We start from the raw sequence: 72,089 nt of genomic DNA, 5'->3' as shown, positions 1-72,089 counted from the left end.
GCTTTGAACATAACACCATGCATGTAATTATAGGTGTTAAATTACTTGTGTGTTGAGGAATCTACCTTATAAAATATTACTACAGGGTTAGAGAGATGTCCCCGTAGTTAAGAGCTATTCTTCTAAAAGATGGAAGCAGAGGACCTGAATTTGGTTCCTGGAACCCATCTTAAACAACTCACAATGGCTGTTACTCCAGCTCCACACTCTTTGGGTCCCTTTGGGTAACACACACACTAACACACACACACACACTAATAAAACATGCTTTAAGTATGTCTACAGAGCACAAGTTTGACCATCAACTAGTAAATATTTAGTAAGCTGTTAAAGCTTTGCAATGGGTAAGTTAGAAAACTACCAACAAGCATCAGAAACTGACTTGAAAAGAGCTCAGATTTCATTAGCAACCATCAAGGGAAGATGAAGGAGTGAATAGAACACGGTCCAAAAGTACCCACTTCTCACTGTTTACATCATCAACTCATCCATTTCTCCCTTCTCAGGTACCGGATTCAATGCACACTCTCATCCGTATTCTAGAAGATGGGCATTGAGCATCAGAGACCAAGGTTACTGACATCCGACTAATTCCTTTCATGACTATAGCCAGTGTCTTTCCAGAACTCCTAAGAATCATTGGAGAGAAAAGAAAACGCAGTTTGATGCTTTTGTGAAAGAAACATACACATGACTCCGCTGTTTTGGATGAGAAGGTAGATTTTCACAATTTAGTTTAAACAAAGTGTGAGTTTTGATTGATTTTTTTTTTAAAGAGAAAATCACTAAGTTGTATCCTTTTCATAAGCATGAGTGTGAAATGTGTGACAAACTAAGTGTACCGATACATTAAGATAATGATAAACTGTGGAGCTGATCTCATATTCAAAAGTCAACACATGTAATTTGCTATACTGACAAAATGAAGACCCAAAAGCATAGGCTATTCTCAGTGGACGTGTAAAACACACTTGGAAAAAGACAAACTCCTAATAATTTTTTTTTACAAAATACATATTTAAGCAAACTAGAAATTGAATGAACTATCCTTGACCCAGGAAAGGAGATCCAGACAAACCTTTTAGTTAATGTGGTGATTAATGATGAAAGAATCTCTGTGTGGTGTTCGCAGATACACGTGGGGGAAGATGTCCTCTTTCAATGTATTATTGAAGTCACAACCGGTCACTCAGGGTGACAAAGCGAAACAAGTGTCATAATATTTATTGCTGATGAAGAGTGTGAGGCCTCTGCTAAGCACCTAGTGAGACTGTTGTGTGCCACGATTTTTCCTTGGGAGACAACATACAACACACATATCACATATGCACACCTACTCACCCCAGACAGGGACACAACACATATAACACATGCCTACTCACCCCAGGTCCTAGGACAGATCAAAGTATGGATACCACTGAAGTCCAGCTTGGTGAAACAGTGAGTTTTATTAGGGTTACAAATAGGTGAAGGGTTACTCACAGGAGCAGACATGAGTCAAAGACATCACCAAAGCCAACCCCAGCATGGGTGACAGCTCACAAAAGCTGGAAACCTGGAGCCCACTGCACAGCCGGCAGTCAGCTCAGTGTGTTGGAGAGTGTCCTTTTCCAGTAACTCAGTTGGTCTATATCTTTTCCAGACAGCTCTGTTGGTTTCTGCTTCTTCAAGTCTGGTCTGGTCTCAGAGTCTAGTTTGCTGGCTGGCTTATTTAAGAATGAAAGTTATCAGGTTTTACTACTTGCTCAGGGAGGGAGGAGCCTAGAGAATATAATCAGTTTCAGGTACTTCCTGAAGCAATTTTGAGTTGTTCACCATCTTTCTTAAAACCTTCCCTGTAGGATGGAATCTTTCAATCTCAGGAAGAAACTGCTACACAAGAGAAATTAAACAAATAGTACCATTCTAAAGTCATATGTATTAGCATCAGACAACTAGAAAAAACAAGTATTTCATTTACAGCGGCAATTGGGGAGGCATTCAATACCCGTAAACTAAACACTGAAAATTTGACATTGAAATTATATGACTGATAAGAGGAATTAAGAAAACCTAAATAGCTGGAGATGTACACTATTTTCTGGATAAAAAGATTCATACGTGTTTAAGAAACAACAAGGTTGAGGCTTTCTACTCTCTGAATTCAACTTTCACTAAAATGACATTTTTCATGAAAATTCAATACCATCATAAGCATGAATGAGCATCAGAGAGTCCAGAAATAGAGTTCATTTCTACTCAGCAGAGGCAAAGGGAGACCTTTCCAACAAAAGGTGTTGCAACTATTGGATATGTAAGTGGGGAAAGTTTCTGTAAAGTAAAGTCAAATATTCTTCAACACTACTCCTGTCAAATATGATAATCTGTATTGTTTTCTATTTATGTGTTGGTCATATATTAGCTAATCAATGTACTGTTTTAAAAACTATGGTGATATTCTTGCTGCTGGGCTATTTGTTTTTTTTAAAACAAAAACAATTGTTCTAAATTATAAAGGAAAAGGGTTTTCATTAATGACATCTCTAACAACAGTATATAAAGTAATTAAAAATTACCCATGACCATACAACCCAGAAATTACCTGAAAAGACATTTTGAGGGAGTTTTCCTAAACTTTTCTGTACAATGCTGTAAAATTTGTAAATGTCTTAACATAGTATTCACCTACTTGTAGTTTTTTGTGAGAATTTTTAGGATTCAATTATTTTTGGTTGTATATTATCTTTCACTTCAACATATTTTATTATTTTTGTGTGTGATTAGATTTTCAAGCAGTGTAAATTTTAGTGGTAAGCTATGTTCAAATCAGACTTCATTAGATATCTGCACATAGGATACTGCCACACTCATAAACACCCTTTTTCCTTTGAAATTTTTTCTTTAAGATTAGTCTTAACTATACAGCAAGCATGACTCAAGGAAGTCATTCTGAAACAGAATTTTTGTTGTCAGTGGTGACTTTATGTTTGTCTTACCTAGTCATCACTTCCTTGCCTACGGTGGAATTTAAGGAAGGTCACAAACCGAACATTTTGACATGTCTTCTTAATATTGGAATAAGCACAGAAGCAGTGATCAGAACAAATTTTCACCATGTAACAACATTGCAGGGAGATGGATAATTATTCAAGTGTTTGTGATCCACTTACATAGGTCTGTTTTCCTCTCAGCCAGGCAAGAGTTTGTCTCCTGGAGTCTGAGACGATACCCCCATACTATGGGCTGAGGCCCAGGGAAGGTAGTCTGCAGAAAGAAAGCAGGAGGAAAGCCAAAAGGAGAAGCAAAAATGGTGCAGGAGCACTTCCTCAAGCCTGTCAGCTGTGGGCCCTTGTTTCAGTTCCTTCTAGAACTTCTCTAGTTTCTGCCTTTGGGTTCTGTGAAAATCCTTGTTCACAACAATTCCTAATTTTCTTCTCTTCCTTCTTTTCTCTCCCCTCCCACCTCTTCCTCCTCCTCCTCCTCCTCTTCTCTTTGCCCTTCTTTTGTAAGGTTGACTTGTTATCAAAGAAACCCAAATAATAAAAAAAAAATCAAGTGATTCTTGGGCAGCTTCCCCTACAAATAGCCCCCAGCCCTACTGATGCTCCCCACATCCTTGGCTTTCCATACAGAGAGCTTCACCTATCTAGTCCCTCCGTAGAAAGTTTAATTTCCCTAGAAATCTAGAGTGATCCTGCTTTACTCATCAAGGAGCTGCGTGCAGAGGTCACTCCTGCTCTAATGATGCTTCAGTGTGAAACTTTTTGTGTGTCTTCCTGACTAGAGAATGTGTTTCCCTAGAAAATGTGTAGACTTGGACATCTGATCACTCCTTTGGGTTTTTTTTTTAAACTCTAATCCTATCATGTAGCTCTTAGAAAGGCATTGCACTAATGTTTTCTTAAGAAGGAGCAAATAAACGTCTTTGAAAAATATTTAATGTATCAATGGTCTGATGATAGACATCCACGTGCCAGAAGAGGGCACCAGGTCCCCTTATAGATGGTTGTGAGCCACCATGCGGTTGCTGGGAATTGAACTCACGACCTCTGGAAAAGCAGCAACAACAGATATTAATGTTAATCTCTTAACAGCAGATCAAAAAATGGATTCTGCTCAGTCCAGTATGAGAACCAATGAATTTATTTAGCTTACTTACAGGAGCATGGTGAGAGATTATTTCCAGGAACTGGTGATCTCTCCAAACAGCTGCATCAGAACCGAGTTCTGCCCCTTCATGGGTGATGACAGCTACATCCTAGAGTCCTACTTTTAGCACACTTGCCACTGCCTATCTACTCCAGCATCTCCCAAAGTCATTTCTATCTAGGAGGTGGAGTAATAGGGAGTCAAGACTGGACTCCCAGGTAAGAGTTCTGTCTCCCACCCCTTCTACCTACTAGAGGATGTCAGCACATCTAATACTGATACAATGTAACTATACATCTTTGTAGCAGTCTGGTTACTTTGCTGCCATGGCAACTAGACCAGAATCATCCCTTCTCTGATATGGTGTTGGGATGATTATGCTGTGTCTAAAGGAAAAAGGTATACAGAAACAAAGAGAGATCAAGTTTGGTTTGTCTTACAATTATTTCAAATGTTGTCAATAACATTAAGACTGTAAAAATGAAGCACTTGGAATGAATGTTTCACTCTTGAATGCCAATGAGTTCTGTTTTCAAACATTTGGCTTGGGTTCAGCACGCAGTTCTGTGACATGTTTTTAGTGATTGAGGCAAAGAGATAATACGCTCACAAAACTAACTAACCATTTCTGAGTAATACCCACTGTGCTAACCAGGTTTCTATTACTGTAACAAATTACCCCTCAAAACAGCTGATACAGAGGAAACGTTTAATTTGTTTTATGGGTTTTTTAGTTTCGGTTCATGATTCTGTTAGCATTAGTCTTTAGGCTGGCGCACATTTCGTCTTCAGAAATTTGTTTTCTCTATAATCTCTATGAAATCTCATTCTCAAAAAATTGAAAAGATTTATTAATTAAACTAAGCAAAAATGACTCAATAAATGAATAAATAGCCAATATTAGTTGTCAGTGCTACAGCATAGCAGGAGGGAAAGAAGGCAGGAGACAAGGAGGCGGTAGAAAGAAGCGCTATGTCAAACAAGACTGCCCAGCGTGGCGTGAATGTTGAACGTCCTAAGTCCTGAGAATACAGAAACAAGCCAACTGCAGAGGACACCCAGATAGAGGGCCGATGCTATATCTCTGACAGCTCTTCTACTGCCCTCTGAGCTCTTGTGAAGTGAGTGGAAACTGAAATTGTTGGAGGAAAAATCTTTAGAAGGGGGTGAGATTTGATTTGGGTCTTGAAGGGGAATGAGGATAAAGCACTGGATATGAGACCCAAGGCAAAGTGCAGCAGTGAGAACGCGCTCCGTTCTGCAGAGGCGCGATCTATCTTTCTAGACTCCAACATGTGCTGAAGCTTTGGGAAACTGCCCCTTGAGTGCAGTGGACAGAGACATGTCAGACGCATTTGAACGTGACTATCAGCACAGAACTGCTGAACCTTGGGGTAACATAGAAACTGCAGCGAGCTTATGCAAGATGTAGTGTGGGTGAGAGGAGGCTGGAGCTAAGTGGGGCACCGTATAGTGAGGGGTCCATCTGTCACACAGTGAGGACCTTATGAGAACAGCGCAGATGTGAGAAAGGATGAGAGATTATTCAAGAGAGGAAAAGATCTGGTTTCAGACGTGAATAGCTAGAGAAGACAGTGGAACTTCTGGTCTACAAAGAGTCTGGGGCTCAGGGGATAGTGCAGGGGAGAAATGCATGTTATATACAAAAAATGTCTAATAGCATGGAAAGTTCAACGGGATCCAGGAAAATGGAGACTTTAGAGAAGGGCTATAAAGAGAAGGATGGAGAAATGTGGTTGAAATGCCCTATATATATATTAAGGTCTTGGACAGGCGAGATGAGCCAGGAGACGTGACACTCCAGACTGACAGAGAATTATGGGATCAAAATAAAGGAGGAGCCAAAGAAGTTGAATTAGGAAGAAGATCACATTTAGAAGAGTTTCCATAATGACCTGTGATTGTTAATCAAGGAGAGGCAAGATGGAAGGTGAGAGACCTGCAAACATGGGCAGAATGGTGAAGTCATTATGTGCATGGGCTTTGACCACTACTCATCCTAGCTTCATTACAAATGGACAACTTAATTTGCAGAGGCTTACCCACTATACAGTACCGGGTTGACTATCTTCCCCTATTCATGCCTTTCCCACCAGCTTGGCCTGGGATTCTGTTTTGAACTGAGGGTACTGTAGATCTAAGGGATCAATATGAGTTCATACTAGAACAAGGTGAAATGCAGTGTGACTGGTGTCTTTATAAGAAGCAGGGAGAGACATAAGGAAAACACCTATGCCTGTAATGATGGGAGCAGAATCAGGGGTTATGGGGCTGCAAACTTAGGGGTTCTGGGAATAGCAGAAACAAAGGGAAGGTGTGGATCTGATCCTGACCTAGCATTTGAAAAGGAACGGGGCTCTTCCCTTTACGACTCCAAGAAAAAAGTTCTTTAGAGCCACAAGTTTGTGGCATTTCATGGTGGCAGTCCCCGACCCTCAATGCATTCAGCCACCTCATTCTTAAACTTAGGGTAATACTTTCTTCATAGAAAGGGTGGAAAATATCCCACCCACACAGTGTCTGTTCTACAGATAGAGTTCACCAAATATTGACAATACATTTTGATATTAGTCTTTAAAACAGTGGTTCTCAACCTGGGGGTCGCAAATCATTCGTGGGGTCAGATATCAGATATTTATATTATTATCTATTATAGTAGCAAATTTACAGTTATTTAAAAAATGAAATAATTTTATGGCTGGGGTCACCATGCCATGAGGAATTGTATTAAAGAACTGTAGCACTAGGAAGGTTGAGAACCACTGTTTTAAAGGATCTCCTTCTGGAAAGAAGAAAAACATGATCTTAGCCAAGCCATGTAGACAATCAAATATGCAAATTTTGTTTTTTATGCTAAATAATCACCACACATTTAAATATAGAAGAAAAATGCCTTACCTATGAAGACATGCACCATTTTACATCAAAAGAAGCATTCTGTGGGTTGAGTTGGTGTGGCACCACACTTCAGAACAGTAGACTCACCCTCAAATTACAGACATTAGCACCACTGAACCCAGCTTTCACAAGAAGGCCAATTTTCTCAAAGCCAATTTTAGGTATCCACAGATGAAAGAAGAGACTCTAATTTTGACTGAGAAATCAACTTTGACTTAAATTATCAATGACTTAAATACAGCCAAGCTTTATTTCAACATAACTTTTTGAAACTACACAGTAACCCATTCTCTCCCAGACATGGGAACAGCTCTATCTACCTTGTCTGAAGTACTGGGGGGGGGGGATCAGGGATGAATTTTTTAATTGTGTTCTACACAGCAAGTTCAAAGCAAAGAACTGATCTAATTTCATGGATTTACTTTTTCTTTCTCATAATTTAGACATTGGCACACAGGCATAGCAAGGTTTTTACCAAGAATAAGAAAGAGTAAGCAAACTCCTCAGATCGTGTCCAGAAAGGAAAGAAGATTGGAAAAGAACAGTGGCTATAAAAACTGTCCCCCTTTTAAGTAACTGTCACAGAAGTACCGGGGAGAAGGGACGGGTCTTTAATAGGCAACAGTGACAGCATGTCATTCTGTGGTAAAATGTCTGCTTAGAACATTCCCATCCATTTTTTTTTCAAAGTCACGTTGAAATCTTCATTAATTTTTAATTTCTAAAGAATATTTGACATGAAATCTATCCTTTAAGTCTTGAGACTAAAATGGACTAAGGATTGACTAAGAATCTTTACCCCAGAGTAAATTAAAGAAAGCCCTTATTTAGCTTTCCCCCTGCAAATTGAGCGCCATAGCTGACAATGGAGTATTACATTGTAAGCCGGGCAGCGGTGACATGGGGGTTTAATCCTAGCACTCAGGAGGCAGAGGCAGACAAAGCTTTGAGTTTGAGCTGGTCTACAGAGCGAGTTCTAGAACATCCAGGGCTACACAGAGAAATCCTATCTCAACAAGCACAAACAAACAAACATATATTAAACATATATTTAATTTTGTATGCCATTTAAACTTGGAAATCCAGGACTAAAAGGAGGCTGAACATTAAATGGGAGGTTCTCTTGACAGCCAGACTCTTGAGTATTTGAAGTGTTCTCTGGTTGCAAGGAGGAAGTTACAATTTGTTGTGCAAGCTTTTGATCATAGAGCCCTTGGCAATCAAGAGCTGACAATCACCCACTGCCTGGCTCTGTAAATTTCTCAACATTCTTTGGCCAACGGGATTTTAAAACATTGTCTTTTGTCCTTTTATAACTAGGAAAGAGAGATACTTAGGGAGGGAATAGAGTTTCTTTCTGATTGATTCGGTCATGTCTCAAAGATGAGATTGTAAACCTATAAACATAAGTCAGCTTCAATTTCTTGCTTTTACAAAGGCAAAAGTGAGATGTTCATCTGTTTGTAGTTTTTTTAATAACTTCATCATTTATGGAAAATAGATATATACAATTATGTAGTTTTGAGTATAGGTATATAGATTAGGAGTACATACCCATACATACTATGTTCAATATATTTACTAAGTGCATAAGTATAGAATAAAATGTGTGTATGTGTGTGTGTGTACCTGTAGATCAGGATGTAGCTCTCTAGCACTATGAAGGCCACCATGTTCCCTTCAATGACAATATTGGACTAACCTCTGAAACTGTAAGCCAGCTCCAATGAAATGCTTTTCTTTATAAGAGTTGCCTTGGTCATGGTGTCTCTTCACAGTAATAAAACAACAGTGACTCACACAAAGATAAAAATTTTTGGATCAGGTTGCCACACCTGTTCAGCCTGTGACCAGAAGTCTCTTTAGATGTGCCACATCTCCTATGAAAATGTGGATGTCCTGTATCTAGGGTTCTTGGTAGAATCATTTGGGCTCCAGTACTATGGTCAGCCCTGACTTCAGCTTTGCTGCTTGTACTGTAATAGCCTGTCTCTGAGGCTGGCTTCACTCCCATGATTGTAACTTTCCTTTGTAGACACTGGCAACATCCATGCTGGGTTCCCATTAACAGTTAGTATTCACTTCTACAGCTTCATACAGTGTCCTCTTGGGGACTTCTTGTATGACCTCTTACCTTGCCACACACCGAGGGCCTTTAGCTTTCTAGTACAAACCTCTTGGTACAGCTTTCTAGTACAGCTTTCTTTATATAAACCTCTGTGGTGCCCTCACTTTTGCATTCTTCATGTCTGAAAAGCTATTATCAAGAGGTCAAAGCTAGGAAGCTCTGTTGTCAGCCCTAGATGCAGCCTGGCCCCTTGAACCACAGTTTCATTTCCTCTGTGTGTGGAGCCTGGTGAACTATTTTTTTCTAGGCGATTGTTTTTGAGCAAGGAGTCCCCTTGGTGGATTGTCAGACTAAGCTCATTTCTTTCAAATGAATTTGACATTTCCCAAGTTGACTTTACTGCCGTGGGCTTTCTATTGGTTGGGTCTTTCGGTAATTTTCCCATCACTTTGAAACTTCCCTCCCAGCCTACCTTCCCTGGCAAATCACACATTTTTTTCATATATTTTTGTCCTACTTGTCAGTCACTCACTGCAGACCTGGATGGTGCAGTTAACAGCCACCATGCCATAGCCCGAATACTCTCCTGTCTTGAGGTTCCCTCTGCCAAACAAATTAGTCCATTCCTGTTGAATTTAGCCACACTCAAGTTCTCAGGACCGTGGCAGAGTGTGATTATCTGCCTGACTATATCAGTAATGCTGCCTAGCCTGATTCTTGACAGAGTCCTTGCTCACCTCTAAATCCCCCACTGTCCGCATCTGACGACATCCTTCTGAACACCCACCGGAAGGACCATTAGGCATTGGTTGCAGCACTGGAGGGCTTTTCTGGTTCATATTTCTAAACTCTTTCACATCCCTCCCATGTGCCTGCTCCAAATGCCTAAGAACTACATGGTCAAGTTTACAAATTTTCCGATTTTGTTTGTGGAAGAAATACTGACTTATTATTGAAGTTTTTATTATTTATTTATTTATGTGCAGGTGTGTGCACAGGTGCCCTCAGAGGCCAGAGGGTGTCAGATCCCCCTCTGTGGTTCCTGGCAGCTTCAAGCCATCTGATATGGGTGCTGGGAAACAGACTTGGTTTCTGCACAAGAGTAGCAAGGGCTTTAATTGCCAAGCAAACTCTCCAGCTCCCAACCTTTTTTTTTTTTTTTTTTTTTTTCAAAGCAAACGGTCAATGAGGTTTTGTCAGGCTGCAGCAAGCTCAGAGCGGTCTTCTGTGGGTTGTGATTTCAGAGCCTTCACCCTGACACTTAGAGCGTTTCCATGACATCACCTCCATGGCTCCACTACTCTGCTAGGTGAGTCTCGGTCTGCCTCAGGGGGTGTGATTGGATAAAGCAAATGCTACACACAGGGTAGTTTAAATAATGTATTTCCCTTAATTTGGGGGCTGGGAGATACAAATAAGGGTACCTCCAGACTACGTGTTTGCTGAGGGTCCTTTCCCTCACAGAGAAGCACCTTACTGATGTACGACAAGGATGAAAAAGCATCTCTCTCACCTTTTCTAATAAAGACATCCATTTCATCCACGAGGGCTCCACAGCGTAGACCTCAGAATGATTCGGGAGATGCATCAATTTGGAGAGATACAAACATTCAATACACAGCACCGTCTACGCTGAGGCTCGTGTTTTTTAGTTTTATTGTATGCCTTTGAGGTCAGACCCATGATTTTCAAGAGAACTGGGAAGAAAATGACTGAAAAGAAAATTAAATATGTTGATTTTTCTCTTCTTTCTCAGCTGGAGTTGATGTTACTACACTTGACTAAAAATTGAGAATGAGTCTTAAACGCCTTGTAAGTGAGTTTGGCTGAGGAGTGGTGAGCTGCTCGGGCACGGGGAAGGGAAGACCCTTCTCAGGAGGGTTTTGAGAGACAGGACTAGGGTTACAATTTTCCAAGTTGGAAAATATGAGTGGATGTTTTCCTTTCAGAAGACGCCTTTACAAGTTCCTTTTGCTTGTTCTTTGGAAGAAATATTTACAAAGTAGCAATTTTCATCTGGTTTCCGAAAGTATCCATATTTAAATGTGACAGTAATAAAAACTAGCACCTCATGTTATCTATAAATACAGATTCCATTCTGAATGTTTAACAACACGCACTGCAACGGGTGTGAGCAACAACAAATGCTAAGTGCTCTGGCCCTCAAAATAACTCGAGAAATGTTGCAATGAAATGTAAGTATGTAATATGTTCTCTACAGTGAGTGGCATATGGAATACACGAATATGTAATGAAATATTAAGATGCACAGATAGTGTAGTTAAATGTTCACATTAGCTAATGCGGTCAAGTTAGGGCTAGAATGCAGATACTTAGGTTTTCCGAGTAGACAAAATATTCAGTGCGCTATGATGGGGAAGCAGAGAGCAGTTATGAGGAAGTCGGATGTTGGGATCCTAGATTGTTTGGAGTAAATAGACAACAGATTCTCAACTGCAGTGCTTAATCAGTTACGGTGATGGTATCAGAAACAATCACAGAACCAACATCAAATGGCATCATGTGGGTAATTCCCTCAGATGGGAACACTTCTCCTTAGACGGCTGTGGGGGGACTCACAAGAAAGTTACAAGAACTCACAATAGCAGAGTTTGAAGACTTACATAACCTTCCTGAGGTTACATAAGGGGGAAACAGTTGCTGGAGGAAAGACTCTTGAGAGTGAGGCAGCTGACTCAACAGGTGTTAGCTACTGTCAAGGAAGTGCTCAGACACACCATGAACACACAGTGCTAATGGTGATTTCTTAAACTGTGGGCTCTTTCCAATATTCATCTACTAACAAAGGTGCTGGGGATGTTGGGGACGGGTTAATTTGACCATTTCACAGGTGTCGACTCTTCCTTGCTGTCAGTCAGCCTTGAGCAAACGGACTGCCAGGCAGGCAGCCAGTCTACCGGCACCAGGCATCTGGAACATTCCATGGATGCCTTTTAGGAAAGGAGCTTCCAACAGCTTGCCCTGTACTTTTTGCTCTATAGCCTTTGATGAACAATAGCTGATCCTGTAACGGTTTCCACCTAGGGCAGCAGTTTTTCCTGGCAGCTGAGTGGTAGGATGGGTGTTGCTGACACGAAAGGGACATCTGTGTAGTTGGGGCAAACACAAATCTTTCTTAGCGTGAGTGATTTTCTGTGGTTGTTGCAAACATCTATTCTTTGGCTAGTTAAGCAGGTTTTCTGGTTCATTTTGTAAGCTTTCGGCAGGAGAGTTTAGCATGTTCCTCAGAGACTTAGCTGTTTAAGGCTTTCACTGACTGTGGTCTCGATCCCTAATAACGTCAATTCCTTTGCAGGACCATTAGGTTAACTTCCCATCTGAACTTCAATTCAGACTAGAGAGATAGGACAGATACTATGGCTGCCAGGAAGTAGAAAAAAAAAAAATAAGCCCTGTCGAGTCACTTAATTCCTCAGAATCAGTTGATTTATATAAAACGAATTAGGATGTTAAAGCCTCACTTCTGCCTGATCGTCTATAATCTTGAGTTGACATTTAATTCAGCCATTAAACCCTAGACTTCAGTGGGTTTTAGTACAGTTCCTATTACCAATCCCAGACCTTTCTCTATATTGTGGGAGCAAAAGAAAAAATATGCATAAACATAAACCCACATATACATTGTCTTTTTAAAGATGCTCACCAAAAGCAACAATATTTAAGCAATTCTATCCTTCAGTGTCTGAGCAAATACACTGATTGGTTTAGCTAGTCTTTCTTCACTTCCTTCTTTAACTTTAGCAGCAAAGTATTTGGAAAAAGATGGAGTTGGGCGAGGCGGATGAGGTGACGAGCTCTCACGTGTCTTTGTTTTTTTTTTTTTTGTTTTTTTTTTTGCAAACACAATTTTTTTTTTTCAAATTAAAAGGTCTCAGACTTCAAGGAGGAATGTAACCAGCATGACTGAATCAAAATGCTTCTGACGCTAACCTTGGATTTGAAGGACAGAGAGACGGGGCTGATTTAGTTTACATGCTGGGGAGACTCAATTTTAGATGAAAAGAATCCTATCAGGAAGACGTGCTAGAGCCAGCCATGGCCAGGAGGATTCGGACACCTGCCGGGCCTTGCGTCAGTAAGTGATTTCAGATCCTGCAGCTAGAGAAGTTCAAGTTTTACTGCCGGCCGGAAGGCTGGCTGAAATGACAAAGAGGATCTATTTCTGTTTTAGTGGATTTAGCAAAGAAAGAGAGGTATCCAGGTCACTGGACACACTCTCAGAAAAACCCCCGCAAATAAAAACATTAGCATGCACACCTTTGCAAAAAAGTTGCTCGCAGACGCCCTCACGGAGAGGGAATGATCTGGAGGAGCAAAGCGTCCTCTCCAAAAAAAAAAAAAAAAAAAAAAAAAACCAGAAAACTGGCAGCTCCTGGGATACACACGCAGCGGGTTCATGCCCGCCCAGCACACCCGCTCCGGGTCTCCGGGGGCGCGCAGTCGGGAGGGGGCGAGAGGCATGGAGGCTGTTTCCTCGGAGCAGCCAATGAGCAGCGAGGCACGGCGGTGGCGCCAGTGACGTTAGCGGCGCTCCCTCCGCCCCACTGCGGGCGGACGCTGGGAGCCTACGGCCGTCCCAGCTCTAGGGTGCTGAGGGCGGCGCGCTCGCGGAGCTGGGGGAGCAGTGCGCGTGCGCAGCCGCTCACCCCGGGGGAGGCGGGGCAGAGGCGCGGAGACGCGCATGCGCGCGCCCCGGGGCGGTCGCGGGCGGAGGGGGCGGCTCCTCGAGTGTCGGCGACCCAAAGGCCGAGCAGCAGGCGGGCGGCAGGTGCCGCGGCCGGGCGCCGCTGCCTCGTCGCGCGTCCCCGCGATGAGCCTCGTTTCGCGGCCTGCCCCTGCCGGCTGCCGGTCCGCGCGGGCCTCACGGCGTGACCTGGGCCTCGTGGCGTGGCGGGCCCCCGCGTCGCGACGCGGGCCCTGAGCGGGAGCGGCGGTCCCTCCCGCGGCCCAGGCCTCGCCCGCCAGCGCTCCTCGATGTCTCCCCGGCGGGGAGGACGCTGCCTGCGACACCCGCCGAGCGGCGCCCCCCGGAGCGCCCCGCTGCGGCCCCGCGGGGACGATGAGGGCGGAGGGCGCCGACCACTCGATGATCAACCTGTCGGTGCAGCAGGTCCTGAGCCTCTGGGCCCATGGCACGGTGCTGAGGAACCTCACGGGTAATGCGCGAGGCGGAGGGAGCGGTGGGGGACCCACTCCACGGGTGTTCGGGGCTTCTGCAGACCCGGCCCGGTGCTGGCCGCTGGAGCACGCGCGAGTCGCGCCAGTGCCCTGACTGGACCACAGTTCATGTTTCTGTCATTAACTCCCCCCCCCCCCTTCCCCGTGCGCGCGCGTACACACACACCGCTTCTTGCAGTTTCGATCTTTTTAAAAATTCTTTCTCTCCTGGTTTACCCCTTTTTCTTGCTGACAGATCTCAAACCAATTGCAGTACTTACATTGCCTGCTCCCTGTGATCAAGGTGGACCGACCATTTGTTTCTTTATTTGTAGAGAGAGATGACTAAGTAGATTCTTGTGGGTCAGGGGCTGGACCAAGGTCTAGAGCAGTCGAAACAGTTGTCTTCTCTCCCATTTCCTTTTGTCTGGCTGTCTCCTTCTGGCCTCAGGCTGCTGTATTTGTGAAATTGGAGAATTCTATGTATTTCCCTTTGTTAATGAAGGTGATTGGGAATTGGGTTAGGCTACGTTATAGCATCAGGTTGTCATTAATGCACGATACATTCATCTAGTCTGTAGGTTTGCTTTGTGAAAAAACGTCTGGATATCTTAATGTTCTGGGTTTAAAAAATAGCTCTAAAGAGTAATATTGACTGGAAAGCAATGGGGTTAACAATTTGAATCTGAAGTAGTTACTTTTGTGAAACAACAACCTCAAACAAAAAACTCAGTTCTTTAAAATGTTGTAACTCCAGTTGAACATTACTATTTCAAAATCTGTGGGATAGCAAATTAACAGCATATAGTATACATATATTTATGGGTAAAATCTGGCATGATACGGGGTTCACATGTTCAAAGAGAAAAGTATAATGGAATTATATACCACCCAGACAATTTTCAGGGTTCTTAATTTCTTATTTATGGAAAACCACACAAGTAAAGGAGACCCTGAAACCAGCAGAGTCTTCTTAGTTGCATCTTTATAGTTCTGAAAAGTTAAGTTCCATATAGATCATTTCAAGATAGACTCCTTTATTTTACTCATGACCTCGTGTGTATTTATCCACGGTTTTATATTTCTAAAGTATGAATTGTTTATTAAAGCATAATGATAAAAGCTTAGAAAGAATATATATTGCCTATATTAATGACCAGCTTGGCTCTGGGTAGCTATTCCGTATGTAGATTAATAGTCAAGAGATGCTGTCTGCTGTACCGTGGACTGCTTAGCCTGTTCGAAACAAGCCCACTCAGCTCCCAAGACGAAACAGTAAGCTCACCATTTAGTGAGTGTCTCCTCTGTATTACTCTCTGACTCTACAAAGTATATACACAAAGTAGTTCAAGCTAATTAAACTGCCCTAAGTACGATAGTGAGCAAGTGGGGCTCCAGAGCCAGTCTGCCTCAGAGGCCCTTCCCTTTACCACTGCATAGCTTTTTATTCAGCTTCGTCCCTTTGCTCCCTCAAACAGAGAATTTCTTGCTTCATCCTGCTACTTCTGCTCTTTGCACCTACTTCTGTTTTTAATCACATTATAATTTTTGTCCCTTCTAGCATGAGTGTGTTGCTGCTTATGAATTCTCAAGTCCTAGCATAATCTGGCACATAATAAGTGCTGAATCCACATTTATTAAAGTGAGATTGTGAAATAATACCTAATTCAGGATTTAAGCATGATGCTGTGTTGTAGTTCATTGGAGTCAATGTGCCATTAAAGTACTGTGGGGTGTTCAGGCAACCTTTGTAGACAGACTATCAGACGTGGAAGACAGTCAAATTCGTGTTGAATGCATTTGTATTCTGTGCTGGGTACTGATTTACATGTTCTTTATTTGATATTTTCAAGCTTTTTTGAGAGCTTGTTTATCTTCACTTTACAGACATTGAAGCAGAGAGCTAGCTTATGTTTGGTAGCTAACATGGGAGGAAATCCTTACATTTTTCTGAGACTAACATGGTACTGTTAATTCAGAAGGCGTATTTAGCATCAAAGCAAACTTCCAAGTAAAACAGATAATAAAAAGAAGTGTAGTATAAAACCAGTATACTACTATATCTTGGATTATAGCTGAAAGAATTACAACAGTCTAGGTGTTCGAAAATTGGGTTAAATATCAAATCAAAGGGAATAAACTCTCGCTTCTGTTCTTTGTACACTTGAGCAAGTGTGGTGCTGCTCTTTTCGTAGGACTTTACCTAAGAAACAAGTCTGGCCTTTGGAAAAGGCTTATGTATGTGCTCCTTTGATAGGAATAAACAGAGGAGAACTGGAAGCATCATAACCTAGAGCAGGTACTGCTTAGTTTTTGTCTCTGAAACCCCAGTCACTCACAGCAACCTGTGGTAAGAGCTGTTAAATATCAGAGGCAGTGCCAGAGCCTGTCCCCACCCTCAGTTCCGTACCTGTCCTTTCTGCCCCACATAGCTACTTAAGGCAGGCAAGCCTGAGAGGTAGTAAGTCTTATGGTACTTAAGATTAGCCTGGCATGTATTTGTCCCAGCCTAAGGATATGTAAAGGAATCTCCAGTAGCCGGGCCTTACATTCCAATACATCTATCCATCACTCTCCCTTCAACCCCCACCCCCATGGCTGCCTGAAACTACACATAGCATCTAGTCCTCCTGAACATGCACTATGATAGGGGTTAGTTTTTATTAGTTACAGTAAGATGCTTAACACTAACACAATAAAGCTAAACCATTTGAACTCTGCACTGTAATGAAACTCCCTGTATCGCAGCTGTTGCACTCTGGTGTTATTCAGTAAGTAAATGGATGATTGGAACACAAGCTTTGCACTAAGGCAGCCTATCTGATAACTAACCATCAGTCTGATAAGAGAGATGAATCCGTACCCTGGACAGAAATGATTCTTGCTTTGAGTGAGATATAGCAGAACAGCATACATTGCCATTTAGAATGTTTGTTCCTAGAATTTTCTGTTTACTATTTTTAAATGGTTGGTGATGCAGTAGCCAAAGCCACAGAAACTGAGATCTTGAATGATTGTTGGCTAATTTATTCAGTAAATAAATAAAAGATGCTAGAAAATGTAAGATATTGAAAAAAACAATGCTTTCTAACCTTTTAAGGGGCTATCATTCTGTTAAAGTTACCGACTCATATTATTGTATTTCTTGTCTTAGGAATCCTCAGGCTTGGTCAGCTGCTTAATGTTTCTCTGTAGTAGAGACACGTATGTGGAGTCTGAGAACAAGCCATTCTCAGATCCTGTGTCTGCCACTAGATGACCACTGTCCACAGTTGCTGTGTTTCTGCCCCTCTCTCTGGGATGTAGTTTTTAGGATCCTTCCTTTGGTTAGCCCTGAATAGGTTATAGGCTTTTTTAGCCTAAAAGAGAGATGAATGGTTTCCTTCCTTCATTCACAAGCACCTTTTTCTATGACTGTATTCTAAATTCCTACCCCTCAGTCTAAAGTGGGAGTCTATATAGTGTCTACCTTTTCAGCTTTGTAAGTTGGTGTTTTTTTAATTATTAATATTAGCTGTATGTTTTCACTTTATTTTGTTTTCCTTAACTGATTTGGCTCCCAATTTGTATTCTGATCCAAATTTTGTTACTAAGGATTTAGAAAAGAATTTTTTCTTCAGAAAAGGCAGATCCTTAAACCGCTGGCCAAACATAACAGGGTTGGTCTTGGGAAAGGGATATTGGGCCCTGGAAGAAAAGTGGGTACCGTCTTAGGTTTTTCCACTTTCTCTTTGACAGTAGAAAATGTGGGGGCAAGTGCACCCCTTCTTTTCTTTATTTGAAATAAGTTGTTGAGAGGCTGGAATCCAAAATATAATGAAAGATATATACCATTCATTTTGCATATGCATGTATATGTATGCACAGTTGTTCCTCAAATTATGATGGATATAGTCTGATAAACCCATTGTATTTTTTAAAATTATGAATAGAAAATGATTTTATACATCTATTACCAAAACCAACACTTAGCCTGACCTGTCTGAAATGAGCTACAGTAGCTCCTGGTTGACCAGAAGTCATCTAACACAGCATCTTGTTTATCATACACACAGTGCAGAACCAAGTGGTTGTGTGGGCATGGGCTTACAGCATTGCAAAGCTGAAAATTTGTAAGTTGAACCACTTGTAACTTGGGGTTCCTGTTTCTCTATGTTATTTACTTTTAGAACATTCATGTACATATTATTATAGTCTCTGTTTAGAGCTTTATAGTTGATAAACTGTTTTTACAGTCAGCCAAAAAGAGAGGAATAATTCTCTGACCAGTGGCTGGCGGTTGGTGCCTTTGTCATCGTTTTCAGATAGCTGTGTGGTTGTGTTCACACTAGGCTACCTTACCTTACTAAGGCCATATGTAGAGTGATCTCAGAAATCCACTGATGTTACTCAGCCAGTAACTACAGCATTAATCATATACTCTGCTTTTTGGTACTTGTGCCAGATCCCACAATTGACTATTATTGAAACACATGGTTGGCACATTTTATTCTTGTGGTATAGCCAGATCAGTAATTGCAGATGGGGTTGCATTTTGTATCATGCATCATTTTAGAAGGCCCACTGTGTGTCTGACAGAACACTGTAGGCTTGAAAACTCAGGCTTGTTGTCATTGGCCTTCAGTTCATTTTCACTCCATTATTTTAGAAGTTTACATAAGCCCTTGTTCTGGAGTATTGAGGATTCATTTAAGATTATGTAGGCTATACTTTTTTACTCTTTAATAATTGACTATACAGTATAATTTCTTTTGTTTCTGCTTCCTTTAGGGACCAAGACAGTTAGATAATAATGGAGACAGGTCAAAGGTGTTGTGTCTCTAGGAACTGTTTTGGAAATTGAAAAGGAAGGGGAATTGGGTTCATGGAAGGAAGCCAGAATAAAAGTGATCAGGTGTGAGAGACAAGCCCTGAGAGTTGAGCATTGACCCTGTGTAGCTACCAGAGGAAAAATCCTAAACATGGCTACTCAACACTTCTGTGTGCCAGAAAAGAAAAGAACATTTCACATATGTCTTTCTGTAATTGGTGAAAAAAATAATTTATTATCTTACTGTGTATGATTATAGAAGGTGTGATAGGCTTATTACATGTTACTGATCTAGTACTTAAGCAGTAACACTTAATCATGGACTACACAGTGGTGGCACCAACGCATTGAAGAAGTTCCATTAAACTATCAATTTCATTGGACTAAGTAGACACAGCTTAAAGAGACTTTCCTCTAAACTTTATGGATGTAGGAAAAGCCAGATTTTACCTGAGTCTAAATGTGTGTGCTATAATGTAAACTGTAGAATGTAAGCTGGGAGCACATGTGTACTTCCTACAGGACTTATGGGAGGTGGAGTGCACTGTCTGGGTGGGGACTGTGCACACAAGGTCAGTTACTAACATGTTCTGTCATCTCCCTGTCATCTCACTGCCTTTGAGATGTGCTGCGTACTTGAGAGAACATTGATTTTTCTCATTTTTTTTTTTTCATAATTCACTGTGGCTTATATCGCCCTTGTATAAAACAATTTGTGTTTAGAATTTTAGTTTTAAGGATGGACACATGTCCATGTTAGAAACCTTATTTGTCAGATATGACATTTTCCTAAACCTTTTCAGTGAGCAGGACATGGCTCTACAAACATTTCGTGTAGTTTTAGTTGCTTCTCACAATATTCCATGTGGTAGACTCCATTACCTCCATCTTTAAGGACACAGTCATGGAGACATTTTGCCCCTGCTTACAGAGCATGCAGATCAGGACTTGAGGAGTCATCACTGTCCAGCAAACACTGAGTAACTACCTGGGTCTGGAGCTGTAGGAAACACAGAGGTAAATAGCATATGGTGACTACCTTTGCAGGCCTCTGTGCAGTGAGTGTTAGCTTACACATTTGAACCACTTGCTAATGCTGAGTTACAGTTACTCTCAAATTTCGTAGCTCAGAATAATGAACATCTCAGAGGTCATCTGTTCAGGAATAATGCTGGGTTTGGATGCTCTAGTCCACCTGTCAGCTGGGTCTGTGATCTCTGCAGAGTGCCCTGAGACCAGAGAGACAGCTTCCACAAGCACAGTGATACAGCAGGTGGCAGGAGAGCTTCCATGGAGCTGTTCACCGTTTTCCCCACAAAAAAAGATGGGAGGACCTAGACCAGAACAAAAACCGCAGAGTCCATTGAACCCAATCTAGAAGTGCTCTTAGATAGTCAGGCTGTATTCTGTTGTCTCCTGGACAGCTCCTGTCTAGAAAGGAACGAGAAAACAAAAGCAGGTTTGCCTGGGACAGTTTTGCCTGCTAGGAGCTAGCTTGAACACTTAAATAGGTGTGAGGAGAGAGGAAGAAGCCTTCAGAGGGAGCAATGGTGTCAGCACAGAGGGCAAGAGTATACAGTCTTAGAAAAACAGAAGGTGACAAGAGAAAGTTGCTTGACATGTAGAGTCCCACAGAGTAGCTGTGTGAAGCCCCTCAGGAGCTGATCCTGGATTCTTTAACTCTGATCCCCAGGCTGGCCGTTGTGGTCCATACTGATAAACAGATAGAATGATTCTAGAGGACTGGACACTTTCAGAAGTGTTTCTTTATGACTTGGTAACTTTGTGTGTGTGGGGGGGGGGCAGTGACCAAGAGTAGGACTTTGAAAATAACTCTGAGTGGGGAATGAATTTCTGTGATGGTAGAAAGTGAGAAAACAGCTGTTTGTAGAATGTTCCAGGCATACTGTGCTAACAGGAGTGATGCCCTTGGACATGTATGCCAAGCAAAGGTTGTTTTGTTTTGTTTTTAAGCAGTAATAGTAAATGAGGTTTCTGTCCTCAGATTCTCTCATCCCTCTGCTGTGCACAGCTTCAGACTGCTGTAGTTGTAAACCTGCTGCCCATGGGAACCACTGGGGCTGGTTGGACTGGGGCAGTCCCAGTCCCATGTATAAAGTTTGGATCTTCAAGGAGTGTAAGCCAACTCTCATGTAATTCTTCATTGCATGTTCAGCAAATGAAGATGTGCTTAAAAACTACTAAGACATCTTAAAAGGAGGTTTTAGTGATGCTGTAACATGGGATGGAAGTTTATATGGCATATATAGGATGACAGCAGACAGAATTTCCATATGAACAGCTCACTACCTTTTAAGATTAAAGGATAATATTGTGATTTATATTAAAATGTTTTGTTTCTATAACCATTAGCCATAAAGAATGACCCCTATTAATGTAGTAAACATTTTAAGTAGTTTTATAAATCCAAAGTAAATAGAAAAATTAAATATTTAAAGTGTGTTTAAATACATAAAATTTAAGTTACTGGAACGTCCCTGGCACCAAGATTATGAGGTTCTTCTAGGTTTATGTCTGTATCTAGGTTCTGTATGTAGAGTCAAAAGAAACAAAACATTGTGTCAAGAAAACTTTGGTTGTTGCTGTGTTGCTTAGCTGTCTCAGTATATTGGTTTTTCTTTTTCTCTTTAGATCTGTTTATTTTAATGTGCGTGAGTTTTGCCTGCATGTGTGTATGTGTATCACTGTGTGCCCAGTGTCTAGGCTAGGTCAGAAGAGCACTGGATCCCCAGGAACTGGAGTTGAGATGATTGTGAGCCATCATGTTGGTGCTAGGGAGCAAACCTGGGTCCTCAGCAAGAGCAACAGGTGCTCTTAACCTCTGAGCCATCGCTCCAGCCATAAGCTGTCTTACTTTAGACAAGCTTATATCAGGCAAACCTTGTTTTTCTTTACCTGTAGCACTAACTCTTGTCAATTTTAATCTAGGCAGGTACCACTATGCCTTTAATCCCAGCATAGTCAGGCCAGTCTCTGAGTTGAAGGCCATCTCTGTCTACATAATGAATTCCAAGATATCCAGTGCTATGTAGAGAGACCTTGTCTGATAAAACAAAACAAGATTAATAATAATAATTAGTATTAAAGGAAAACTGAATTTTAAAGAGTTAAAGTTCAGAAAACATTTTAAAATATATTTATTTTTATTTTATGTGCATTGGTGTTTTGCCTGCATGTCTGTCTGTATGAAGGTGTCAGATCTTACAGTTACAGACAGTTCTGAGCTGCCATGTGGTTGCTGGGAATTGAACCTGTCTCTTCTGGAAGAACAGTCAATGCTCTTAGCCACTGAGCCATCTCTCCAGCCCCAGAAAGTTGTATTAGGGTTCCAAAAAACAACTTTGATTTGTCTCATTAATCTTTGAACTCTCTTCTTTTTGAGCGGCCCTTTGTCAGCCCTTTAGTATGCTCGCTTGTAGGATAAGAGCTGTTTGATGACTGCCTCATAGACCGTGGACAGTCTTCCAGTTCTGAAATGACCGTTGCTTTGATCCTGCTGTGACATAGCTGTGTGAGCCACCAGACTTGCAGCACACTCCACACGAGTTCTCTGCTTGTGGTTTAGCTCCCAGTCGGCCATTCTTATTACACTGAATATTGAGGGACATGGTATATGGGGAGCTTCATTAGAGGTTATCACATTGATATAGAAAGTTTCTTTTTAGTTTTAAATATAAATAACCCTTTATGATGAGACTAAATACTGTTAGCCATTGTTAAAATTGCTTTTAGTCAGTGTCTGATTTTAAAAATCATGTGTTGGTGTATTATTTTTTTAAAACATTACATACATAATTTAAGTTCCCTTAGAGCATATAAATAATAGCATTAAAGTATTGTATAGTTGATGCATTTTACCCTCATTACAGATTCAGGTTTTAAATAATTATTCCAGATACTTTTCTGAAAGACTGCTATAGCTTTAATATAGAGCAGTTTTTAAATTACTTTAAATAACTTTTAACATTTTAAAGCAAATGAAACTGATTGTTGTAAATGAAAAACCAGTTTTTTTTAAAGATTCCCATTTACTATTCAGTGCCACATATTGTAATTTACAAATTTAAGATTATATAATTAGTAAGCAAGAGGGTAACTTAGTCTAAGTGAGTATAAACTGTATTGTTATAACTTGTAAACAGCAATATGTGAAGCAGCTGCTGACGGTCCCAGAACTGACTTTAAGAATTAGTGTTTTTCATCTTTTGAGAAGCAAAACCAGAGAACTCTTAGAGATTTAAGTAGGTTTATATGTTAAAGGAAGTTTGAAATGGGCGATGACAGGAAATTGTCTTGTGATTAAAAAAAGACTCATCTTTGTACTTGTCCATCAAACTCTGTCACTTATTTCTGCCTGACAGTAGCTCTTTCCAGTCTGATGCCATAGGCCAAAGAACTTCATTTAATATTTTTAGCATAGGAATACTGGCAGGCCATTCTAACCCCCCCCCCCAAAAAGATGGGGAGGGAGAAAAGCAAAAGCAGAAGGAAGACAAAAATCTTCTCTGTGACTTTGCCTTTTGAAGACATTTCAGTGTATATAGTTATCTGTCTGACTGCCTCCCTTCAGTTTTCCCGAGGGCGATACCCGCTGGCTTCCAGTTGAGTGTTGGTGAAGGTGTTTGTTGTGCTTCCTGGCCTGTCTTCTGTGGTATTTTCCCTCTAGGAAGCCTGCAGGCTTTACCTTACTTGTCAGTCCTTTCCTGCTGGTGTCTGAGTGTGTGAGTTGCCTCTCCAGAGTTGGTTTCTGGTGGTCTGTTTTGCTGTGGAGGGAATACCTTTGTCTGGTTTTGGATTCTGAGAATCTTGGATTTGTGGCTTGATAACCTTTTATTTCTGGTATTTCTGGACAGTTTCAAGCACTCTCCTTTGTTTCCTGTTGTCTCTTCTGGAATGCCAATTGTATAAGTTATTTGAAGGAACTTTGTAACTACTGAATGTATTCTTCTTTTTCCACTGTACCTCTATTCTCTTTTAGTTTTAATAATTTCTTTTAGCATGTCTTTAAGCCCAGCTGTCTCGTCTCTTGAGGAGAGCCCATTTGACGAATCTAATGTATTTTGTTCAGCTCTCTCATGGTGTTTACTTTTAATGCTAAGACTTTCCACCTAGGTCTTAACGTCCCCTTCCTGGTGATTTGCTGACTGTGCCATCTGGGTCATAGTTATATTAATTTGCTGTATTTCTCAGTGATAGCTATTCCTGTTTTAGGTGTATCTCAGTTTTTTGTTGTTGGATGCAAGATAGAAGGAGATACATAATCTTCATTCCTAAAAGAGACCAGCAGTGATCCAGGCTTAGTAGAGCTGGATTTGAATTTGGCTGTTGCTGTGTTTACCCTTGCTGTACCAAATGCTTCACACTCTCTGGATGTTGCTGCTGTTGTGTTGTGCTTGAGATGGGGCCTGAGTCGAGTTAGTGTTCCATTGACAACTTTCAGTCTTCTCTGTGTGCCTGCATGCATTAGGGGCCCGTCATACACTTGCCTGCTGCTGAGCTTTTGCTAGTAACACAGTGCTAGGCTTATTGTGTCCATTTCGGTTATGCTTGGTATACTGGGAATTTGGGCTAGAATCTTTCCAGAATCCCTGCCTTTATGAGCCATGGTGGCCAAACTTGACTTTTGTCTGTGTAAGAGTTTCCAGTCCCTTCAGTAGTAATGGACTCCTGTTTGGAGTAAAACCCTTAGTTTGTGGACAGTCTTGTGTGTCTCTCCTCAGGATACAAGTTTTTCCTTCTATCCTTCCCTATACTGAATTAACAGTATATTTTTGTCTCTGGAAGGAAACAAGGTTTTCTGCCCTCCTCAGTGGTTAAAGATGTTTACCCTGTGTAAAAGGATTCCTAGAGGCAAGCTGTTAGCTCCTGCTGTCTGGCCTAGACCATCTCAATCTACAGATAGCTTTTCTAGTCTGCCCACCACCCAGTCTTCCTAGGGCACACCCAAGAACAGAGCATGCCTGTGTCTCTTTTACTCAGAGTAATGTCATTTTACTCTGCGGACAGCACACTGGTTGGTTTCTTCCTTACTTACTTAGTTGGTGTCTACCTATGGGGTTGTGGTGTCTTTTGACTTTGTTGCCTAATACCTTCCTCATGGACTAAAGAGAAATTTTGATTTTCTGTAAGATATCTTTAAGCAGGAGTGATGATTCTTATAGTTTTCTATGCCCTAACTTCTGATTCAAATGTACTATTTGAGTAAACACAGATTTTAAGTATGACAAAACAGATGCCACATTTAGGTGAAAATGTAATATATAAGCTCAAGGTATAGGTCATATCTACTTGATGGACTTGACATTTTCCTACGTTTAGTTTCTTTATTTCTCATCTCCCGCTAACATTTGGATGGTTTGTAGATAGACAAAACATGATTTTCCATGTGTGTAAATCATTCACTCTTATCTACCCACTGATCCTTTCTAGAAGTCTGGATGGCTAGATAGAACTTCTCTCTTGTCCCTTTATCCAAGCTAGACCAGTGGTCCTCCTAAATATGTCTCAGGTTCTTCTCATTTAAGGCTAGTATCCAAGCTGACAGCATCTCAAAACTGCTCAGCTCCAGTCTCAGTTATCTGTATCCATCAGAGAAATGTTTTTAAGTCCAAGACATGACAGGGCCATTGCAATCATGAACACAACAGGAGCTGTGGCTATACATACACCACACACACACACACACACACACACACACACACACACACACACACACGGTGGGGAAGGAGGAAGGGAGGGAGAGACATGAAAATAGTAGGGACTGTTTGGGAAGAAGGGCAGTCAGCAGGAGAAGTGGGAGACGCTACAGCATAATGGGAATGAATATTATTATAATATAGTGTGTGTGCATATGAAATTGTCCAGAATTTAAAAATAAAAGACTTCTTCAGTTGGCTACCAACTTATCATATCTCCTAACAACTTTTGGCTTTGGTCAAACTAAGTTTTTCAATCCCATACAGTTGTGGGATTTGAACATCATATCTTAGAGATGATATTTCACTGTACGTGAAAATCACCTGGGAAACATTAGAAAAATCCCAGTGCCCAGTGTGTGATTGGCATGTACAAGGCACAAGACCCTAGGTTTAGTCCCCAGTACTGAATGACAACAGAAGAACTCTATTGTCCTCTAAATCTGTGGTTCTCAACTTTCCTAATGTTTTGACCTTTAACACAGTCCCTCATGTTGTAATGATACTCAACCATAAATTTGGTTTGGTTACTACTTCATAACTATAATCTTGCTGTTATGAATCATAATATAAATATCTGTTTTCCAATACTCTTAGGCAGCCCCTGTGAGAGGCTTGTTGGATAACCCCCTACCCCCATGGGTCTTGACCCAGATGTTGAGAACTGCTGCTCTAAAACAAAAATTCTTACCAATAAGTTATTCTTCACCAATGAAATGAACCAATTCAAGCTGAATTAAAGTAGATAAAGGCAGGTTTGTTGGGGGATGGCTCTCAGGCAGGTTCACTGGTCCCAAGAAACTAGGCCTGGGAAGTTGCTGCAAGAAGAAGGAAGAGTGCATAGGCAGGGCGAGAGAAAATGTAGAGACGAACAGGAAAGAGACAAGAGACCAAAATGTCTGGATTTTATAGGGAAGAGCTTCTGGGAGAGAGGAACCCAGCCCCTGGCCTGGAAAATTCTGGGCGGAGGATGTGTGCTAGGTAGGCATGCTCTGTAACAGGTAGGGATGGAGGAATGCTGGGAGAACCTAGAGGCCAGGTCTGGTTTAGTGTGTAAAATATGTGCCTCAGCCAAGTTTGTCCCAGGCCTGAATCCCCACACTTATATTTTGTAAGTAGTGAGTTCACTAAAGGTATTTGGCTGGTGGCCCATTTTATCTGTGTCACAACTGTTCCATCTACTATTGTAACATGATAGCATCCATGGATGGTCTGAACATACAAACTGGTGTTCATGTAGAATTTGTTATGAAATTTTGCTTTTTAGATAGCTAAAAATCTTCTTTAAATGTATAATTATTTTTAGCCATGGATTGTTCAGAAACAATGTGAAGCAGACATGACTCATAGGCTGTATGTATTTATGGGCCCTAATCTAGGGGGCCTTACCAAATTATGAATGCATAGCATCCCATAGCACAGTCAAAACATTGCAAGATCAGAAGTTTCTGCTGTTAGCAAAGCAGTGAGAGCAGTTTCTATGTTTGGATTCTCTAAAATGAAGAAAAAACCTGCAATCACTTTAACACAGATTATTTAAAAATATTACATATTTACATAAAAGTAGTAAGTTATGGACAGTCCCCAAATGTAACTTTTTATAGGTATGTTTTTCATCTTGAAGTATAGAGTATGTTGAATAGTGAGTTTTTATCTGTTTGCTAGTAACTTTATTACAAAGGGTTGTGTGTGTGTGTGTGTGTGTGTGTGTGTGTGTGTGTGTGTGTTGTGGGAATGTATGCCTGCTCATGCATTGGAGCCATAAGATGACATCAAGTGCCTTTGTTTATCACTGTGTCTTTGAGGGCAGAGTTTCTTCCTGAACTGGGAGAATATTTTCTCAGCTATTCTGGAGGTCAGTAAGACATGGCCATCTTCCTGCCTCTCTCTACCCTTCTGTGACCTAGAGTTACAGGTATGTGGGTGCTCAGCTTGTGTGCTAGGATCTGAATGCAGGACAACATGCTTGCATGTGGCAAGCACTCTTAAACAGCTCAGGTGTCTCTCTAGTCCTGTTGTTCTCTTTTGCTTTGTTTTGGAATTGTTTATTTGTTTTTTCACATGAGTTCTCTGTGTAACAGCCCTGGTTGCTCTGGCACTTGTTCTGTAGACCAGACTGGCTTTGAACTCACAAAGATCCTCCTGCCTCTGCCTCCTGAGTGCTGGGATTAAAGGCTTGTGCCCAGCCCCATTGTTCTTTTTAAGGACTAAGTGTTCACTGTGTGTCTAATGATAGGTCTCAGTCTTGTACTAGAGTATTTGAATAAACGTTTATGTAATTGTAGCCTGCTGTTTCCATTTGTGTTTCACATTATGACCACCGCAAGGATTTGGTAGAAATATAATCGATTAGGTCTTAACCTCCAGGGAATAAGTTGCTTTTTAGGTAATTCTCAGGAGCAGCCATTAGCTTAATTGAGTGTTCTATCTCCTTTGATGAGTTGAAAAATATAATAAAGCCTAATTTTTAAAAATTATATTTCTAGTATAAATGTTCAGACGTCTTTTAGACTATGTTCAATAGTGAGCACTCTAAAATACTGTTACTATCACTCATCTTATGTATCTGAGACCAAGTTTTTGGTAGGTCTCTAAGAAGCAGGATCATCCAGTGTCTGCCTTCTCTGATGTTTTTACTCAGTGATTTCTAGGTGTCTCAAGAGATTAATTTATCATAAGCTGTGTTTGTTCAGATTAAAAACAAAAGCATACAAGATACGGAGTGAAGTGACTTGGTAACCAGGGCTGATTGGTGGTTACAGTAGTGAGCAAGCTGTTCTAGTATTGTTTGGAACTAGAGTACATTCTCATTCTCTCAGTCTCACCAGAAAGTAAGCAGACACGCTGCAATGGCCCAGACGAATTACTTTAAGGGGAAGGTAGCCCTGCCTGTGGCAAATGACTAGGAAAGCTGTGTCCTGTTCTGGGAGAAAACATGTCTCTTCCAGTGAGTTGTTGTGATTATTGCATGAAGCACTTCAAAGTGTTTACTTCATGTATTGTAATTTTTAGCTGTTTGTTTTATATTTTATTTAGCATCTGCAGTGTCACCTGGTGTGGCCTTTGTTGCTTAGATGGAGGAGCTTGGTGGGAGATGGACAGACAGAAGTAAGGGTGGGATGGGTTGGGGTGGGGTGGGTCTACATGTTCACATTAGCTGTGTAGTTTAAACAATTGCCTCCATCCAGTTCTCCCAGTTTGCTAGTTACACTTTCTGTCTCTGAGATAGTGGACATGCTGCTGTCAGCTACCTTTGATACAGCACAGTGGTCCAGGTCAGTGCTCACACATCAGCACAGTGGTCCAGGTCAGTGCTCACACATCAGCACAGTGGTCCAGGTCAGTGCTCACACATCAGCACAGTGGTCCAGGTCAGTGCTCACACATCAGCACAGTGGTCCAGGTTAGTGCTCACACATCAGCACAGTGGTCCAGGTCAGTGCTCACACATCAGCACAGTGGTCCAGGTCAGTGCTCACACATCAGCACAGTGGTCCAGGTCAGTGCTCACACATCAGCAAATCCAGATTTGGTTAAGCTCAGAAAGGGGAATGGGGGATTTTAGGGTCGTGAATACTGCCTGTCAGCCAGTTATTGGATATTTGAAAATTGTTGATGAACATTCTGATCAGGCTTTGCTACCTATTTTGCAATGCATAGTTTAGGCTAATCCTACCATTGATGGATTTGTGGGCCTTGTGAATTGGTTTTCAACATGCTCCCTGTTCTTAATGATCTCTCTGTTTTGGATGTTATAAGACCCAAAACATGAAGCACGGTTGGATCAAATGTAAAGCAAAATGTAAGACTGTGGGGAGCAGAGGAAGCTAAGTGTGTAAAATCATGAGTGATTGTATGTTTTGAAATGAGCTGCCCATGTCAAGGACCAAAGCCTCACACACTGAATCCCATTGGAAATGGGCAAGCTTTTCCTCAAGGGAGTCTCAGAGGGTTAGCAAAGCCTTCCTCTGGTTCAAATGTGAATGTTGATCCTATATGCAGAAAAAATTGGCCTAGCTTGCCTGCCCCTGATATTTGACTCCTGAAGACTTCCTACTGTCTTCCCAGTAAACCTGCCCCTTGTTTATCTGTATGCAATAGTCCTGCCTCCCTGTTCAACTGTATATAATAAACACACTAAGCTTCTGGAGTACTGTGGGAGAGACTAGTCCTCCCAGTCTCGGTGTTTTTCCACCTGTCTGCTCCTTCCTTCATTCCTCCCTTCCTTTTTCCCCTCTCTCCCTTCTTCCGTCCCTCCCTCCTTCCCTTCCTCCCTCCCTCTCTTTCTCAGTCCCTGCAGTCATGCAGGATAGGCCCAAGACCTTGACAAGAGGACATCATATGTTGGGCTTGCATTTATCCAAACTATGTGCTGTAATCAAATGAGATGTACTGCTTTCAGCTCCATCATACTGCATGTCATATCAGAGCAGAATGTTGTTAGCTGATATGATGGTTTTAGTACAAATACTCAGATGGCTTTTCCAAATGAATACATTCTAGAGATACATTGTCTGGTGGATGCAACAAAGGAGAAAAGGCTCTAAGAGTACCCTCTTGGTAGCATTCTTCCTTAGGGCTGTGAGCGCCTAAGATGAATAATAAATATAGCATAATTAAGAGAGTAAAATGGAACCATGAAAATAAAATCATTTAACTTTGGGATGGTTTGCTCAGAGAGTTAACTTGACAGATGACACTGGACTGGACCTGGGACCTCATGAGGTTGTATTTTAGTGTATTGTTCTTTTGATAGCTTGGATCTTTATGAAACACTGAACTTGAGAAACTCCCTTTTCCTTACTAAGTGCATTTACTGTATAGAGGTAATATATTTAGTGAGTAAATAATCTCACTTTTATGTTAGATAACCCTGTGTCCATGTGTTAACTGTAGTCAGGAATTGCTCCCTTGTATTACAAGAACATGGAAGAGGACCTGGGGGTAAGAAAATGTGTTCAGTTTTCCTTAGTTTGCTGGTACGGGAGTGTTTGTGACAACCATGAGATTGTGCTGGCCCAGAGTGGAATGTGGAAGGAGCTTACTGGTGACACCTCCTTCCTCACATTTCACTTTGTTGGGCTCACTTTGAGGAAGTATATATACATCCTTAATATACAGATATCTGCTGAACTAGCCAAACTTCTTTATTCTTAATGGAATTTGTAATTGAAGCTGTTTGACTATGATATGAAAGCACCTTTTTCCTTAATTATCAAAGTCTCTACCTTTAATTGTTGGGTAGTATGTGTGGTATTTTATTTAGCACACATTATCAAACATATCAGATGTCTCTTCCTTAAAGTGATCAAGTTTCCTAGTCCGTTCTGTGTGTAGAGGAGAGATCATGCTCCCAAGTTTGTTTTTTGTCTTGTCCTTCTCTTCCACAGCAGTGATAGGGAATAATATTTGGGAGGGAGCTGGTAAGCCTTTTATCTGGCTGACCTGATGGATGTCTTAAAAGCCAGTGTGTCGCAGCTGAGTTACTGACATTGATTCCGTCTGCCAACCATGCTCGGCTTCCTCCAGAATCGGGATGCACTTGTTGACATTTGAACACCTCTGTCAGTCTCACACACACACTGTGTGTGTGTGTGTGTAGTTGTATTCCTCACACAATGACTTACTGATACACAGTGAAGAGCAGCCCTGTTACCACGTAATATGTCTTATGTTGCTCTTTTGAACCTTTCTTCATTTTCAAGATAGTTTTTGTTTTTAATTTTTTGTCATTTATTGTCTTGACTTAAAAGTAAATGTTAGAAATTTACATTCATGTTAAACACATTTTAACTTATTTATCTCTTAAAATGGTGGTTATAAAAATAAACATATAATGAACCACATTCATTGTTTACTGTCACAGGGAAGACTCTGACCAGTGTAACAAGCAGTTCTCTAAGGCATCAACTAGGTGTCCTGTCATTGAGTTCACTTCTGACATTTCACCAGGAGTTAGCACCTGATCCCACAAGTCAAGGGCTCAGTCCCACAGGTTGTCGGCTCACTTCCAATGCCAAGTCAGCATCTGGATTATCCCCATACTGGAGGTTTTGGGGGGCGCCACCTGAGAGGCTACATGTTACTCAAGAAACTAGTCTTCTTTGGGCTTGTAGTCTCATGAATAAGAAGAATTTGAGAATGGCTCAGAGGTAGTTCAAGGATAATTTTATTGGAGTGTTTTTTTGTTTGTTTTGTTTTTTTTTTTTTTAATTGGGGAAGGCAGGCTGGGAATCTTAGTAGCTGTCAGGAGGAGAAACATGAGAGTTAGAAGAGGGAAAACACCTTTTGAGTTAGCTATTGAGGCCAGCAAATAGCCACTTGTCACACAAGACAAGGAGCAAGGTGTGTCTTCAGAGGAAAAGGAAGTATCTAAGGAAGTTTTCAAGGCTTGGGCAAGTATGTGAAGTGAAGGAAGAGGGAAAGTCAGAAGGGTAAGTTACTAGGTCCTGAGCAGTTCAGTTCTTATCCAGAAGCAGAATTTGTCTTTGATTCTCCAGCCAGGAATGCCAAGGGGAGTTCTAGTTTCTTCTCTCCTCTCCTCCTGAACGAGAACTTGCAGGCCATACATGAGCCGGTGATCCAGAACTTAGCAAGGCATGGTGCTGGCTTTGCAAGTGACTGCTCCAAGAGCAGGAGGTTTCTGGGAAAGACAAGTGCATTATCCTGTTAATGTCACAATTTCTCTCTCTCTCCCTCTCACCCTCCCCTCTCCTTTACATTAGTCTTCTGAGGGGCAGCCTCTTGATCAGAGGCCAGGGTAATTGAGAAATCCAGCTGGATTAACTCTCAGAGGAGGAGACAATGCTGAAATCTAACCTTCTGAACAGATCAGAATGCCATGTCTCTACCTAGGGCCAGAATAAATTATAGAATTAAGGCTCTTGTAACATTCCCCCTTGAAGAGTGGTACCTAAAATTATTTAGAAGATAGGCTGAAATTGGGGAATAGATATAAACTATTTTTACCATGGAAATGTACAGTCCTAGCTCCAAAGCTGCTCACCAGAGATGAATGTCTGGACTGGAGTTTGAGTCACCCACCCAAGCACAGCCTGCAGAGAGGGATGTTCATGTAGGAGGAGATAAGAAACCAGGACTCTTTCCTAGCATTTGTAGATGAAGAACCAAGAATAGTTTTTACTTCTGGCCAAGTACCAGAATGGAATTGTTCACTTTTGAGGACCCTGCTCCTAAACTGCATTGCTGATTGTTGTCTCCTGTTCTTACTGTTATGTTTGATCAGAGGTAAACTGTGGATTACCACCACTTGGGATTTGGTTATTACTAAATGACCAACAGTACTCATAAAGATCATATAATGTTCTTCTGTGACTGGTCAGTCCACTCAACAGATGTACTCAAGGTTCATCTAAGTTGAACCATGTGACATAATTTTTTTCTTTTTAAAACTGAATCATTTCCCAAGATCTCTGTGTGTGTGTGTGATGTCATTCGTGTGTTGCTGCACACTTGGGTTGCTTCTGCCTCCCATTTGTGGTGGATACGCTGGCATGAGCTTGGCTATGCCAGCATCCTTTTCAGTACTGTATTAGTCAATCTTCTATTGCTGTAATAAAATACTTTGACTAAAATGAACTTAAAGATGGCTTACAGTTCACATTTCTTCTACTCACAGGAAGCAGAAATAGAGAATAGGGCAGGAAGAGAAGTGAGTCTATATACTCTCAAAGTCTATCAGTGCTGTACTTCAGTCAACAAAGCTCCACTTCCTAAAGGTTCCTTATCCCAAATAACACCACCAACTGGAGATCAAGTACACAAGTAGATGAGCCATTGAGGCTTCATGTTCTTCAAGCCAGTTCTTCAAACCACCATATTCTGCCACTGGCTTCCAGAGGCTCATGGCCGTCTCATGAAACAAAAATGCATTTAGTCCAGCTTTTAAAGTCCCTAGATAGTCTTTCAGCAGCTACAGCACTGTTCAGCAGTTCAAAGTCCCTTCTAAGACACTTGAGATATTTTCAAGAAAATTTCTTACCTGTGACTCAACTGTGAGACTAAAAACAAATTATATACTTAAAGCATATAATGCCACAGAATATGTCTTTAAAAAATTCCCTAAGGGAGGAATGGGGGCATAGTGAGGAAATACCAGACCAAAGCAAGACTGAAACCCAGCAGGGAAAACACCAAACCCGTATCTCCATATCCAGGACTAAGAGTTTGAGTTTCTAAGGACTTAGTGGCTCCACTCCTCCAGCTTTGCTGCACCTCTCATTTGTGCTGGTTCCCTTGCTTTAGGCGCACCTCCTCGGCAGACATGGCTCTGCTATCTCCCAACATCTTGGGATCTCTGCCACAACACAGGCTTTACCAAGTTCACAACCACACACACACACACACACAGCCTGGCCTCAGGAACTGAGATGACTAATCTTGGTTGTCAACTTGACTGCATCTGAAGTAATTAAAACCAAGCAGCAGGGCAAAACTGTGAAGGATTTTCCTTGATTGGATCATTTGATATGGAAGATCAACCCTAAATCTGTATTATTTGAGGTTGGAAGACTTACTTTAAATATGGCCCCCACCTTGTGGCTTCCCACAAAATGACATTGAAGAAGGGAGCTTCTGCTTTTTTCACACTTTGTTTTGCTGGCAAATTCATCTATGGAGCTGTTTGGGCATTCCTTTGCCGGTATTAGAACGTACTTCTTCAGTCTTCAACTGAGTACGGGCAGCTCTCTAGGACCTTCTTGAAACGTGAGCACCAGCTTGGGACTGCTGAGACCTCTAGCCTTATAGACTGAACAACTACAGGATTCTTAGCTTTTCTGTTGGGAGACAGCTATTGTTGAATTAGCCAAACATGATAAATCCCCTTTTAATGTATGCGTAGATCAGTCTTTCAGTTCTACTTCTCTGGAGAACCCTGACAAATAGAAATTCTGGAGAAAGAACTAGTGGCTTTCTTAATTGTGCATCTTTCATGCCTGAAAAAACAGCATGTGGATGACACCGCCAGTTCAGTGGCCAGTGTGGAACAGACGCTGCCCTTCCCTTGAACCATAGTTGCAGAAGCTTCTATATACTGAAGCTGTGGAAAACCCTGGCTAAATGTTTGTTTTCTGGGAACAGAAAACCCCTTAGATTTCTTCTGTCACAAGTTGTATGCTTAGCTGGGAGGCCTTGCCTTCAGGGTACCTTTTACCCCAGTACAGAGCACAAAGATTTTCATGTGTAATGTTTATCTCTTGAAAAATCATAGCCTTTTTAAAAAGCAAATATCTTTATGGCAGTCTTATGCTTCCTCTCCAAGCTACAGTTTTTTTTTCTGCCCCACCTGTTGATTTTCTTTATTGTAGGCCTGCATCAGAGTAACCAGTAATAACAACATCACAAACTCAGAGCTGTGCTCTTGAAATTTCCTCCGCTTAAGAATTAGTCCATCTTCGTTCTGGCCTCATAGAAGTTCTCGGGACATAAGCAGAATACATCGAGCTTGTCTCCTTGCTTGCTTCCTTAATCCTTCCCTCTTGCCTTTCCTCCTTCTTTCCTAATTACTAAGTTGTCTTTCTCTTTTTCATTATATCCATGTGTGTACATATAAACAGAACCTGCTGAGTCTACTTAGTTTTGCTTGTACGTATGTTTTTTAGGCTGACCACTTGGTGTTGGAGTGCCAATTAAGAGATTCATCTCTGAAGAGTGGTTTTTCCCTCTCTGTCATTAATTGCCTATAGTTCTCCATCTAGTGTTAGGGCCTTCTGAGATTGCCCCATTCACTCTGGCATGCTAACTGATCAACTAGCTTTCTTATTGTTTACTTACTTTTCTTGTGTGTGTGAGTATTTTGCCTACATGTATGTATGTGTACCGGGTGCCCAATGATTCCAGAAAGGGGCATAGATCTCCTGAACTGGCATTAAAGACAGTTTTGAGCTACCTTGTTGGGTGCTAGGAAGAGAACTTGAGTTTTAACTGCTGGACTATGTATTGTCCCTCTCCAGCCCCAGCTAGATATCTTACGTAGTCTAGGAATGACTGTCCATTCAAAACAATCATCAATCCAGACAATTCCCTCAGACAAGGCCACAGACCGGTATGATCTGGACAGCTCTTCAGGTGAGGGTTCTTTTTCCCAGGAGACTCTGGGTTTTGTCAAGTTGACAGGAAAACCTAACCAGCTCAGATACACACCAAGAAATGGCATTGGATTTTATAGTAGTTCTGTTCTTAGGATTTTTTTTTTTTTTGAGGATCTGCCATACTGTTTTTCATGGTAATTGTGTGGTTACAAATTTTCACCATTGATGTCTGGAAAAATAGTCCTTACTTTAAAAAAGCGTCCCGTCATAATGACTTGACAGAAAGTACAAGTGAACAAACAGCAGAGGAGACCCCTCCTCACAGAGCGTTTGCGTACTAAAGGGGACCTTCCCAAGGGTGGCTACACATGGCATTGGCTTTTCAGTTAGAAGCAACCTTTCCTGAACTGGCTCACATGAATCTGGTGTTTAATTACAGAGAAACTGGGATGTGATATTCTGTATAAGGATAGTAATATGTCAGGCCTTGGAAGTTGTGGAAATATTAGCCTTGGTGGCCTCTTGTCATTGGTGGATCTCCTTCTGTTCTGTGGCCTGCACTGTGCGGTGAGGACACAGGTTTAACTTCAATTACCCAAAGATGGAGACGAGTCAGTGAATTCCAATCAAAATCTCCCAGGGAAAGGGAATGTTCAGCCTCAGCCAGTGCAGCTGCCACTTCTATTGTACACGCCTCTTGGATGTGGCCAGGGAGATGGAGTTACACCAGTACCGAGCGTCAGTCTCTATGGGAAGTGTGTGGATAGTACAAAGCCGCAGAGGTCTGGAAGAAAGGAAATGAAGGCTGGAAAGACATAATGGGATGTGCTCTGTCCCTGGGCATGTTAAGACAGCAATGAGCTGGGTAAATTATTACAGTGACAGGAGACAGGCTGATAGATATGGGATATGGAGACAGTGACAGTATAGCCTTCACCTTTTGAGATCATGGAGCACTTCTTCCATCAAGCCTTAATTAGCTTTAATGATAGTCACTGACTGCCTTACTACTGTGGATCAGATAGCAGACTTTTTATATACACTCTCTCACTCAGGGTTCTCCCTAGCCATGGATGCTCACCGTTTGCAGGCTGAGTCTTCTAAACTAGACTTGTGACAGGACTAACACTGTTCTTTCCCTTTCAGAGATGTGGTACTGGATCTTCCTCTGGGCTCTCTTCTCCTCGCTGTTTGTCCACGGTGCTGCAGGCGTGCTGATGTTTGTGATGCTGCAGAGGCACAGGCAAGGCAGAGTGATCTCCATCATTGCTGTCAGCATCGGGTTTCTGGCTTCTGTAACCGGAGCAATGATTACTAGTAAGTTGACTTGTTTTGTTTAAGGACATAATTTTATATGCAAATATTGCTTTGGTAAGTGCTCTTCTTGTTGTAAAAGAAACAATATCTTTCATGTAGACTGCTCCTCAGCACTTCCCAGCATAGAAGGCAAAGGTGAGATGATTTAAAATCCTCTCCAGACAGAGAACACACTTCACTATGCATTTGCCCTGCGTGGATTTGTGAGGAGGCATTGGCAAGGGGCATTACTGGTTTAGTCTGAAAGTATTTGATAGCAGACGTAGTTTCTGCTGTACATATGCCCACTGTCTACTAAGGAAAGAAGGTGGGCACTAAAGTCCAGCAGTGCAGTTGTCACCGAAGAACTCAAAGATGGAGCTTATCTGCCTGTGACAACATTGCATTTCTTCTGTACCACTTATGACAAAATTTTTCTGCTTCAGGAAATGCATAGTTTTCTGCTGAGCTGTTCTGTGGATTTTCCTAACCTGTCACTTGCTTTTGTTCCTACTGCACCCTGCACTTCACAGTTAGTTCTGCTTTCTGGGGCTGCTGCTTGAGCAGAGCCCAGTTGCCTCCTGGAAGCACGGAAGCTGCTTTCCTACTGGGTGTGCTTATGGCTCTAACTTACTTCCCTGATGCTTTGGAGACACAGACTTGCACCTTGTGGCTGTCTTCTACACTGTGGGCACGCCTGCTGCTGCACTACATCTGTTTGGGTTCTCCACAGAGGACTTTTTGTCTTTCAGATGACTCTGGCAGAAGAATATGAGGAAGGACTTTGTTTTATAGTACAAGGGCTCCCTCTGTCACCTGTTCCAGAGTAATTAACATATGTTAACTAAAGAGGAGAGGGCTCTTCCTGTGTCTAATATGTTTTCTGATATCAAGACAGCAAAGAAACACTTGTGGAAAATAGTGATTTGTCTCTTTTTTTTAAAAATTCCTTCATTAATATTTGATTCCCTGGGTTGGCTTGTGTTTGGAACATTGTATGACTTTATCCTGTGGGTTTTTTTGTCCATTTGTCACAGGTTGGGTTTGAAACAGACCAGGCACAGGTCTAGTTCTTGGGATTCTCAGAGAATCATCAAGAAAAGACTGGAGTAAGTGCTAAAGGGTCTTGAAAGGCCACAGGAAACAATTAGATATTTAATATTTCCTTTTTTTTAAGGATTCCTATTGGTGTTTTGCCTGTCTGTATTTCTGTGTACTTTGTGCATGCAGTACACACAGAGGCCAGAAGAGGGCATAGGGTCCACTGGACTTACAGCTGGTTGTTAGTTGCCACATAGGTGCTTGGAAACTGAACCCCTGTCTTCTGCAAGAGTTAAGTGCTATACATGAACCTCTGTGGTGGGCTTTGAGGTATGTATGAACGTTTGAGCATCTCCAGGCCACAAATAGATACTTTTAAAGGGGGTTGATATGGGACAAAGCTTTTTAGTCAGAGATTTTGTTTTATAACTTTATGGAGTATATGAAAAGAAGCAAGAGAAAACTCTTAAAAGCAGTGCCTTCGTTGCCACACCCACTAATACAACTACCTAGACAGTTGTACTGTTGGCTGGGTAGATGGGATGAAAGAGAAAAAGAAGGAAGGAAATGGGTAGAATCAAGGAGGGAAATAAAGGTGGGGGAAGAGGAAAAAGAGCTAGAGTAGGATCTATACTTGTGTCAGGGTCTGAGCTAGGTGATGGCTGTGTGCTGTTCACTGTGGTGACATTCCAAGAGACAGGGACAGTCAGTGAGGGCTACTGTGGTAACGGTCTACGAGTGGAGGATGGGAAAGCAATTTTCTCAGGAGTTGTAACACTAACCTTGTCATTGTAAGATTGAAGGGTGTGTGGGGAATTTAATTCTACTGCCATTTATGTCTAATATGGCTGCATACATATAACCAACTCAGTTCCTTTGCAAGTATGATACATTAGTGAGTTTTAAAACTGTAACAAAATGTTTAGAAATCCTTGAAAATGTAAGTCTGCCACAATTTCAGATAAAAATTGGGTTCTTGGGTTAGCAAAAACACACAGAATTGTTTTGTTAGTAAATTTTTGACTTGTGTATTTTCTCTTTTTTGTTTTTAAAAACTCTTTTCCATTTTTATTTTATGTATGTGAGTGTTTTACTTGCATGTGTATCTGTGTACCACATTCATGCAGTGTTGTCAGAGGCTAGAAAAGAACATCAGATCCCTCTGGAACTAGATTTACAGATGTTGTGAGTCACCATGTAGGTGCTGAGAAGCAAACCCAAGTTCTCTGGAGGAGTAGTCAGTGCTTTTAACCACTGAACCATCTCTGCAGCCCCTGTATATCTTTTCTTATTTAGCTAGTTGGTGGCCTATACTTAGCTAAACATTGAATTCAGCAGTTGTTAGATATCCTTATCAGCACTATGCTGATAGGATGGGTATTGCCACATATCCATTACAGTTGTTACTTAGATTTTGTTTCCAAGACCAAGAGATGTGTTGTTGGGCTTTTTGTTTGTTCTTCACGTTCTGGTTTGTATAGATACTGCCCAGTTTGATTTAAACAGAGAAAGGATGGGTTGGAGTACTTTTAGGGGTGACTCAGTGTGTGTGAGTACTTGCTGTACTGAGGTGGTGCCCCAAACTCCCACGCAGTACCCTGTGTGTGGCCATGCAAGGCTGAAGTGCTAGCACTGGGGTGGCAGTGGCATTGGGATGGCCTAGCCACTGAGTGGCGAGCGTCCAGTTCAGCGAGGATCGCTGTCTCGGGAGTAAGGTGGGGAGTGACAGGAGAGGACACCCAGGGCCAGGATGCCTAGTACCCTTCTCTCACCTTTACATCTGAGCATGTGCAGTCTGCCCCTGACACATACATAAAGAGCTTGTGTGTGTGTGTGTGTGTGTGTGTGTGTGTGTGTGTGTGTGTGTGTGTGTCTTTGTGTATGTTTGCTTGCTTGAGACAGGGTTTTTCTTTGTAGCCCTGGCTGTCCTGCAACACTCTGTAGCCCAAGCTAGCCTGGAACTCAAGTATTTGCCTGCCTTTGCTTCTGTCCTTTGGGTGTGAGAATCAAAGGCATGTGCCACCACACTCTGCTTACAAATAAAGTTTTTAAAAAATGGGTTTATTTCTGTATTGTGCCCCATTTTAGCTGTCTAATCTTTTATGAGTATTTTAGCTATTCTAAAGATGTAGAGTGACATCTCTTGGTTGATTGAATTTGCATTTCTCTGTATACTGGTGAGTCTCTACATCTTTCTTCACTCATTATTCGCAAAGCTTTCCCTTCTCACTTGGCTTGATCCTGTGCTCTGCCTTGGTTGTACCTATCTCCTTCTTACTGCCTTACAGACACTTCTCATGTATTCACGCTCAGGGCCTCAGGCTGGTTTGGGTTTTGCAAATCACTTTTCCCAGCTTCTTACTGGTTCCCTTCATGTAGTAAGTTTATTGAGTAGAAATGTTTAAATAGCAATGTGATGTAGCCTACAGGGTTGCTTATTTGTTTGTTTCCCACTTAGTGATTATAATTTGGGGCATTAAGAAATTTTGTCTCATATCAGAATAAAAAGACACTGATATATATCCTTTATTTTAGACCTTTACCTATTATAGTAGTCTTTAATTCATCTAGAGAAGGATATTACTAAGAAAAACCACCATGACCAAGGTAACTCTTATAAAGACAACATATGGGGCTGGCTCACAGTTTCAGAGGTTCAGTCTATTATCATCTTGGCAGGAAGCATGGCAGTATCCAGGCAGGCATAGCACTGGAGGAGCTGAGAGTTTTTTCTACATCTTAATCCAAGACAACCAGAAGGAGACTGTCTTCTGCAGGTACCTAGGAGGAGACTGGATTTCCATAGTGGGTGGAGCTTAAGCATAGGAGACCTCAAATCCCCCCCACACCCGCCCACCTCGCTTTTTATTGGATGTAAAACTGTTTCCTCAGTAGCAGCTATGTGCTTTGCACAAACCCTAAACACCATCTTATAACTGATAGGCATGATACTTCTTGGTCACACTTTGGTTGTATTGGTGTGAGGAAATCCTGTGACTCTCGGTTAGTTGTGTTTAGGGAGAGTTCACAGAGGCCTGGTGCTCCAAAGAGGTGAGTGGACTGGTGACAAGCTAAGCATTAAGTCACTGAAGAAACAACCAAGTGTAGTCAAAGATAGAGAATTTAAAATGTAACATGTATTGAACAGTTACATGCTAGTAAGTGCAAATGTCAAAATGGGCTTAAGGAGAAATACCAATGAAACACTAACTTCAGTTTTAAGTCACTGAAGCTCTGAAGAGGCCCCCCCCATCTCCAGACCCAAACACGGTATTTAGGACACCCCTACCAGAATTTTAAAGAATATTTACCCTTTCTCCTTTCTAATCCAAACTATTGCAGAAAATAGAGTAAAATTTGCACAATTCTTGCTGAGACTCGTCTGACCATGTCAGGAGGGTTAAAAAGGTTAAAGACAGCAGGCATGGGCTTCTCAGTCTGAGAATGCTGTCCCTGAGTGCAGAGATCACTTGCTGACGTCTACGGCTTTGCTGTTTGTTTTTAAAATGTATATATTTTTATATAGGCATTTCACCTGCATGTATTTATGTGTACCACCTGTGTGTCTGGTGCTCATGGAGGCCAGAATATGGCGTTGGAGTTACAGATAGTCATGAGCTACCTTATGGATGCTAGGAATTGAATCCAGGTCCCCTGAGGAAGCAGTTGTTCTTAGACACTGAACCATCTCACCAACCCATTTGTTTAGAGAGGGTGACCTAAAACTCACTGAGAGCCACCTGCCTCTGCTCTGAGAGCGGTGGTTAAGGGGTGCCATGTGCCTGGCCCTTCGCATTTTCTTTTCTACTTTTCCTCTTTTGTCCCTCCCCTTCTCTCCCCTTCTCTTCTTTTCTTCTGCCTGCCTTCTTTCCCTTCCTCCCTGCTTGGTTCTGTCCTGGTTTTAAGGTCTCTCTTTGGTAGTACACTGAACCGCTCACTTTGTTTTCAAGTTTACAATTGTGATTTTTATTCTCTGCATTTTCCTTAGTCCGCCTGACAGCATGCTGTGAGGTAAGTGTGAATGGCTCTGCCAGCACCAGAGTGCAAACAGCCAGGGCCAGCTCCTATGTCTGCTGTTCAGGGCGTGTGTTTTAAGGGGTGAAAGCTTATTCCAGAGTAAAACATGGGTGGGAGTTGTTACTGAAAATATCCTCACATTGAAGTGATGGGGGCACAGTGTGTATTGTAGCATTCAGTTGAAAGCACCATTCTGGAACTGGGTGGCTCTACGGTCTGTGGTGATGGGGACCCAGCCCTGTGGAGAAGTGAGTACTCTGTCAGGTGAAGGTGGCTGAGGGTTTCTGCTCAGGTAAACTGAGAGGTGTCAGCCGTGCGTCAGGTGGTGCTCTGGGTGACTCTGCTCTGCTTCCCTCACAGGTGCAGCAGTGGCCGGCATCTACAGAGTGGCTGGGAAGAATATGGCCCCCCTGGAAGCCCTGGTGTGGGGCGTGGGGCAGACTGTACTGACACTGATCATCTCCTTCTCAAGGATCCTCGCAACACTTTGAGTTCTGAGGGAATGTCTTCTTAACTAAGGAAATGGATGTACAGATTCCAGGAAGGAAATGTGTTGTTAACCAGCTGCAATGAAATGGTACAAGCAGGACAGAGTGAGTCAAAACCTAGGGAAGACCTTGAGCCGTGTGGAAAGCCTGCCCTCTGGCGTCCAAGCGATTGCACTACCGCACTGCACCTTATGTGCCTCCATCCCAGGCAAGGTGCACAAGACACTATGTGAAGCTGCAAGAAAAAGCACCTTGTTTAGCTGCCAATCAGGTTAACATTGGTGTTGAAATCATCGTTCTCAACAGTGTTGTGTTAAGTTACAGGAACGTTTTGAGATTGATCTATGTGCCAAACTTTCCTTTCTGTTAACATTGATCATGTGACAGTTTGCAAGTGTAGATGTAGGTGAGTGCTGTGAATATACTTGACATGGATTCAGGCTTTGCTTTGTTATGTTAACTCCCATATGAATGTCAGACACTGGGCTTCAATACTAAGGAAGGTGTTTTAAAGTTGAGTGTTTCTGGGACTTGGGGCTTTAATATGTCTTGTGTTGTTATTTAATTTATGTGAAAACCACTAGTCTTCCTAATGGAGGACTAGCTGAGCTGTTCTGTGGACTCAGACTTGTAGGGTGCACACTTTTCAGTAACTTATACCTTTAATAGTTTCCCTCATATATCATATTCTATATTTATTGATCAAACCTTTATGAGTCAGACACAATGTCACTTGTGTGTCATAAAAATGTAATTTACATTTTTCTTATACATTTTGTAAGAAAAGTCTGAAATGCATGTTGCATTCTTCAACCCTTCAGACAAAGGTTTTTGCTTCCTGTCTCTCAGAGCACATCCTCCGTTCATTGCAGTGGAATTGTGTGCACTGTGTGTGTGTCTTGGACATCTTTGGTTCTAGAGTACTGCTTAGAGAGTGGCCTAAATTAGGCTCTGGGACTAAGAATGCTTCATTTATAGAAAAATAATAAGTACCTTACATAGGAAAAGCAGTAAACTCGCTCTGTGTACGTGGCAGTGTTAGAATCACGCTTCGGGAAGACTGGGGAACTGAGTAGCTTGTTTTCAAGTTGGCAGTTAGTCTGAGTACATCAAGACAGCGCAGAGCCTTTATCTAAGAAGGATGTTTGTGGTGTGACTTAAGCTTGTGTTTCTAAGTCATTACCCAAGTCGAATAGTCTGAGATCACATTCATTAACAGTAGAAATGTACTTTGTTTATAAAACCTTTTAGGAGGTTTAGGAAAACACACAGTTGTTTATTACAAATACAAGAAGTTGGAAAAGAACAGACTCTGGTTGAACTGAGTGTGTGTGTGTATGTGTGTGTGTGTGTGTGTGTGTGTGTGTGTTAATCGGTTGTAATTACAAATGTGATAACTTAAGAGAAGATCCATGGTAGAAATTATGAATTTATAGGTAATCTTTAAAAATAGCGTAGCACCTTGAGCTCTTTAACCTAACTGGTTTAAGACTTTTATTATCTATACCCCCTTTCTCTAACAAAAAGTATATATTGTCAGATTTTGGAGGAACTGCTTTTCCCAGTGTATCAGCCAACTTAGACTTAACTAATAATGTGGCTTGGAAATTTAACAACCCAAAAATCAACCGATAAGCAAACATCCTTAGAGATGTCAGAGAACAGGTCTGGAGTGGATTCCTTCTGTTGTGTCATGCTGTTCTTGCCCCCAAACCCCCTGCATTCTTTGTATTATTGCTGTTTTCTAAACTTAACACAAGCATCTTTTCAGATAACCCTGGTTCTCCTCTCCTGTTAGGCTGGCCTCTGCTCTGTTCTTGTCAGCAACTTGGAGCTTTGTGTGCCAGCGTGAGACTTACTGTCACCGACATTGTCTTGTGTACAGAACAAATGTTTATTTTGACATGGTTATTTTATGATCTAAGAAAGTGATAAGGAGCCCATCGTTCAAGTCTGTAACCCTAACCGTTCACTTGACACATGAGTATGTGAATGAATGGACCAAAGAGATCGGAGCTTGTCTCGTGCTCTGGGATGAAGGGTCTGTCCTGCAGTCATCTCCTTGCCAAGCTGATTTGCATTAAGAATTGTGTTTGTGTGTGCACTTTTAATTTGAGGGGCATTTTTAGTTTCTTCAGTTATTTCCATTGGGATTTGTGTAACTATGACTCTTGGTATTTTGAAATGCAGTTGAGTGGTGTGGATTGATGAGACTGTATATTATTTATATGGCGAAGTTTTCAAGAAGCTGTTTCTTATAGAGACAAAGTGTTTAATGAAATATACATATATATATACATATACACACAAGTATATCATTATATATATATAGATAGATAGCTATATATGAATATAGTCCAATTGGAAAGCTTTGTTTGATGAACATTTTCCTGTTCTACTGGAGAAATTGATATATTTGTTCAGTTAAATGATCTTTTAAATAGACTGGAGGGTATTTAGGGTTTTTGCTGGAGACCCTTGTTTTGGACCTGACAAAAGCCCTCACTAACATGTTTCCATTTTCTTAAAAACTCAGCCATAGATCAACAGTACAGTTTCTTCTTTAGCACCATGGCCTCATGGAAGCCGCAAGTGAAGCCTGATAACTTTCCTGGGAAGGGGCTGCAGGACATGGGCCCAGACACAGTTCCATTGGCTTCTCAGGAGACATGTTTAACTTAACTCCTCATGTATATCATCCAGTGTTAAAGTCTTACCCAGGATAGTTTCTTAGTATTTGCAGCACAGAATTCCATGGCTCCTTTTCTAAGCCTTCAGGGGATTTGTGTGTGAAAGAAAGGAAACAAGATGTGTTGTGAAGAACAAGGATAACTTAAGATTAGAGAGTGCTCTAGAAAACAGTGCTTCCAGGACCCTCCGTTCGCAATGCGGAAGGCTGGGCGGCCTCTTTTAATAGCCCTGGCTGGAGCTCGCTGCCTAGCTCAGCTTGGTGGGTTTTGCTTTGTAGATCTGTACAAGATGCCTGAAATAGAATTTCCTCAGAGTCTACCAGGAACTGGACAAACAATTTCAAACCCTAAAAAGTAGGAGTAGTACCTTACTGCTTCCTTTCTCCGTCCCGTGACCTCATTTTTCTTTTTCCAGCTCATTTCCTGAAGTGAACATTTCAATGTCTTAGATGTTGCTCTGAACTAGGAACATGCATCAGACTCTAAACCAGTGGGACAGGCTGGAGTCCAGGCTCTGTCACCTCGTTCCCTTTGGTCTGAGCATCATTAAACCACTCACAGCTTCAGGTCTCGCTTTGAATCAATACCTCCTGTGGGTAAACACCATGTGTCTGACATTAAGTGGTCTGGACAGTGAATAGAATTCTAAAGTTATATTTTGTAATACCCATTGGGATGGAGTTTTGTAAAATTCACCTTCATCCATTTCTAATTTGGTTTTGTATATTTAAAAAAAAATCTTTTCATATAATTTTGCTTTCATCACCTCCTTTTTGCTCCTTAAGAGCAACAGTTACCTTTTCTAAGGAGGAGTTTGGGGAGCTGATGGAGGTGCTGTGATAGCAAAATAGGAGTGCATTACAGGTTCTGGTCACCGCTGGTTAATGTAGAGGGAGTGGTGTGACCAGCATTTCCTCCCTGGCCATGTCCTACTTGCTCTTTTTGGTTTGACCCAGAACATCATTGACTGGGTCCCATATGCAAAGTACTGCCCTTGTGTTAGCTCCCACCCCTGGTCATCTGCCATCTGTTACTTTGAGCATTTAGCTCTGGCTTCTGTGTCCAATGTCACTGTTTTCTCCCCTCCCTCCCTCCTTTGCTCCCTCCCTTCCTCCCTTCCTCTCTCTCTTTATTTAACCTAAAAAAAAAAAAAAAAAAAAAAAATAATGACATTATTGTAAACTTGGGTAAGGAGGCTAAGAGCACTTTTTGAACTGTCTGCAGACAACAGTGCTCTTGCCATTGAAAACAGTTTTTAAGAATGTCTCAAAACAACTTCTGGAAACATCCCTATTTAATTTGTTAAAAGGCTTGAAGAATATGATATGGGAACATTCCCGAGGAATTTGAGGATGGGCTTAGATTACAGAGAAGTATGGTGACATTGGTTGAGTACTGGGTGGATTACTGATCCTTTGTAAAATCCGAGGCTGTGATCTCAGTGGTTAGACCTGACATCCAGCAGTCTGCTAATTACCCATAATTTCTCATCCTTTGAAATTGTTCAGGACATAAAGGACATTATTCGATTTTAAAATGTATAATACCATTGTAACAGGGAAATTCAAAGGGGGAAAACTATTAGAGAAGTTAATACACAAAAACAAAAGCAAATATGAAAAAAAAAATCTTTGTGTTATGCAAACATAATTCCTCCATCCTGTTAAGTCTCTAAAATACCATGGAGATAGTAGTTTGCTGATCCCTTGCTCCAGTGAATGTGAGCTCTACAAAACACGTATGCTCATGGTTCATTGTGTGTGGTGGATTTGTCCTTGAGGACCCTGATTTTTGTAGGTGATCCAGTGTGTAGGTTAGTTTCTGAATTTGCCTACCTTTGAATATAGCTAGAATCTGGGAGGAATTAATGTTTTATATATGAAATGTTTTCAGTAAGAAAAGAGAGCACTGGCTCTCTCTTTATGAGGGTAATGTCGGCACTCACCTTTCTGAGCAGGTTGAGCTGTGAGACAGAATCGTTTCTTAATTTAGGAGATGGGCTTTCACATTCATACATTTTACATATGTGGCACATGTGTTGAACATACATAATGACCTTTTTGGCTTTGCAAACTAATTTACTTAGCAGTTTCTTTAACAATCTCTCTTTTCCAAAGCAGATGTCACACATCCTAACTTAAATGTATACCGTTCTTGAGATAAGCTAAAGTGCTGGTCTAGAGAGAATATTCAGTGCCCATGTTTATGCTATTGTTGTCTCATTGAAAAGGATACATTGAAGGCACAGGTGAGGGTGAGGGTCGGGGATAGACAGTCCTTCTGCTGCCCCTGCTTTCTTTTAGATAGTACCCTGCACCCACACTTGGTGAGTCTGGGCTCGGTGATCAGGTACAGCCCTTCCCTTTGGGGATGCCTAGGTCTGTATTCCAACACTGACCATGTGGACCCCATGAACAGAGTACTTCCCTCTTAGAGGTGCAGTGGAATTCTTGTCAAGACATTCACTTGTTTAAAGGCTTGTCTAAATGAACAGTAGCTTGGGAATGCTGCTGGAGTTTAAAGGTTTGGGTTGGGTTTGTTGTTGTTCATGTTGTTTTCAGTTTTATATTTTTGAGATAGAGTCTCACTCTGTAGCCCAGACTGTCTTTGAACTTGTGATCTTTCTGTATATCAGCCTGTCGGGTACCAGGATTGCAGGTGTATACCACTGGGTATGGCTCCTCCTTTTTAAGTCAAAATGTTTACGTTTTATCACTGAAAAAAAAAAGTTATTGGGATGGAATAGTTTTAAAGCTTTTTTCCTCAAAAGAAAAATACTCATTTGCATAGTTTTTTTCTTAGTGTTTATGATAGTAGATGTGTTTTCCATGAAGAGATTTAGAATCACCCTCACTCTCTCCCTGTACACACCTTAATCGTGGACAAATAGGAAGCTACTGTCCTGTTCATTTGTAACCATATAACCTGGCAGAACTCTGTTCACCCATGGTTCCAGCCTAAGTATTAGCCCTGCCTTAAGACGTCCCAGGGTGAGGGGCAGCTTTAGTCACGTGCTCACATGGCTGTGTTTCAGTAGCACAAGTATAGTGGTGCAGCAGATAGTAAGAAACTGTCATTATCCACTGACAAACCATTTAGCTCAACCACAGTATAATTTTCTTTTGAAAGCTAAATGATATCTCAGTGCCTTGAAAGTTAAGAACCTAAGGGAGGTCTGGGGTTTGGCACCAGTGAGCTGGCTTTGTGCACTCCACCTGCAGGGAGATCCAGAGCTCAGGCTGAGCCACTGAGACAAGTCCAGCTACTTACTTGTTACAGTTCTGGCTCCATAGAAATTAGCCACTGACTATGACAGATGACAACTACTTTTGCCGTCCTTCACCACACGGGGGCATTCTCCTCTTTCTCTTTCTTTCTTCCTTTCTTCCTTTCTTCCTTTCTTTCTTTCTTCCTTCCTTTCTTTCTTTCTTTCTTTCTTTCTTTCTTTCTTTCTTTCTTTCTTTCTTTCTTTTTTTCCAAGTAAGTATGAAATTAGAAAAATGTAGTCAAGCAAATTAAATGATTAAATGTGGGGTTTTAAAGTTGAGTTTTATGTAACCTAGAGATTCCTGTGGACAGTGTTAGTTTAATATTGTAGTACCAAGACGGACACTTTATGTAACCTTTAGAAATATGTTTACCATCAGGGATTTATTTTTACAATAGAAATATTAAATGTACTGTGAAGCTTAAAGAAAGGAACAATAGATGTTGGAGGGTGATACTCAGACAAAAGTGTGTTTGGTGAAGTACCCGCATTATGTGAACATGATTTTCCCTTTTTGTTGAGACTATAAACTACACTGTATGAGTATGTGTATTGCATGTTTACATAAAACAATTTCATTTTGAAGGATTATTTAAACTATGTTTATATGTAATACCTAACAGGTTGTAAATATTGTATACTATTGATTTTTAATTTTATATGAGCGATTTTTTTATTTCCCAAGTCATGTACAAATCTCGTTGTGTATATAGCATAACTCCCTGGAGACACAAATTTTGCAGTGAAATTTAGTATTTTAATCGCAGTAAGCATCAGGTTAGTCTCAGAGATGCAGTCCTTATTTTAAATTATTTTTCACCACACATTTTCTTCAAAGGGCAGCAATAAACATATGCAAGTTATTTTGAGTCTTGAAAGTTGGCCTCCGAAGATAAGAATGCAGTTCAGTTCACTGCTGGAAAGAAGAGATGCACAGCTTACACCGTCTGCATCTGGCCCCAGGACAGCTTCCGAGACCCATCTGCACATGGCTCTCCTCTTTGTAATATACAGGGTGAACTGCTGAAAACACACAGAACATCTGTTAAACTGATCCAGCACTTCAGTGTCATTACACAGAATTTATTGGATTAAAGTTTGTAATATACAGTATTTTAATAAAGTTTCTGTATTCAATTTCATGCACTTATATATAAATAAACCTGTCTTTAAAAACTTTATACAGTGCTGAGCTCTCAGCTTGTCTCCATTCAGTCTCTTCTCATCTGTTCCCAGTGGACTCACTGTTCTCACTCCTGAGAAGTGTCATGGGGACACTAGCGTCTGTAAGACCCTGGGGTCAGCCATGGGAAATACGACTGCATAGCCTCGCTGAATGGCATTATGACCTCAGGAGTCAAAGTCTAGTCAGAATTTGGGTTTTTAAAAGATTTCTGAACGAGATGCTAAGCTAACCATTCTCTTGAGAAGGGAGCAGAATGTCACAGGACAAAAACTTGCCTAATTATACAATGTTGAGGACACACAATTTTCATGAATACTGGTGGGTTTTTTTTTTAATCTTACATTTACTAAACTGAAGAGTACTTTTTTTTTTTCGTAACGGAAAAAGTTCTCATTCTGCCACAAAAATTCTAAAATCCCTAAATACCTTTCTACACAAACTATGAACCCAATCAAACCAAACAGAAACATGAGATACAATGTACATCTTATACAAATGCACACAAAGTTTATTATTTTGTATTATTTTTTGGCTCAAAAGTAATATTCTGAAGTGTTTTTGAGGCAGGTACCTCTCTTTACATATTTTATATCTGCTGAGCATTGAGAGACGACCCTGGATTTCAGACCAGAGACAAAGAAACCTAGAAGAAAAAAAAAGATACTTGAGTCCAATCCCAAGCCTTGTGAAGGACAAATCCTGTTCAGACAGGAGAAAACAGCTCTGACTTACTGAATAGTTGTGCATGCCCAACTCTTGTTAATTCATAAGAAGCCTGGTTTTAAGCGCAATGAAGGAAATGAATAAGAGGCATGGTGAGTCTTTCAGAAAAAAAATGTGTCTACTACCTCTAGAAACACTTGAGAGGTATCTATATCTCTTTTTTTCTTCTTAACAACTCTATTTTAAAAAAGATACATGTACAGATTATTAAAAGCATTTTAGTGTAAATATATGAATATATTTTTGTCAGTACTTGATTTTTTAAAGGTTTGATAGTATACATTGAAATCTTACTATTTACAAAGATTAGAAAGTATATGTAAAACAAAACATAACGTGGAAATAGTCAAAGTATTTTTGATGTGTAAAGATTAAACATAATGATTTTTGACTACCAAAAATTGCCACAAGGCTATCTTCTTAGTTCTTGAGTTATTGATGATTTAAGGTCTAGGTGTACTTTAGTCTGAGAGGGTGCTGTACACTTACTCTTTTTTTTTTTTTTTTTTCTGAGAAAGACTGAGGCTTACACTTTTTGGACTTTTTTTTTGAGCTTTATATAATCTGTGAGTTGTTTTCTTGGGTATTCAGAGCTTTCTGAGGCTAGTATCCAATTATCAGTGACTGCATATTATGTCTGTTCTTTTGTGACTGGGTCACCTCACTCAGGATCATATTCTCTAGATACATTTATTTTCCTAGGAATTTCATAAAGTCATTGTTTCTAATAGCTGAGTAGTACTCCATTGTGTAAACATACCACAATTTCTGTATCCATTCATCTACTGAAGGACATCTGGGTTCTTTCCAGTTTCTGGCTATTATAAATAAGGCTGCTATGAACATGGTGGAGCATCTTTGGGGTATATGCCCAGAAGTGAAATAACTGGATCTTCAAGTAGTACTGTGTCCAAAGAAACCACCAGACTGATTTCCAGAGTGGTTGTACCAGTTTACAACCCCACCAGCAGTGAAGAAGTGTTCCTCTTTCTCCGCATCCTCACCAGCATCTGCTGTAATCAGAGTTTTTTATCTTAGCCATTCTGACTGGTGTGAGGTAGAATCTCGGGGTTGTTTTGATTTGCATTTCCCTGATGACTAGGAATGTCGAGCATTTCCTTAGGTGCTTCTCAGCCATTCGATATTCCTCAATTGAGAATTCTTTATTTAGTTCTGTACCCCATTTTTTAATAGAATTGTTTGAGTCTCTGAAGTCTAACTTCTTGGGTTCTTTATATACCTTGGATATTAGGCCTCTATCTGATGTGGGGTTGGTAAAGATCTTTTCCCAATCTGTTTGTTGCCTTTTTGTTTTCTTAACAGTGTCCTTAACCTTATAGAAACTTTGCAATCTCATTAAGTCCCATTTATCAGTTCTTGACCTTAGAGCACAAGCCACTGGTGTTTTGTTCAGGAAATTTTCTCCTGTGCCTATGTGTTCTAAGGTTTTCCCTAATTTCTCTTCTAATAGTTTCGGTGTACCTGGTTTAATGTGGAGATCTTTGATCCACTTGCACTTGATCTTTGTATAAGGAGATAAAAAAAGGGTCTATTTTCATTCTTCTGCATGTTGAGTGCCAGTTGAACCAGCACCATTTATTGAAAAGGCTGTCCCTTTTCCATTGAATGTTTACAGCTTCTTTGTCAAAAATCAAGTGACCATATGTGTGAGAGTTCATTTCTGGATCTTCTATTCTATTCCATTGATCTGAAAAGTATATCTCTTAAGACTGTCTACTTGCACTCAGTTTTCTTTCTGTCTCCTCTCTCTCTCTCTCTCTCTCTCTCTCTCTCTCTCTCTCTCTCTCTCTCTCTCTCTCTCTCTCTCTCTCTCTCTTTCTCCTTCCCTCCCTCCCTCCCTCCATCCCCCCCCCTCTTCTTTCTTTCTTTCTTTTTGTCACCAGAACCACTTCTGGGCTCATTAGTCCTGAGGAAAGAGTTTGCAGAGGGAATTATGTTGGCTGGTTTAGTTGCCAGGCCACATTCGACCACTAGATGGCACCAGTGTTCCACTGTTTTCCACTTACAATTTCCAGATTAGTTTGGACTTTTGGGCTTAAGCCACGTTTGCTTTTTTTTGTTTGTTTGTTTTGTTTTAACTCACAAGTAAGTAAACTAAACATGAGAAACAGCATGGTTTCTACATGCCACCACTAACCCCATTTTTACTTTCTGAAGAATGTTTAAGATACCATGTTGGGGGTTATTTACAAATAAAAATATCTCATTAGTTGTAATAATATGGTTTTTTAAAACCATATCATTAGCCTGACCTTGTTTTAACGTAGTTTTCTTAAATTCAAATACTAAATATAGTACATAACCTAATGATATTTTATCAAATTGATATAGTAAGAAGCTAGTGACAGTTACGTAGTGTCCGGGGGAAGAGGACTACTACAAACACAGTGTAGCCTTACAGCACCATGACAGCTGCCTGTCATGTCATGTCCTGCCAAGCATTGCTTTAACATGACCGTGTTTAGTTCCTGTGACTGTCAGTGTAAACATCAGTAAGCCAGGAATAACTTCTATGTTCAACCTATAATTCTGCTTTCTCCCATCAGCCACTTGTGGACAGAGAGACAGTAACTCTAGGGAGTGATCCGAAAGCAAAGCAAGAACCAGACTCTGTGCTCTGGAGTAGGTATGGTGCATTTTTGAGAAATTTCTTTCCAACTTAAACTATCCCCTTGATCAGAGTGTTACAGGGCCTGCTGGGGGATTTTGTTTTTCTTCTTTTTTTAGAAACAGTTAAGGAGAGGAGCCTTACAAGGCAGAATGGGCGAACTTGCTCAGCCAGCAAATTCCTTGCATTCCCTAGACCAAATCGTCCAAGCTGAGGAAGCCACAGCAGTGAGCTAACTGAGGTCCCCTGAAGGACAGGCCCAACGCCCAACGCGTCTGTCAGCTGGACAAAGTTACCAGCCGCCTCTGATCCTGTTGCTATTGGCTTTGTTTATTGTTGTACAGAAATAACTGGAGCTCGGACCCCCGAAGGGCTGATGCTTTCATGTCCAGAGCTTCTGACTTGAAAAGCACACGGTACATTACACAGTGTGCTCTGGCCTCTGTAGGGTCTGTGCAGACAAACACGGAAGTCACTTCCAGCTGCGGTCAGGACACCTTGAGAAGAGGACCTGAGAGTTTTCATAAGCCTGCCATTTCTTCCTTGTCCCTTTATGCTGGGACTGGTGCCATTGGGTGACTTCAAACAGTGATACAAAAAGGTATTAGGACACCTTACAGAAATAGGTGGAGAAGGAGAGACCTGGTCCTCTTTCTGGTATGTGAGACCTCCATGTATGTGAGACTCCATTTTAAACCTAATGTGTCTGCTAGTTTACTTCCCTGAAGGAGATGAACTCACCTTCTCTTCTCATTTGGGCTGACACTGTTTATGTAACACCATCTGAATGCACCATAGGTGTATTCTTTTGCTTCCCTAGCCTGGGACCGATCTGTCATTGTGAACACAACCCTAACTGCATCCTCAACACTAGTACTGTGTTTGAAGCTCTAGTCTCTGCAGATTCTTAGTTGAAGCTTGTGTAACTTGAGCTACTTGGTTTTTCAAGCTCAACGAGAAGGCAAGAGAAATTTCCATCTAAATCATAAGTTCTCTCTGTTTCCCTCCACCCTGCCCCCATGTGGTGTGTGTGTGCATGTGCGTGCTCTGATGCGTGCCTTAAAAAACTGTAAAAGCTGCTGGTATTGGCAGAGCAGTAATTACACTGTTCCCAACCTTTTCTGTCAACCCTCTTTAACATGCTCTTTATCTTCCCAGTCTGATCTTACTTGGAAGGTATTTTTGTTGTTCATTTGCGGAATATGTTGTTCTTGTTTGGGTTGTAATCCAGGGCATGGAGCACACTAGGGCAGCATTTTTCCCTAGGGATAAACACCAATATGTGCTTTCCTTCTACTTTTCTGTTCAGAATGCATTTACTTGTTAAACAAAGGTCTTTCACGGGGCTCGGGCAGCTGGTTAGACAAAGTCTGTTCTGAAGGCTGCCCTACAGTGAGGACAGCAGCCCTTGTCTGGACTCTGGTAAGCCTCGGAGGCCAGTGGGTTCTTTGGATGTGGATTATTTCCTAGATAGCCTGGGCCCAACTGCTCTACATGCCATAAAGCTTCATCTTGAAACTTTGTAAAGAAAGCAGAAAGGCCCATCTGAGGCTCAAGTAGAATTCTGTTTGGTAGTGCTGGGGGTGGGGTAGTTACCCAGTTCCTTCATCATAATGGTTACAAACCAGTATCCCTGGATTGATAAAAGTACCCCTGTATCTAATCAAGGCCTCAACTAACCAGACTGTTTTCCTAACTAAAAACTGTGGATTCCAGTCTCTTCATTCTTCTTCACCGATTCAATGTGTAGCACCCTTTAGCTAGATCAGAAAAATAAAATCACTAAGTCAGAACCAGCCTTTGTGGTTATTTTGAGTTCCCCATAGACAAAAGAACTAATGGGTCCTTTGACTGTCATGGCGGTGGGATGCTGTGTTTGAGAGATGTCTGCGGAACAGGGCCTGAAGAATGTCAGCAGCTGCTTCCATGGCTGTGGTGGAAAACCTGAGCAGTGTGCTGATCAGCTCCTGTCAGGATCAAATGACAGCCTATCAGTTGTGACAACGGGATTCGTTTGTGGTGTCAGAGACTGTCATGGAGAAACCATAAAAAGGTTAGGCTGAAATTTAGCTCACAATGGTGTATCCAAATAAAGACATCATGTCACCTCTCCTATTGTAGAGGTGGGGGACAGAGATAATAGATTGGCAGACAACCCAGAGAGAATTTTTGCTTCATGTTGAATGGTGTTATTTTACATGCATCACTTTCTGTGTTAAAAACCCCTGTTTCAAATGTGTGTAACTGACTTCAGTCACTCTTTCCCGGAGGACAGATGTGGGCAGGGCCTTCTCACTTTGCAATATAGAAGAGAATTAAGGCAGAGGGAAGCTGGATTTGGGCTTTCCGAAAGAACTATTCCCAAAATGAACCAAAAGCACTCTTGAGGTAAGCCCCGATGAGGAAGCAGGGCTTTTATTATAATTGAAAATCTGAACAACACAGTAAAAAAATAAGTAAGAATTGGTTTATTCTTTAATATCTATTCAGTGTTTTAATTTCTGAATTAAATGAAAAGTGAATTAAATGAAATTGGGGGGAGGGAAATGAAAGCAGTTTGAAAAAGTCACTTGGTGAGATTCCAACTTTATAACGCATACCTCAAAGAATTCTTTGGTTATCTTGGCTACTCCTAATCTGAGCTGGTCTCATTATTTGTTCAAAACTTGCCAAAATGCTAGCTTTAACACAGTAAATTTTGGTAAAATAAACATGCGTCTCTAAAATTCTCCAATCTTTCCCTGTTTTTTAACACACATTTAAACATGGATCAGACCAAATGTAAACAGCATTTATTAAACATGTTCCAAAGGGCATCAAATGAGAGGCTTTTGCAGAGAATAAACTGCCCAGAATTGATAAGGTTGACCTCTATTCCTATCTTAGAGATCCATAACCTAAATATGTATATTTAAGATGATACAAAGTGCTTTCTGGTTTTGTTTAATTTCCATGACTATTCAGAAAAACATCAAACATCTCTCCAGCTCGCCCTCTGACTTCAGCATGATTTCCCCATCTCAAAAATTCTCCAGCCCTCTAACCTAACCCGTGGCCAGAGCTTTGGTCATCCATTTTCACCCAGAGGCTTTGCTCAACATTGTCCCCTTCTTGTCCTCCAGTGTTGGCTGGCCTCGTCCTTTGCTCTCTGCGAGGCTCCTGGACACTCGCACCTCCCCAGTCCAATGATGTCATGCCTGGCATGTCTATGCCTGGAATTCCCTAACTTGCATTTCCAGAAAAGAGCCTGTTGGCTAGCCCTGATTATCCATGTCCTAATTCAATAGCCCGTAAATGTGTGGATGCTCAGACATCCAGAGTTGTATCTAGTACATGAGTGGTACGAACTATAGAGCATCATAGGTAGCATTTTGGAGACTGGAGAAGCTCCTGGGAGCTGGATGGGCAGGGGTGGCTTTCCCGGTGACTGATTTGGAAGTGGGAGTTTCTAAAGGTAGACGTGGGGTCTTTAGCCAAGAAAATAACAGAGATGAACACCCTGGGTGACAGAGCAGCAGACATGGGGCCTGTGTGTTTGGTATGAGGTATAAGAGATTGAAGCTCTCAGGGGGACAATGCTGCGTGGGCCTCAAAAGTGAGCAGGTATCAGATGTGAGAGTCAATACTACCAGAGTTCTTAGGGCCAGAGCCTTCACCCTGGTCCCCTAAGAGCTATGCCTGGTCGTTTGTCCACAACAGACAATGAAACAATTACTAGTGACAAGCAGAGAGAGATTTATTCCTTGTGGCCACATGGGGAAGATAAAGAAGTTCAGTGACACCCCGAGTTTGGAGTACTGACATGAGGCTTGGGTTTAGAAGTCGCCCCAGTTACCACTGTCCATCATTGTCTAGGCTTCCAGTCTATCCGGCAAGGCCGTCGGACAGGTCAGAATGATGTGAAATCGCTTCCTGGGAAACAAGTCCCTCCTTTGGCTGGCACCAGCTTCAGGGCTTCAGCCCTCTCCTTTTCCCAGCAAGAGGTTCCTGGGGAAATTCCAATTCCTTGGAGACCATTGTTCAGTAGTCTGATAGCCAAAGGGAGGGGGTACTGATATCTCCCCTTAGAATAGACTTGGTTTTACCAGGACGGTTCTGCCAAGAGTACTAGAACAATGAATTTGGACCTTACATCACAAGCGGAACAATACTGCTTTGTCAAACCTACTTTCTATGAAAAAAGATACACCTTCATCTAAAATTATAAGGTAAGGGATGGAGTGCTGTCTCAGTCTGTTTGCTCTTGCCAGGACAGAATACCCGAGAGCAAATCATTTAGAATGAGGTCTATTGAGCTGACAGTTCTGGGCCCTAGGAAGTCCCAAAGCATGACACAAAGCAGCTAGTGATGGTCTTCTTGCTTCATAATGGCAAGATGAAGAGGCTCACATGGTAAGTCAAGGTAAGGGACCAACCCAGCTCTCTCTCCTTCTCCTAAAGCCAGTCAAACCACAAAGAGGTTTCATTCTGGTGACCAGAGCTATCCCTGATTACTTCCCAAAGCCCTCACTCCAAATACCATTACCATGGTTTTGAAGGTTCCAATAAACAATACTGGATGGACATTCAGACCACTGGATAGTCTGCTGTCTGCTCGACTATCTTTTCAGAATCTCCTTTCTTAATAGAAGGAAATGCAAAGGTTTCCCTTTCAGAATCCCGGTCTGATCCCACCTTGGCCAATTACCCTCCTGGATGTTGGAATGTTACATTGTTTCTTTGAGCCTTGGAAGCATCATAGCTTCTTTGAGCCTCGGAAGCTTGGGACATGGAATGATTTCAAAAGCTACTCCAGCAACTTACTGGAAGGCTGAACAAGCCTGAAAAAGAAACCGTGGAACTTGGGGCTGGGGAGGTGGCTCAGCAGTTAAGAGCACTGGCTGTTCTTATAGAGGACCTGGGTTTGCCCCCCCCCACCAGCATCCACAGGGTAACTCACAGCCACCTGTAACTCCCATCTCAGGGGATCCAATGCCTCTTCTGACCTCTGCGGCTGCTTCATGAATGTGGTGTCCATGTGTACACTCAGGCAAGTAAACACATAAAATAAAATAAAATAGTAGAAAGGAAAAGAATGAATGCTCACGCACAGGGTCCTGGGGGGAGTGTGTTTCTGTACTATAAACAGTACAGTTTCCCAGCCACACTTCTGCCTGCTCTTCTTGTTACCCAGCCTTCCTGAGCCCACACCACACTGATCACCCACAACAGAGAATGCTGGAGCTCTGAGCAAGTTTTTCTTTCTATCTTGCATAGACTACAGTGCCACCCAACCCTCCCCCCACCCCCAACGCCATGCCTATGATGACTGCTAGAGACCAAATTAAAGCTTCTTTGACTGTGGAGATTAGAATGTTGCAGATCAAGAGCCAAAAGCATCACGGCTGTCTTCAGTCCCTTTAATAGGCATTTTATCATCTACCACGGTATCTGACCTGACAGCCTTTAACTTTCAGGAGGGAACCTTTAAACCTATGGAATATGTCAGCTCTCCAGACCACTAGTTTCCACTGACCTAACAGCCAATGTCTGGGAGCTGTAGCAAAGATTTCTTCATTTTGTTAAAACCTACCTGTCTGATGTTCTCCCACCGGCACCTGGGCCAGGTGTATTTAGTAAATGAGTTGACAGGTGATGGTTCTTTTTGTTTTGTGACTTTACAAAGTTCATTAATTGACGCTACAGTAAATGTTATTTGAGACAGCCATATTTGGATGGGAATACACTGTCTTTTAGTAACCCTTTGGAGATCGAGGTGTGTTTTGCACGATAATTAAGTTAACTTGTGTTGTTTGGGTTTGTATGAGACCCTCACCTCTCTTCCCCACTTTCCCCCTTTATTAGCATCAGGGTTAGTTGCCATCAGCAGATAACCACCTGGCCTGTCCCAAGATGTTGTCCTGAAACTTAATCTGCCCAGTAACCTCCTTGTGAAGCAACAGGTCACAGGAGGTGAAACCGATTGACCCCAGTCTGTCACTGCAAGCCTACAACTCCAAAACAAAATTTGCTTTTGTAGTTTCTCCTTTTCTCTTCTTCCAAGATAGTTTATTAGAGCAGGCAGTCCCAATGGCTGTCCTCTGGGAACTGTGTGGGGCCAAAATTGTTGCCAACTTGAATAAAATGAGAGTTTAGCTTTGAGACACAAAGCAAGCAGTCCAGGTCAAAGGTGTGTTTATGTCCCTGGTCAATTGATGCCACCTTCACCTTATCTAAAAACAAAAGCTTTTCTGGGTTGAAGGCATGTTCTTCATGTGATCAGTTACCCCTTGCAGCATGTCTACCACATCTCCCGTAAACCACAGTCACTGGGCCTATCCTAGCATCTAGATCTCCTGCAGATGGGGCTGAGTCTGGGCAAATTCCTCACTAAGGAGGAAGAAGTCCAGGGGAGAAGGAAGAAAGAAGGGGAGGCATTGGCCGGTTGATAATTGGAGTAAAATTTCAAAAGAGAAACGAGAAGTCCCCTAAATGAAGAGGGCCGCTGTTGTGTGGAGTGGCCATTTGGTTCCTACATCCTAACACTATTTAGGGAGCCTGTGAAGCTTTTCAGAGGTGAAGTTTGCCTGAAAGAAGTAGGCCCCTGGGATAGTGAGACAGGTCTTTGAGTCATATTCTCTCTGGCTCCTTCCTATTGTCCTCTCTTCTGTCTGGTCTCTAAAGCTGAGGAAAAGCCTCCGTAGATCCTTCTATGCCCGGATGCTCAGCCAAGACTTATGGAGCCAAGTAATTGTGGGATGAGTGCTTTAAGCCAAAATAAGTCTTCCCTCCCTCTAGGCATTTTCATCAGGGATTTGGTCACAGTGATGGGGAAAATGACAAACACAATTGTCCCACAGGACATTTTTTCCAGTGCCACCAAACAAAGAGAGACAGAACTGAATACGAGGAGGGGCTGGGGAGGATGGCTCAGTGGGTAAAGCTCTTGCCATGCAAGTGTGATGAAGACTTTCAAAGCCTGAAAACCCATCTACACCCCTGGTGTGGTAGCACGAGTCTTTAATCTCAGTGCCCTTACAGTGGATTAAGTGGAGGCAGGAGAGTGCCTGGGAGGTAATGGGTCAGCTACCTGCCTTATGCTGACCTTACATCAACAACAAGGTGGAGGTAAGGACCTACTCAGTTTGTTCTCTGCCCTTCACTTGTGTGCCCACACCCTCACACCTGCACACTGAAAGCCAGCTGCTCCCGGGAAGACACTGCTTCTCCCTCTGGTCCTTCTACATGGCTGGTTAACTGATGAGGCCTTCAGTGGTGCTGCTGGGGAGGTTGGAATGTTGCGGGTCCAGAGCCCAGTTACAATGATGCTGGCCTAACTTCAGACTTTCTAAATAGTCTTTCCTTGCCCACCATCCTGGTAACTGACCTAACATTCTCTGGCTGACAGAACAAAACAAAACACCTTTGGAATGTGTTAACAAAACCTTAGTTCCCACCAACCAAACGCTAAGATTGTTATCAGATAACATCTGAGGCCTGTGGCTGAGCTTCCTCTGTCCTGCTGAAGATGCCTCCTTATGGTTCCAACTCTGTATTTAAAATGAGATTTGTTGTGGGTTTTTTTTTTTTTTTTTTTTTTTTTTTTTTTTTTTTGCCTTCTTTGTTCTGTTACATTCACACATGTGCACACAAGGTTGGCACTGGGACTACAAAGACGTGTCACCACACTCACACCCGACTTTCTTTGGGGTTGAAGTGAGGTACTGGGGACTAAATTCAGATCCTTGTAACTTGCAAGGTGAGCCCTTTACTGACTGAGCCATCATCCCAAACAAGTACAGATTATAATGGTATGTCAGTGCTAAAGTTCCTGAGTTTTATAACTATATTGTGGTTACATATAAGGGTGACCTTATTCTGAAGCAAACTGGTATGTTCAGGGATACACACACACACACACACACACACACACATACACACACATACATATAAAACCTATTTATCCATACATCTATTCATCATCTATCTTTTCCATAGAAAAGTGTTAAGTAAAGGTGATGTGTATTTCTGGTATACCGCATGATACTCTCACACATTTGCATCATGCAGTGGTGAAATCATGCAGAGTAGCTTAAGCGGTATTCAATATTTACCCATGGTAAGAATATTTACTATCTAGTCTTTGCCTAGCGCTCGGTACACTGCCAATTGCCATGTGTGTAGAACTCTTATCCTTACTCTCCTGGATAATTAACTCCTCATCCCTTGGCCCACATCTTCCTAGTAACTTATCCACATATCCCAGCCCTAAACAGTCTTCTGTTCTCTGCTATTCAGTGCTCTTTCTATAGACACACATCTATAAATCAGGAGGTGTTACATTTCTATGCTTAGTTTGTTTCACTTCACATGATATCCATATCACTGCAAATGAGTGACCGCCTCCTCCTCCTCACCCCTCCTCTTCCTCTTCTTCTTCGGTCCGTATAGTATCATCTACACACCACACTTGCTTTATATATCCAGCCATCAGAGGATGCTCGGGTTGTTTCCGTATCTTAGCTGTCAAACATGGTGCTGGGGTAAACTCAGGGTTGAAGATATGTGCTGTGGGGAATGTGAGCAAAGTTCCCGGCTGATAGGGAGACAGCAGGGAGAGGGCATCTATAGAATGCCTGGGGCTAGTGTGGCATGGTGCCATGCTAGAGCGGCCCAAGGAACTCGATGAGCATTTCAGGCATGATAACACCCCACCAAGGGGACAGTGTGTGAAAACAGGTGGCAGAGAGACATCTGGAGCACGGCTCCGCTCAGATACATGCTGAGTGAGAACACTTGGGAATCTGTAGCCGACAATTTTTAATATTTACCTCAACGATTAGGTCATTTGGTTTACCCTTGCAGGGCATTTGAGCTTTCACAGCCACAGGGTGAGCAGCCCCCTCTGTGGCATGTTCTTGCCCAAAGCATCAGGGCCAACAGACTACTTGAGCCTGAGCAAACCTTCCCTGTTATGAAGGTGACTTATCTTGGGAATTTGTCACAGTAATGACAATCTGTTCAAGGCATGCTATATGATCAAGAGCAGATTTGTGCCTTATATAGAATTGAAGGAGAACGTGTTCTGGAATAGTCCAGTGAAGAGCAACTTATGTCTTAGCCCAGATAAGTAATTCCATAAACAAGAATTCAAGTATCATATTGGGACAACCATCTATGTGTGTGCTATGGTCAATAGCCAGCTGTCATTGCCCACCTGCAGGTGGTCAGGTGCTTCACTGCACCTGGAACCCCATTTCAAAGATAGAGTGTTTTAATTCTGCACAGGTGAAGTACATTAGTCAATACCTTTGCCGTTGTAAAGGGAATTGTCAAAAAAAGGAACCCTGGCTGTAGAATTCAAATTGTCAGAGAAATAGCCAGGCATGGTAGGTACATATCTCTAATTCCAGAACTTGGGAAGCAGAAGCAGGCAGATCTCTGTGAGTTCTAGGCCAGCCTGGTCTACAGAGAGAGCCAGGACTACCCTGTCTCAAACCCCTCCCCCTAAAAGATTGTTATGATTCTCTTTTCTCTTTTGCAAAAAATCATTCTTTTGGTTCTTTTGACACTGACTGGTGAGTCGGGAGTCGGGGGAAACGGGAGAAGAAGATTGAGAAGACAGATTTCGGCACCAGTGCCTGGAAAATGATTCCCCGTGGGTGGAAAATCCTTCCACCATTTCTCTGAGGTGAGACGGAAAGCAGAGAAATCACACGGAAAATCCGAGCAAGAATATTTTTAGCTGGATGACCTTTTAGTGAGAGAATTATTGTCTTGAAAAGGAAAGATTATCAAAACAATGCTCACAGAGGCAGGAGGTGGGGACAATCCAGAGGTGGGAACACTCCAGCCTCTGCTGCCCTTTGTGGGGTTGAGGTGCCAGTGGCTTGTCTGTCTGCCTGAGTGAGATGTGGGCTTTGTTCTTGTGCGACCACATCCCTACTAGGTAGAGTGTATGTGTGCAAATTCTGGGTTCCCATGACACCTTCTCCCATTTCTTTCACCCTTCTGTTCCTGTCTCTCTCCCCAGTCCCCTTTTCCTGTTCCCTTTCAGGCCTCTTTGTCTTCCTCTCTAGCCTGATTCTATTGGACATGGGTGGTTTGCTTTGCCACAGTAATTTCTGAATTGCCTTCATACTGCATTCTGCAAGATTCATTGATAATAAGTTTGTTTTCAACATTTTCTGCTGCCTCCCACTTCAAGTCAGTTCCCAATAACATGATGGGGGCGGACAAGGCTTGGCTCTGATTTGCAGTCTCTACTTCCATTTGTTTGTTTGTTCGTTTGTTTGTAGACTGCTCAGTTCTATTTCTTCTTCCCCCATCCTGAAATCCTAAGAACTAAAGAGTCCCATGACCTGTGGGCTCATCTTGTAAAAATGTCGTTCCTGTAGCTTGGCTTTCTTCATTTTCCAGAACGACCATTTCCCAGTGACCTTTCCTGGCTCTCATTCCTTGGCATAGCTGCTATTGGCTATTTTCTTAGGAATGAGCAGAGGTGAAGCCAGTCCACAAATGACCAGGATAGCTGATCTCACTGTTCTATTCATTTGCAAACGTGACTGAGGAATGAGCAGCAAATAAAGATTGAATATACTTAGCACGGGGTTATAGATACAAACATACCAAGAAATAATGGTTTTGTAAACTTCATCTTTCTACCGTTCATTTGAAGGCAGTTAAGTTAATGAACCCGGAGCCCTTCCGTTGGTAAGCTACCGGCTGCTACCACATCCAACACACCATCCCTTTAATGGGACTAGCTCCGGCCATGCTCAGGCTTGTGACCCCTAAGAGACTCAGGGCTAGAAGGTAAGAATGGTTTGTCCTGGCTGTCAGGTTAACTGCACTGAGACTCAGGAAATTAGTTGCCTCTAAGTGTCTGTGGGAGCATTTCTAGAGAGGACTGACTTATTAAACAGGGACTGGAAGGGAAAGATCTGCCCTCAATGTGGGGGGCATCTTCTAGGGTTGGGAGCTGATAGAAACGAAGTTCAAGGTAAGATCAGTGTGCACACACCTGACCTCACTTCTTTTTGAGCATGCGCATCCACCCCTGCTGCCGCAATAGCTCTTTTCCTGTTACACTCCGAGTTCTCCAGTCTTTCAAGGTGATCTCAATACCCGAGACTCTAGGAATTTCCAGGTTTTCAGTACTAGATTGGAACTATTGAGACATCCAGCCTTGTGAACTACAAAACAATTAGGTTCTTTTCTTCTACATGCAGATAGCCATTGTTGGATTATACAGCACCTATGATGTAAACCAATCTTTATTTATAGTATATCATCTGTCTATTTTTCTATTATCTATATTTATTATCCAACCATCAATCTCAATATCTATATCATCTGTCTCCCTGTCTGTCTAATCTATCTACCTACCTGCCTATCTAGTTCTACTCCACTAGAGAACCTTGCCTAATGCAATGTAGGGTGGGTACACCAGAGTATTAAAAGCCAGATCAAAGTAGGTCTGTTAGGTCACAAAGGACAGGTAGGGAAGCAAGTGGCTGTCCCCTGCAGGAACCAACTGATGACCAGATGTTTATACTGGACATCAAATCCTCCTCTGTCTTGGAGGGTCCTGTTGAGCTGACTCAACCTTGGACACTCAATGCTGGATTTTTTTAAAATAGTAAGCCTCCAGGTCTTAACAGTCCTGCAGGGGTCCAGATACCCCACGTATAACAGTCTCCCAGATGTCCTGTATATAGCAATGTCTTTCCTGACAAACCAGAAACTGTTTTCCAAGCCTTCTTCATGATTGTTGATCATCTCTTCTGGCTCCCAACACCCAGACTCCCCACTTGGCAAGTTACCTAGCATACCCAATGGTATGAGGAACTTCTCTCTCCAACTCAAGCATCTGCTGTCCTCAACTGATTTCCTCCTTATTCTTCAAGGAACAGTCTGTTCTTCCTCTAGGGGATAGACTACTCCTTGGTCTCTGACTTCCATTCAGAACCCCTGTTTATCTGCACTGAGGCTGTTCCAGCAATACCACAATCTTTCTTGAATGCATGCCCCTTGTCTTATGACAGGGCTTGTGTCTGGATAAATCCCCTCTAAACTGAAATTGTTGCGAGTCAAGAATACACGAGCTACGGCCTTGGTGTCTGGCAGCATAGTATGCAGGAGAGTGCCAGCTAGTCCGTCTCCCTGGGGGCTGTGGTTTGCCACCACTGCCCGATATAAAGAAAGAAGATCACATTACACAATGTCAGGGAAATGTAGATCCAAATTTCAAATCCACTATACTATTCCCACTCGATGTCCTTGTTCTCAGATTATCATAAGGTCAGAAATGAAATCAAACCATTGCAAATTGGGACCACTTAGACTGTGAATCTCTCCTAACAATGATCTCACCGCCCTCCAGGTTCCTAGACTGGAAAGCAAAGTCTAACCCAGTTCTTCTTTTGAGCTGCTACCAAACCCTCTTCTCTCCGTTATTTCAGAAGCAAAATGTCTACTCAGAGTCCACATTTGGACTCTCATATTCTCTTGCTGACTTTAGCCTCAACCACCTTCGCTGCCATGGACAACCAATCTAAAACACGTTCTCTGGATTACAGTCCTGTTCCTCTACAGCATCCCCTTCTAGAAGCTTCCTGTTTCCCAAAAGTTGGTGGTGGCACTTCTCTGTGCTCCTTTTCTCCTCTTCTTGATATCATCCTGTTGACCACGCCCTCTTCTTCCCCTCCCTCAACCAGGACTGGAATTGAAGCAGGGACTAGCTAAATGATCTGTGAGGTGTAAGGGAGAATGCACAGTGTGGGCAGTTGGGAGGACATGTATGTATACACAGCAATGCTCTCCACATAGCACAGTAGTGGCTACTCTGAACATTAGTCCATGGTAAGAGTCAGTCAGCTCATACAGGTGAGGCAGGTGGCTTCATGGGGGAACCATGGAGGCTTTTATCTGTGGTGAGACACTGAGCCTCGTTGGGAGAGCAGCCTGGGCTAGGTCTAAGTCGGGAGGGGGGATTCGGGAGATGGTGACAAGGGAGGTGGGATGGCTTGGCATCTGCACGTTGGGTACTCTACCTGATCCCTGTCACCACAGTCAGAAGCAGTATTTTGGGCCTCTGCTCACTGGATGCTCCCTAGCAGGGCTTGCTGGGCTTTGATATTTTGTCTCACACAAGTGAGTATAAACGGATACCTGGAAGAATATGGTAGTTTTGAATCCTGTTCTGCCTTTGAGGTTAAAATGCAACAGTTGGTCAGTTTCTAGAACATTCCATGGTATATATTTTGCAATGCATGGCACTACCTGATTTTAGGGCCTTCGAAGCGGTGATACAGGGTAAAGAATGTCATAGGGAACTTGCACTTGGAACTAAACTGGCCCAGACCCCCAAGGGAAACCTGTAGCTGACCAAAACAGGAGCCATTGGCTAGCATTCCAGTCAGAAATCAGCTCCTGCCTTTGACCCGGCTGGCTTAGGGTGGGGCACGGGGGACACCCTGGGAATTCTGGGAAAGGAAGAAAACAGGACTATAACACTGTTTTGTCCCAGTACCCTCTGTCTTCTCGACTCTAGCCTGGGCACGCATGAGTACCATTTGTTCTAAGACAAAGGAAAAAATATATCTGTTATGAGTTCCCTCCTCGGCTGACTCAGGAAGCTGAAACGGGGCTGGTTCGCTGTATGAGTTTTTGTTATTGTTGTTATGTTTGTTGTTGTTGTTTTCTTGTATGTCTAGTGGAAACAAGCAGCCTGGGCTGCAAAGCATGAACTCTGCAACTGCATATTCTTCTTTAGGCACTGCATCCCTGGGGTAAATACACAGAAAGATGCAGAGTATGAAGGAGGGAGGTTGCCATGCCAGTGGGAGGCTGTGGTGAGAACAAAGGGGCTTTGCGGTGTGGAAGTAGAGAATAGCACCGGAAGCTATCAGCGCTGGGGAAACAGGGGCTCCCAGAAACAATCTCCAAAGAAAACCCCAGCCTCCCAGGAAAAAAAACTGAGTTCAGCCTAGTAAAATTGAGTCTCAAAAATTCATTTTGGAAAATTGCTGTAAGGCGGAGAGGCTGGCAGCTATTGTGCCCAGGTTCTTGGGGACATCCTAATTAGAGCAATTTGCAAAACGCAAAACTGGCTTAGCTTTCTGGTGTTTGGGGTTTGTTTGTTTTGTTTCTTCCTTTTCTTTCTCTTTCTTTCTATATCTAAGATCACTAAAAAGACCCTATTACTAAAAAGGCATTTTTTTTCTCCAAAGAACTGCTTTTAATTTAATGGTGTGTTGCTGTGTTGTTGGGGCAGGGTGGGAGTGGGGAATTGTTCTGGAAGAAGCTACTCTGACCTTTTCAAGAGAAAGCCCGCAGGAAGGATGCCTGGAGAGGCTGTGAGTTTCTAAGATCCAGCCTGGGACACTCATATTCTGCTTAAGTATCTTCTTCCAAAGCAGGTGTTCTGCCTGAGTCCTTCGGACATTTTTTTGGCAAACTTGCTAAGGCCCAATGAAGCAAATCCAGCCCACTGGTTAGCCACAAGCAGGTTTTATCTTGTGCAGTATCTCTTCCTGTGCACATTAAGCATCTAACACAAACCATGCTGGGGAAAGGTTATGTCTCGTTTTAGATTCCACTTTAATAGGTAGTTAACCTGTGAATCAACTGTTTCAGAACCGAGGTTCAGCTTCCTCCCCCGCGCAGGCTCTTCTGTGCACCCCATTTCATCTGGGTACATCTTGTTTACAGGGCACCAAGCGGGTTGGCAATCCAGCTGGCCATTTTCCCTTTTGTAACCCAGAGCCCGCTGAACTCTGGGCAGATCGGGTCAGCTACGGATAAAGCCAGGAGGCGTGGAAAACCTTAAGGGAAGGAAGCTGCTCTTTAGAAGCTTTGGCCTTCTGGTTAAAGTAATAATTAAGCCATTATGTCTCTTTGGAAGGTCTTTGGGCTGGCTCGTTAGCTTTCCAAACAAAAGTCTTCAGCTACGGACTCCAGCCCAGGACATCATCGCTGGGGTGTTCTAGATCAGCACTGGTCACAAACCAAACAGTTTCAATGTTAGATGGTTGTCATAGGCCTTATATTTCATTTCAAGATGAATGGTATCTCCAAAGCAGCTCCAGCTAGCCACGCCTCTTTGTCCGCCTCAGTTTTGGAAGGGAACCGCAAGATGAGTTGTGTTTACTGGGGAGGGGGAGGGGGTGGGGTCATCTGAACTTGTGCTTTTCTGGACCTGTCTACAGAAGCACAGGGGTCCTGCTAGGAGCCCATGTAACTGTGCGAAAGCGCTCTTAGGTGCCTTGGCACCCTTATCTCTTTCTCCTCCATCCCACCACGACTGAATTTTTTTTCATATCAGTGTGTGTTGAGCATTATCAGGAGGTTAGAGTAATGGGAACTTCTGCCCAGAAAGGATGGACAGACAAACACAGGAGCTCCAGAAGTCGCCAGGCTCACCGAAGGGCTCTTTGCAGTGGGTCTCTCTCAGGCAGCACTGTGGAGATCGGTACTTTCAGAAGGGCTCTGAGCTTATACAGAGGCTCCTGTCTCTGTTTTGTTGTAGATGGTTCAAGTCCCTTTGTTTGTTCTTTGGGAATATAATTTTATTCTGTCTGAACCCCAGTTCATAAAACAGTGCCACCGACCTCGGGCCAATCATCTCTAGACGCACTGTCGCGCCTGCGCATGCGCGCACACAGCCACATGTCTCGCTAAAGCCCTGATATGTTTCTTAATCCATCCATTTTGATGTTTACAGTCAGCTATCCTGTGTTATAAACTTACTTCATAAAGAAAAAAAGGAGAGGAAGGAACAAAAAAATATCAACATCAAGGAGCAGATATATTGTACACGCACTGAAAGTTATAAATGCAACTAAAAACATAGAACCCGAATGAAGGACGCAGAGCACGGCTGCGATGGCAGAGGGATCATCTAAAGATATTTATGCATGCAATAATATTAATTTATTTTGTAATTAGATGCCTACCTAAATGTGTATGCTTTATGTGTGTACATATACAATTTATACTTTTAATACAATTTCTAAAAAGAAGTACGTGCCCTCAGACATTTGAATATCTCATCCAAAGTCAGTTAGCTACATGAGAAATTTCTAGATTCCTTCCTACCGTGACCCAGTTACAGCTCTCGGTAATGTGAACAGTGGAAGTCTGCGTTTTGATACCTTCATCAGGATTCATACTGCGTGTAGACATTAGTTGCAGGTGAGGTGCTCCCGGAAGCAGAAAGGGCTCCCGGGATGCCGCGGCTACCAGAAGGAGGAAGGCTGTCGGATCCGGCAGCACACCATGCCACAGACATCACCCCCAATCTCATACCCAAACCAGAGCGCTGGCTTCTGTTGTCTTTGAAAGGTTTTAGTGCACAAACAAGCACATAAGAGACAAGGAATGTCCAGTCATTGTTCGCGGAGTTTCTGGAATTCCGCACAGTTAGTTTAGCTGTTTAGGAAAGGGTTTGCTTCGCTGTTTATCAAACAGCGCAGGCTCATGAATAACTTCCTGGGGTACTGGCCCTCATTCTCTGTCCCCTTGGCGTCTCTTGCCCTGCAAGGCTCATTCAGGGCGTCTTTCCAACATCCTGTCTGAGAAGGAGCTGCTTTTCTCTGCTTACTAAGCCCCAGTGGTCCTTATTGAAATGACCTTCTGCCCAGGAAGGGCTGCTGTGGCGCCTGGCTGGAATTAACCATGGTTTCTAGGAAGACACACACACACACACGAGCATGTGTGCGTGCGTGCGTGCGTGCGTGAGTATGCTGGAAGTCTTGTTCTGAAAAGTCAGAATGTTCTTCCTAAGGAACTTTTCTGACAACGAAACCAGCAGGTGTTATAGCAACATCTAAAACAGGCCAGGTCAGGGGCAGGGCACACATGTGGAAGTCAGCCAGAACCACAAGCGGCAGCCCTGGTGACGAAGGCAAGCCGAGGCTGCATGGGGATTTTCCATGGGCATAAGAGAACACTGTGTGTGTGATTGTGTGTGTGCATGAAGTGTGTGTGGAGTGTGTGTATGTGTAGAGTATGTGTGTATAGTGTGTGGTTGTATGTGGAATGTGTGTGTGGAATGTATATCTATATGTATGTGTGGAGTGTGTGGAGTGTGTGTGTATGTTGTATGGAGTGGATGTGTCAAGTATGTGTGTAGTATATGTATGTGCGTGTAGTATATGTCTGTAGTTTGTGTGTGGTGTGTATTTGTGTGTGTAAGAGAGAGGGAGGAAAGTGTGTGTGTACATGGAGTGTGTGTGTGTGAGTGTGAGAGAGAGTTTGTGTATATGGAGTGTGTGTTGGGTGTGTGTGTGTGAGATAGAGAAAGACAGAGAGAGAGACAGAGAGAAAGAAACAGAGAGACAGAGAGAGAAAGAAAGAGTGTGTGTGTGAGAGAAAGTTTGTATGTGAGAGTGTGTGTGTGAGAGAGAGAGAAAAACACAGAGAGAGAGAAACAGAGAAAGACAGAGAGAGAAAGAAAGAAAGAGTGTGTGTGTGAGAAAGTTTGTGTGTGAGATTGTGTGTGTGAGAGTGTGTGTGGTGTGTGTGTGTGTGTGTGTGTGTGTGTGTATGATCATAGGTGCATTCAAGTGTAAAACTTACTGAGACATCTTCAAAACCAGCAGCATTTAAGAGAAAACTTAAAAAGAATGTTGCCTTCCCTAAGCATGTTCAACGCTATTATGATTTTCTTCTCATGTTTTAAAGCAGTGATTCTCAACCTGTGGGTTGCCATCCCCCTGTGTTGGGAAGGGGAGCTGAATCGCCTCACAGGGGTGACCTAAGAACAGTAGAAACACAGATACTCACATTACAATTCATAACAGTAACAACATTGCAGTTACGAAGTAACTTTCTGGTTGGCAAGGAATTGTATCAAGGCTTGCAGCATTGAAAAGGTTGTGAACACTGTTTTAATGGGTTACTGGCTAGGATGGGGAGACCAGAGTAAGGGGGGGGGTGTGTCCTTTAAATTTATTTTCCATCTCCAAAATGCCCCGTGCTTTTGGTCTGCTATGACAAAGCACTGTGACCAAAAGCAATGTGGTGTGGAATGACTTTATTTCAGCTGACAGGTTAGAGTCCACCATCAGGAGACTCCGGGGTAGGAGCTCAAGGTAGGACCCTGGAAGCAGACACTGAGACGGGGGCCAGGGAGAGGTGCTGCTTGCTGGCTTGCTCAGTATTCTTTTTTATTGTACCCAGAACCACCTTCCCAGGGTGGCACCACCCACATTAGTCTAGCCTCTCCCCAGATCAATCACTCATCTAGAAAATGCCCCACCACATAAGGCTGCAGGACAGTCTTACGGAGGCATTTTCGAAACTGAAATTCCTTCTTCCTGGGAGACCTAGCTTGTAGCAAGTTGGCAAAATCATCATCATCATCATCATCATCATCATCATCATCATCATCATCATCACCCTCACCCTCACCATCACCACCATCATCATCATCATCATCAGGACAGCCTGCCCGAACACAAAAATAAATCCTAAGGTAGAATAGGAAACTTTTTAGCAAAAACATCTTTATCATGATTAAAACATCCTTTAAGGACTCCAAAGACCAAGAAACAGAAAGCCTTGTAGAATCACGATTCCAGCTTCCGGATGCTCGAGGTACCTCTCTCATCAGAGCCAGTGTCACAGGTGTAAGACACTGACATCCTAGACCCAAAAGAGCTCCTAATCTGGTTTCAGACACCATCTGTGTCTGGGGCCATCTTGAAGTCCTTCACAGTTTTATCTAACTTCAAAACTTTAATAGAACACAGGTGAGTTGAGTTATGACAGGAAATGCTGGTCCTTGGCATTGGCTAACATTTAGAATTTGTGATGTTGCCTGAGCGAGCACAGATCTGATAAAAGAGAATGTGATTGAAGGATGCCTAGGACTGTGGGAGGAGGGAGGGTGCTG

General features: G+C 42.2%; 1 protein-coding gene across 1 annotated transcript; it reads left to right on the top strand.

Moving 5' to 3' along the window:
• Window positions 1-13,900: 13,900 nt before the first annotated feature.
• On the top strand, window positions 13,901-49,828 carry TMEM170B (transmembrane protein 170B). Its single transcript, XM_080932898.1, has 3 exons — window positions 13,901-14,292; window positions 37,018-37,188; window positions 42,586-49,828. The coding sequence occupies exons 1-3, from the start codon at window positions 14,196-14,198 to the stop codon at window positions 42,714-42,716; spliced, it is 399 nt and encodes a 132-aa protein (XP_080789024.1). The 5' UTR covers window positions 13,901-14,195; the 3' UTR covers window positions 42,717-49,828.
• Window positions 49,829-72,089: the final 22,261 nt, after the last annotated feature.

The sequence above is a fragment of the Micromys minutus genome (assembly GCF_963924665.1).
Source record: "Micromys minutus genome assembly, chromosome: 1".
Taxonomy (NCBI): Eukaryota; Metazoa; Chordata; class Mammalia; order Rodentia; family Muridae; genus Micromys; species Micromys minutus.
This window is presented reverse-complemented; position numbering and strand designations above follow the sequence as displayed.

Coding starts and splice junctions, on each gene's coding strand:
- TMEM170B (XM_080932898.1), top strand. CDS start 14,196: ATGAGGGCGGAGGGCGCCGACCACTCGATGATCAACCTGTCGGTGCAG. Junction 14,293..37,017: donor GGTGCTGAGGAACCTCACGG/GTAATGCGCGAG, acceptor TTTCCCTTTCAG/AGATGTGGTACTGGATCTTC. Junction 37,189..42,585: donor AACCGGAGCAATGATTACTA/GTAAGTTGACTT, acceptor CTTCCCTCACAG/GTGCAGCAGTGGCCGGCATC.